The sequence below is a fragment of the Centroberyx affinis genome, unplaced genomic scaffold, assembly GCF_046629955.1.
Source record: "Centroberyx affinis isolate AG114_WGS23_722 - 3 ecotype Tasmania unplaced genomic scaffold, CSIRO-AGI_Caff_v1 ptg003665l_1, whole genome shotgun sequence".
In the NCBI taxonomy this organism is placed as follows: Eukaryota; Metazoa; Chordata; class Actinopteri; order Beryciformes; family Berycidae; genus Centroberyx; species Centroberyx affinis.
In genome coordinates, this window is record NW_027281567.1 from 784 (window position 1) to 72,872 (window position 72,089).

The window sequence follows — 72,089 nt, forward strand, 5'->3', positions numbered from 1 at the left end:
ACATGTTGCAGGGACAATAGGACCTCAAATACAGAGCAAGGGGACAGTGCAAGACACAATGGACACTAGACTGTACATTTTACCATACAATATGTGTTAGACTGAAGATGTGTACATTTTAAATCTGAGCCAATAGAGCAGTTTTTGAGGGCAGAGTAGCCTTTGTCTCATAGTCGACAGTCTGTTATTTGGCTTGGAAATGCAACTATGTGACCAAGGGCAATAAAAGAGGTAAAAACAAAACAAAACAAAACAAACGATTGCAATAACCTTACCAGTTCCACCCAGAGTGTTGATGGCATTAGCTTAGTGTCTTGGCTGGTGCCTCGTTGTAAATACTGGGCTGAGTATGATAAGACTGCCAAAACTCCCTCACCAGACCCACCAGGCTATGAGGCTTCCTGCGTCACCGCTGGCACCGCTTCACACCAGCTGGAGTCCATTTCTGATGACTTCACCACAGCCGACGTCTGATTGAAAATTTTTTATGAAGACGAGCTTCATGACTAAGGCAAGGGCAGGAAAGCACAAGCACTGGAATAATAAGAATCCGTAAGGTCGCTACATGTTGAATTTTAACTTCAATAAATCATTACCGCATTCATTTAGAGATATTAGTAGAATTACGGGAAAGAAATTAGACCGCCGAGAACATTGGCAGCCTCTACATTTTACATTGTGTGCCACAAGAATACGGAAAATCCATTTCCAAACAACATGGACCCAGAAATGCAATGCACGTCGCCAATAACTGTTTAACAGTGTTAAAGTGTTTTAGGGTTTTAGGGTGGATTATTCCTTTAAGTCTTGTATATACGTATATTTGTTAACCACTCTGCCAACATTCCCAGACAATCCCCTATTAGAGCAGATCACTCCACTATTATCAACATAATGTCATTTGATTCAGGAAAATTCAGGACAGACAAGTGAATCTGCATTGGAAACAAGTAAAAATTGCCTCACCACATTGGCAGAATCTTTCACTTTCTTTGTGAAAAGGCAAGATTTAAGACTCGATACTAAATGACTTTTTAAGATTGACTATTTTGCAGCGCTGACCTCTCTGAGAAGGAATATTATTCAGAGGGCCCTAGTTAATATTAAGCAGGCACTGACACAGGGGCCCCAGCGTCCGCTCTGCTCCGATACCACCCTCTCCTATCGGCAGGGAGGTGGCCCTATTGAAATGAGAGGAGCAGCAGGCTGCAGGATAGAGCCATGAGTTATTAATACTTGAAGGGCATTATTCCCTCAGGGGCCACCCATGCAAAAAAATGTATTCATTCCTGGTACTGTAAGGTGCTTAAAAGTCTTATGGTATTTTGGTAAATGGGGTTAGGCTGGCATTTTGAGATTTGCTACCAGAAATTTATGACTCAATCCTCAAAAAAATACAGCTGATCCCATCATGGAAAATGTTTTAGAAGAAGCTCTAGAAGTGGTAATCCACGAGATCCTTGTTTTTTTTTGTTTTGTCTCCATCTTTGTCGCTCAGCGCTCACTGCTGTGGTGTTTCTGCACTGCACTTCCCTCAGATCACCTGCCAATCAAACCGTGTGGGCGGAGCTTGGATTTTCTGTCGATGCAGTTTGAGTTTCTCTTTTCTTTGTCTGTTCAGCCATGGCGGCTATCGCTGCTCATGCTAACTGCCCAGTTCTTCTTCTGTTTATTCCAAACAAACCGGAAATGTAATCAGGGAAATCATGTTTTCCGAAATGGGATCATCCATGGCTTTTCTGGAGGAACACAGCACAGACCAGATCCATGCAGACAGACAGTCAGTCAGTCAATCAGATAAACAGTCAGGCAGTCAGTCAGACAGACTTCTCAACAGCCAGCTTGACTTGGAGCCCCTGAAATTGATTCATAAATTAATATTGTCTTCCAGCTTCAAGAGGCAGGGGCCGAATTGGGGAGAGAGAATTTACATGATATTATTCTAATAGAAATGAATGAGCCATCAAGGGTTGTGGAGTATTATCCATCATCCACACTGACACTGGGAGCTGGAAGTGGGGCCGGGCTATTTGGCGGCCAGGATTTGGCCTTGTTAGACTGTCACATGTGTAATAATGCAAGGCAGAGCTGCGATAATGTGATGTAGTGTTATCATAAGGGGGGAGGAAGGGGGGAGGGGGGTGGGTGGGGGGGTGGGAGGGATTGTTAGAGGGCAGAGTAGCACGAAGAAGAGTCTCCTTCACGTCAGAGTGCATTTGGTTTGACTGTCAGCTCTTTAATTGAACTGGTAACATCCCACTTGTCCGAATCATCAGTTTCCATATCGTCACACTGCCATGTCAAAGATCTCTCAGTAACGGAGACGCTCAACATCGTGATTTAGCGTCTGACCGCACAGAATGTGTTGCCTCGCTGATTGACAGGGCTATCTTCAACTTTTCACAGTCTTTGTCGGGTGAAATTGACAGTAGTCAATGCAAGATCTGTGAATTTACTGATTACACATTTGTCTAATCACTGGAAATCTCTCCCTCTGTTCCTTCCTTCCTTCTTTCATCCCTTCTTCCTTCCTACCTTCTGTCCTTCCGTCACGCTTCCTTCACTCGTTCATTCCTTCCTACCTTCAGTCTGTCATCTTCCCTTCCCTCCTACCTTCTTTCCATTTTCCTCACTTTATTCCTTCCTTCTATACTTTCCTTATTCCTTCCTTCCTTCTTTGCTTCCTTGTCTCCTTGCTTCCTTCCTTACTTTCTTTCATCCTTCCTTACTACCATCCAACATCCTTCCGTCCTTCCCTCCTTCCTTGCATTTTACTTTGTGTGACACTGGGTCGGATTTGCCAGGTTACTTTATGGCAAAAAACTGTTTTACTTTGCAAGTAATGCACAACTTTATTCCAGTTCCACTATTCTAACTTGACATTAGCTTACTTGGTCTGAATGCACATCGGCTGTTCCAATTTGTCGCCAAATGCTTTGGGAGTCAGCACATGCACATTTTTCTCATTGGTCCAAAAAAGTAGGTAAATTTATTGTGAGTCGCTTTTGAGAAATAAAGTCGCCAGGGTGTCTGAAAAGTTTCTAAATCTAGCGACAAAGTTGCCAAGTTGGCAACAGTGGCTGTTAGCGGTTCTTATTCTTCTTCTGGCTCTTCAAAACAAATGCACCTGGAGCCCGAGAAGGGGGGAGGGGGGGGACAAGTAGCAACATCCTCCAAGAAGCAACAGGGTTTATGGGAAATGTGGTCTTTATTTTGAGAAACACAAAATGTTACATAGCACCGTTAAGAATAGGTGTATTTTTTTTTCCAATGGTGTATATCTCATTTTAGAACAAGCCTCTTCATGTTTCTCCAGCTCTTTTCCAACCCGTTTACCTGCCTGGCTGTCTGGAGCTGCCTGCTTGCTCCATTAATTGATGGATTGTCCAGCATGTGTTCAGCCAGCTTCCTGCCTCGCTCCTGCTGCTGGGCCAATCAGTCATGGGCCCGTTAAGGTGGACAGGAACACTGCATTAAAGCGTCATTAGTGGGCCCCGGCCTCTCCTGGGCCCCACACTGCAAAAAATGTCCACCTTAACAAGTCATTTAAACTTGTTTTTTAGTTTTGAGGCTTATTTTGAAGTCTTATTATTTTAAAAAATGTGAAAACATCTGCCAGTTGGGCAAATAATTTATCTTGAATCCAATGCAACTCAAATTGTTTCAGGAATTATTTTGAATTATAGGATATCTATAGGTGGCAGTGTCTCCTTTTCAGGTCTGCGAGTGTGTGTGTGTGTGTGTGTATTTGGAGATTAGATTTATAAGTGTGTGTTAGTCTATGTGTGTTCAAGTGTATTTGTGTGCACACGTGTGTCTATTTGTATGTTGTAAATGTGCACATGTATCTGTATCTGTGCGTGTATGTATGAAAGATAGTTTGTGTGTGTGTGTGTCTGTGTGTGTGTGTGTGTGTGTGTGTGTGCCAGCAGTTGCCCATGCCGGACCGGTCAGTGTTGAGTGTATGGCTGATGTTTGCCGGCAGCTGCGTTGAGGTTTGTCTGAGCGCTGAAAACCTTGTCGCTCATAAAGAGGCTCTTTAAATCAGAGCCCCGAGAGACGCTGGAGAATGCGGGACACGCTGTAAAACGCATTCCTCCAAAGCCCTTTAAATTCACAGCAGACATGTCCGCTTTACTGGTCTAGCTTGTTCGCCCTGGGATGAGTTCAAGTTGTAAATCCCCGCCACTAATAACTTAATGTGGTGACTGAGGATTCCTCTTTGCCGTGTCGATGATGTTGTCTTTAAATGATCGGTGACCTGCGCAGCGAAAAATGTCCACCACAATGAGTCATTTAATCTTGGATTCTGTTTAAAATAAATAAATAAGTTTGAAATAGGTGAGAAAATCTGCTAATAGGGTGAAAAAAAAGCTTTATTTATTCCTCGAAGGCTGACTAATCACGCATGCTCTTTTCCTGCTTCACATTCAAACAGCTACATACATCCACAGTCTTCTACTGTTGGCCAGTATTCAGCTCCACTGGAGCTATTTGGGATTTAAGTGATATTCCATGAGATTCTTGTCTTTTTTAAAATTTTGTCTCCATCTTCCCAGAGGTCACCTGTCAATCAAACAGTGTGGGCAGAGCTTGGATTTTCTGTTGCTGCAGTTTGCGTTTCTCTTTTCTTTGTCTGTTCAGCCATGGTGGGTATCGCTGCTCATGCTAACTACCCAGTTCTTCTTCTTCTGTTTATTCCAAACAAACCGGAAACATAAAATGCATCACTTCCTGTGTGGCAGAGAATTGTTCCCAGGAAAGAGCTACCAGACACCGGCTGTTTAGAACAGACAATGGAAAAGCTTTATAAACTGGATATAGGTTGAATCACTGCTGTGTTATAGCAATCAGGAATTTTCTACCTTCTCTTAACAACTTCTAACTAAATTGAGCATTTATTTGTATAAAAACGCACAGGTTATTACTTTAACTGCTTTGCTCAATGGTACCTCAGCAGTAGTTGTTAAGAGAAGGGAGAAAATTCCTCATTCACTTTCCCACCCATATTTGCGTCAGTCCTGGATTTAAATCACCAACTTTCTGGTCCCAAGCCCACTTCCCTAACCTCTTGGTTCCACTGCAGCTCTTGAAACAAGTGTCAGTATCTTGAAATAAGCCAACTCACTCTGTCACTTTGTTCAAATGGTAGATCTCTCATTTTGGAAAGAAACTCTTCAAACGTTAACCGCCAGTGCTGGCTTGACACTCGGCCACACAGGGCGGGGCTTGTGTCACAGGGCAGCAGCGGGGGGTTGTGGGAAGTCTCGGGGCGACAGATGTGTGTGAGCTGTAGAGGAGAGGAGAGGAGAGGAGAGGAGAGGGCAGTCCATTTGTCTGTCTGTCTATCACCTGACCTGTCAAACTGAGATCTAGAGGTGGGCTGTCACCTGCTGTCTTTGAAACATGGGAACTTTTCATTTGGGAACATTTCATTACCAACTTGCCTTTAATGCTCCTCCTCTTGTATTTGCCTAGCTTTATGGTCAAATGGATTATACACATTCTTTCTTAGTTGATTTCTAATGGTTATTGTGTTTGCTTGATAGTAAAGGGACAATAGATTTTGATTGCTCCATAGCACAAAATAGCCATAATTTATCTGCAGGGGTTTGATAGAATAATATGGCCAAAAGCCTCTAAGAGGAAATACAAACTTCTTAGTTGTTGATAGTTTGTTTAATATAATCAAATTGATCAGGGCTTTCTCATGCACCAAAAAGCTTTCAAGGGGAAAAATTTGGGTTAATAATCAGGTTTGAAAAAAGTCCTCTCTACCTGTCTCCTTAGCTCTTATTTTATTTCTTTTCACTTCTCTATCACATATTAAAATTATTTGGTCACAAGAATATTATCAGGGCACTGCGGCTCTGACCCTTATACTCTCGTTACATTTGGTTGCTTGTTCTTTTGGCAAACCAGGAATTCAAGCTTATTAAAGCTCCCACTGTTGCACTGGGGGAAAGCGTCAGCTGAATGCCTAAAATGTAAATAAAGGGCTTACAGACAAAGTGGAGGCACTATAGGAATTAAATGTTCCTAAATGAAAAAGTGTACTAGCTCTGCTGCAAAACTTTCCCCAAAAAATGTCCAGTGCAACAGCTCCTTTTTAGATTTTGGGACATGCCTTTTAAAATTTACATGATAGCAATCTATTCTTCTATGACCATGTTACATTTATTATCTATGAATCTATTGGCAGAGTGCTGAAAACCCTCTTTCATCTTTCTCACCCAATTATCTCCATCAATAAATGGAGGTGTTGGTAATGCATGATCTTTGTGAGCCTTATCTCCACCTCTTGTTCGGGGCCTGGTTGGATTTCACACCCCGGGGCTATTTTCTCTCCCACTTCACATCTCTGAGAGAATAAGGAATTCCAGTGGCAAAAGCAATCACAAACTTCAGATCAAACGTATCCTCAGCTGAATTCCCTGACAGACTAAAATCATTTGTTCCTCTCGCTAACGCTCAGCGCTGCGTCCCTGGACCTCTCGCTCTCTTCAGCTGCTCTGTTTTATGTGGTTTCAGCAGCCGTGTCCTCTGGGCCACACTGTCAGTGCTAATATTGAAGTACACGCAGGCTAACTGCAGCAGCCGTTCTGCATGCGTCTAGCCTTTTCCCCCCCTGTTAGCGTCCTTTTTCATCAGTTTCTGAGTGAGAATTTACATTATGTCAAGGTTGTTTTTGCAAGCGAGGTAAGACGAGGTCAGGGGAAGTTATTTCAAAGCCGCCTTGAAAGATATGCGGTCGTGCAACGTCTTAAGAATGTGTGGCGCCATGGCCTGACATGCAACAAGAAAGGTTTGGGGAAAGTGCATTGTCGGCAAAGAGTGCAGTAACGTGGCTTCAAAGACAAAAGTTTAGCTGTTGAATTATTGAAGCAATCAACACTCCTACTTCTAAGGGAGCGATCAAGGGACACGCTGTTGAATAATATTTACTTAGCTACACAAAGACGCAGGAGATGAAATGACAGCACATGTTGGAAAATAGACCAAAGCAGAGTTCATGGTCCATGTGTGAATTTGTCTGAGGCTGTATATATTTCTAGAGCAGATCTACATTTAGCAAAGACTATGAACATATAGGTATAAACAAAATTGATTGCATCCAGGGATCAAATTTAGGATATATTCCATATTTTTACTTATATTTTAATCATTTAACTGCCACTTTGAAAGACACTTAGACATGGCACATGATGCAGAGATTGAACCTATGATGTTTTGTTTGCAGGACGATCTCTAACCACTGGCTCACCCTGTCAGCCTGAACCAGATACAACCCTTGTGTGCCTTTGAAAGCTATTTCTTCTGGATACTGCACCTGACAATCAGAAGTGACAACACCTCAAAAACATCTGTATAAAGGACAACACAAACAATATTTGTTTAAAAAATCAATGTCAATATTGTATTTCTTAAAAATGTACAAATAATATTTACATATAACCAGCACAACAAACTGGCATAGCAATGTACAAAAGAAAGCTTGATTCTCTCTTCAGAAGTTCTGCGTTCAGGGCGGACATTGGAGTCTTTTGCTCTTCTCACTGCGAGAGAGCGACTGCTTTTCAATGCATGGTTTCATAATTCCAGTCACAAATCAAGTCTCAGATGCCTGACACTGAGATGTCACAATTAATCTCAGCAGCATTGCAGCAATCAAATAATGGCTTGCCGAGGACAGTGACAGTAAACTTGAAATGATGTGATAGTGGAAAAAAAACTGGTTATGATTTAATTATTTTCTCCCCCTTTGCTGTTGCAGTGTTGCTAACAGAAATGAGCGACTTACAAACAAACTGATGTGAAATAAAGTTTAGCTCAAGTAATTTCTTAAAGTTTAAATGTGAAATCTCTAAACAACTAGGTGATGATAGTACATTCCAAATATGTAGGTATCAAATCGGTACCTGGTTGCATTTCCACATTAAATTGTGTCATATGCACAACATGCATATGTTTTGGCTGAGCCAGGCACTTAGTAAACTGATTTTACTGCAGATCTGTACAATCATGGCCAACTAAAAGAATTGTGCTGTTGTTTACATTGTATTTACTACCTAAGGCAAAAAATATGGCTTTTCAAAAAGATAGAAAATTGCCATTTTAAATAATTAACAAATGAGACTGTACAAGAAAACACGAGTCACACACTGCAGAGGCGTTTTGGCACACAACCATGTCTGGCTCTTCAAATTTTCACTTGCTACCAATTTTAAGTCTGTGGTCAAAAGTTTATTGTGGGGCGTCGATTCCAATCATCAGGAATTCAAAACTTCTGCAAATACGTTAATAACTTTTCCTTCTGTCTGACAAAACGGTCGGCTATAACATGTGGCTAAGACATCAAGTTGAGGAACTTGCTCTCTTCTGCCAGAGCGGTCAGCAAGGAGCTCATGTCCCCGATGGCCATGTTTCCTGTCCCCGCCGGCACCGAGGGTAGCGTGACAGAGTTCCTGGGCGTTGTCAAGCGAGAGGAACTCTGGGACAAGCTCTGGAGAAGACCTGGACTCAGGGTTCCTGACATGAGGCTGGAGTGATCCCCATCATCCAGCATGCTGTCAAAGTCTATCTGTGTCTGCTCCAATGTCGTGTTAGAGTCTACAGTTCTGGATACCTGGCTGTCACCCGCCCTGGGAGAGGCTGTATTGTTTTCAGTGCCTCCAGCGACTAACTGAGATACATTCACCACAGGAGAAGTGTGATGGTCCAGGTTCCCGTTGGGCTCAAACACTTGAATCTGCCCTGTGTAGTACATGGCATTGTCGTCAGATTTGTCATTGCAATGCTGCTCCGTAACCCTATTGTTGGATGCTTTGGACGCAGTATCTGGGTTAGCACAGCCTGGGTTTAGGTTGGACTGGACAAGTCCTGTTCGCTGCATTGTGTTTGGCCCTGAATGGCGCCTGTTTAGAGACTTAAATTCTGTTGGTGGCCTTGGCTGTCGAAGTCCTTGATTCCCATTTTGCATAGGATGCTGGGAGGTCATGTTACAGTTGTGCTGAGCTGAGATCATAGGTGATCCATCACAATCCTCAAGTTTGACTTGCACAGGCTGAAATCCCACATCACTGAAGTGCATGTCAACAGTTTGCATTGTCTCTTGTTTGCAGCTGGGGCTTAGCATGCTCAGATTGACTGCTGTTGTGTTATTACAAGGAGGATGATAACTGGTATTACCGTTATCATCATGAGGACTAACGCCTTGGTTGAGCCTGTACTGAGAGCTAATTGCTTCATTGAGATTTGATGTCTGTTGGAACCTCTGCTGCTGGAAGCAGTTTGTTCTTGGGTCAGCATTCTGCTGTGTACATCTCTGCTGTGTGGCGAGTGCGAGGTTGTGAATCACCTGTTGGTTGGAGTTGAGATTGCTGTGGAAAGATCCAAAGTTCTGGTTCTGCTGGAGGACAGCCAGGTTCCCTCTGACCTGCGGCTGGGACTGGTGCTGGCTGGCCTCCATGGTCCCTGAAGACACTTTGTTCCACTGGACGGGCATGTTGGCCCTACTGTGCATGTGTGAAGACAGACACATTTGCCGTTGCTGCTGCTGTCCTGGGCTCATGCTGGAAGCGGCCAAAACCTGGGTGGGTGGGTTCATGTTGGCATCCACAATGGCCATCCTTCTCTGGTAGTACGACTGCTGTTGGAGATTGGGATTTCCTTGGAGGCCTTGTAATTGTTGGTGATTTGCTGACCCTCTGTGGGCTGAGTCACCATTCTCTGTACTGAGGTAATGCGCCATGGCATCAGGCAGCATCATGTCTTCCTCAGGGATGTCACCTGCCATGGTCTCCATGGTGATGTTCTCTGAAATGCTAGGCGGTCGCAGGCCGTAGGGGTAGCGGTGAAGGCTACCTTCTGATCGCACGCAACCTTGCTGGGCTAAATTTCGCCGATCTGCTGTAAGAGGTGGCTGGGGATATATGCTACCCCTACCACCCAATGTGCCCATGCTGTTGTAGCGCTGCATTTGAGGCTGGCCAAGGGACTCTAGGGCCGACTGTCTCACAGGGTCACTGGCTCGGCGGGGGGCATTAGACGGGACCTCGTGGGGCATCATGCTACGACCTGTGTAGTCACTGCACCGCCTGGGAGAGAGGCCTTTGGAGCTGTTGAAGGTGGAGTCCCCATACAGTGCCATGTGTGTCTTCAGAGTCATTCGCTCCATGTTCGGGAGAGGCGTGGGCGGTGCGCCCCCAATGGCGGCAGCGTACTTGGCCTTGAGGCGGTAGTGCTGGGCTGGGGTCAGACTGAGGAGGCTGGGTAGGCCCCCCCCTCCTCCACATTGGCTGGTCTCACTGGAGCGTCGGGACATGTCAGCGGAGATGGGGTCATAGGAGTCGGCCGAGCTGATGTTGTTGTGGCGGCTGGCACCGTATTGCGAGGCTTGGCTGGAGCGCCGGCTTGAGGAGCAGGGGGAGATGCCGGAGGACCTGCGGCTGAGGGTGTAAACGGAGCTCAGGGTGCTGGAGGTGCTATCTCGGCGCTCTGATAGGTGGCCCAGCAGTGTCATCTTACCAGAGCCTAGATCACCCAGGCCGGAACCAGGGAAGGGCACAGGACCACCACCCATACCTGGACTCTCCAGGAGGGACCCTGAGAAACACAAAGAGTGAAGTCCCCAGTGAGAATAAACACAAAAAACAGAGAAAAATAAATCAAATATTGGGATTTAAACACATGCTAAAAACCTTAATGACTCTTAAAATAATGAAGGATAACACAAAAAGGCAAAGACTTATTGTCTTAGTCATTGGTCATCTTTAATTTAAATATCCTCAGGATGATGATGTGACCACTGTAGGTGAAAAAATCCCACTATTCTGTCCACTCACCACTTGCTGGTATGGGTGGGAGCTTAGTGCCGTTGGTCAGGAGTGTTGGGTTGCTGGCCCACAGGCACGAGTCCCTCACCGTCTTCAGCTTCTCCTTCTTCAGGTGCTCCAGGCGCTGGCTTGTGCCCAGCTGCTTGCGGAGGTGGAGGCCCACTACCGCGACCCCGCAGGGGGACTCTCCGTAGCCCATGGAGTCCACAAAGGGCAGGTCGTCCAGGGTTGTGAGGTCCCCCAGGCTTCCCCCGCTGTGCGCCGCCATCTCTACTCCACTGTCATTGTTGGCGGCACTGCCAAGTGGCGATGGTTCGCTGCTACATGATGACTGACCGCCAGGGCTGGACTGATACATCTAGAGAGAGGGATGGATGGAGGAGATGGAAAAAGCAAGACGGGAGGAAAGGAAAAGAGGATAGGAAGGAGAAGGAGAGTGGTAGAGGGCAGGCGAGCAAGATAGGAGGTATAGAATGGAAGTAGAGGGGAGGCAGAGAGAGAGCAAGAAAAAATGAGAGTGAGAGAAGCAGAGAAATCATGACTGTTTGTCCTAAAAAAACATTTTTCTCTACCAGGACAAAAGTGGAACAGTGGTTAACATGGCACGAGGAACAGTGAATCATGCAGACTTTTATCCTCCCCCAGCTTAATTGTAAATAATGAGTGTTTTTTGGGATGGGGGTGAAGGGGTGGGGGTGTACCACAGATTACAGACCGTCTTAGTCTGTCTGTGAATTAGAAATGGGCAGGATGAAAGGGTGCTTGAGCCAAAGCCAGAGCGCCGGGCCAATCGTCACGAGATGTTAGATCATCACGTTTCGCTTTTCCCTCTCTAAAAACTCAACCGAGGGTAGAGGTTGTTTTTACATTTAGGTGAGTATGTGTCTTTGCTTGTCACATTGACTTGTTAATGTTTGCTTGTTTTTGGGGTTTGTTTAAAGGTGAGATTTTTAAATAGCCCTTGGGGTTTTTCTTTCACTCACCTGCACAACTTTTGAATTTCTTTCTTCCTTCTGTGTTTTATCATTCATGTGTGAAAATAAATAAACTAAACTAAGCTAAGCAAAGAATAATCACCCACAGCTTGGCTAGCTTAGAAAGCCTTATCTGGATAGTTAAAGGGGTGGTAAAAACACATTTTCTTTTTCATCAAAAACAATTTTTCATCAAATTTTCATCAAAAGCATGTAGTTCAAATTGGGATGTTTTGGATCATCTCTGGCCATCCTTTCCTCAAAAAATTCAAGACAAATTCATTTATTCATTTTAGTAAGCAGGATTGTCACAAAGTGCTTTTAAATTTAAGTTCAGTGTTCAAATCAAAGTTTGACAGCTCATAATTCACCATTCGCCACCGTCATATTCTTACTAATTACATATGCTTGTGTAATTGTGAGTCAGTGCTTTGTATGTTGTCCACCACTGTAGATGATGCAGGCTATTTTCTGTACTGGCTTTGAAAACCGAATTTCCCACAGGACAATAAGCGGTATATGTATCTCTCTGAATCGGCCCTGCCCAGGTCCTCGGTTTCCCCGACGACACTAATTTATTCAGAGCTAAAAAGCCGTCTTGATCACAGCTTGATAGTTGGCACTGCTTGCTCAGCGCACCAAAACCAATTCCCAGTGTTTGAATATTAATCCTGGAGTGGCTTTTATCATGTTTAGGCTCTCAGACGTGTGTGTGATAGGTCTGTTTAGGTTTCGATTGCATGTGCAGAGCAAAAGGGACAGATATGCTCTCATGGGTGACATGCGTAGGCAGGATTAGTCGATGTGTTATAACAGCTTTACATGACAAATATATCTAGATAAATCCAAATTTCTAGAGTATGACCGAGCAATAAGCTTAAAATTGGCACTTATCAATGCTTTGACCAATTGATATGGGCTTCTAGCACAAAATCCTTCTACACCGCGATGAAAGGAGTTGATGATGAAAGAAGAGGTGTGTTAATATAAGAAGGCTTTGATTCCAAAATCATATATCTACATTTTGAAAAATAACTGCCATTCACAAGTCAATAGTTAAGTAAAGTTGATTTCATCCCCTGAAGGGTAAATTTAGTTACTCTAAGCAAAGGTTTTAGGTTGGCTATTAGCTTCAGTGGTATCCCATAATGAGTTATCTTTTTAAGTCAGCATTCATTTTCTAAGAGACGGTGCCCATTATTTCAAATTGTGGATATCTCATTTTGGAATGAAACTTTTCATTTGATGAAAGATGGCGTAATAAACTGTAGCTGGGCTCACCTTAGCAAGGTCTGTCCTTAAGGAAAGTTAGGAAAGGGAGAGAAATGAAGACAATCAAGCAGCAAGCAGAGGCTCTTAGAGAGGAAGGTTAGCATTTCTCAGAATAAAGAGGCATGCCATTGTTAGTTGAAGGAGGACACAAATTGTTATTTGACTGACTAAAGACTACATTGCATGTGGGTAAATCACAACAGTCTGCCTGGTGGTCTGCTGCTTAACAAAGAGTATGGTTAGAGGTTGTTAGAATAAAGAGGCATTGTTAGTATGGAAGAACCAAAGCATGATTTGATTGACCAAACATTCAATTCCATGTGAGTCACAATCACAATCCATCAATCAATCTGTCTCTGTGTTTTATTCTGCTGCATTTCTAAGACTCGGTACATGTTAATCAGTATGTACATGAACCTCGACAAGTAGTTCATGTCATTGCCTTAATGTCACCAAGACAAACGTATTTAACTCCAAAACATCAAGTGTTTCCTATTTCTTGAAGGGAATTCTGATTGCGACCTTACCACAGAGTTTTCTGTCTTGATGGATTTGACGTGCAGGTAGTCCTCCACGCCTCTGGGGGAGCTGCTGTCCGACATCTTGTCTTCCCTCTGGATCCTCTCCCTGGGACCCGTCTCGTTCTCGCCGTTCTCCCTGGGCGCCGGCGGCCTGGGCGGCAGGTCGCCGCGCTGCTTCTTGGTGACGTGGGCGTCCGGGCCGTGGACGGTCTTCACGTGCTTCCTGAGAGAGCTGGGGTCCGTGTAGCGCTTGGTGCAGCCGGGGATCTTACAGACGTAGGGTTTCTGCAGAGGCAAATGAACAAATGGATGAGCTGTGAAAGTTTATTGATATGTGTAAATTAGAAGTTATCTTTAAAGCTGCACTAGGCAAGATTTTCATGTCAAAATACACCGGTCTTATCAGCCTAAATTATACAGCAACGAGTGAGCGCTACATACAAAGAAAGCTGGATTCACCAATGATGATCATCTCCAACCCCAGCAGACACAAAGTAGAAGACACTTAGGTCCGAGGAGTTTTCTGATGTCACGTGACATGATTTCTGGGTGTTGAAGTCAATCAAAATTTGAAATGTTACCTCTCACTGCCATGTGGGACGGCAAACGTGCCTAGTGCAGGTTTTAGGTCAGCTTAAACAGCTTGCTTTACTGAGATACGCGTGTGCATATGTGCCTGTATACAGGCATGTGTAGGTGTGTGTGTGTGTGTGTGTGTGTGTGTGTGGCTTCAGTGCCTCGATGTGTGCGTGGGATGTTGCCGTCACGGTGAATTCCCACACCCGGTCCCACTGATGGATAGGCAGTGAGGCTTCTGAAACGCTTCCAGGTTTCATTTTCTATTCAGCGTCTGCAGGTGGTCCCACTCGGCGGGGGGGTTGAGCATGATTCGCCCTAATGCATTGTGGGCCGCCGCGCTCATTAGATCTACACCTCATTATTTACTCACGAGCGTGTGCAGACACACAAGGGTACTGGAGTAACACACACAATTACTCCACACGTACTGTACATACATACACATCCGCACAATATGCACACAGACACCTGTATTGGAGGCACACACACATGCTGGAAACAGGACAGGAATTACTTTCATGCAACAATCCCCCTGTGCAACTCGAGACTGTAAACAGAAACCGTCTCGACACGAAGGAAATTTGGGACACGGTGCTCCACAGACAAAGGCAAACCCCCGTCACTTCCCCCCGCCGCCGCAATTTTTCAGCTCGGCCACTTCAATCGCGAAAAACCTCGTGCAGATTCCTGCTCCGAGAAAAAAAGTCTAAGAGAATTTCTTATGGAGCTCTATAAGGGAGTCTGTCTGAAGTGTCGGGCGAGCGGGGACGGCGGCGGAGCGGAGGAGGAGGAGGAGGAGGATGAGGAGGAGGAGGAGGGGCGACGATCGCGAAAAAAGCCCGGCGTACCTCGTTGGAGTGCGTCCGGTTCTGGTGTTTGGCCCGGTCCGAGGCGTTGGAGAAGGCTTTGTTGCACCCTTCGTGCTCGCAGACGTACGGCTTCTCCCCCGTGTGCGAGCGCAGGTGGGTTTTGAGGTTCTCCAGACGTGAGTAGGCCTTGGAGCAGCCTTCAAACTGCAGGGAGAAAACAGAGGCCACGTTAGTCCGCTGCGGCTTCTGACTGGAACCGGTTTCAACATCTATTATCACGATTCCCTCGCAAACATTCATTTTTTCATCATTCGAAACTTCATTACTACTTGGTCTTACTGTTATTTGTTAAATACCAATAAACAATAATATGTTCCTTTTAGGTTTTGAGATGAATGTTCTCAAATCTCATTATCCTAAGATTACAAGTGTGTACATTCATAGTTAAAGGCAGTAGAGACATTCACGTATAATTTGGATTGACTGTTAAGCTGCTAAGTACATTAGATGTTCAAAAAATATATTAAAACCAGGTTCTTTTAATGCTCTCCTACGTCACCATCAACCCCCCCCACTCTCCTCTCTGGTTATATCAAACACAGTCCAGTGGGGGTGTTTCAGCACCGAGAGCTGAATTCATTCTAAGAGCCCAAGATGTTGCTCGGTTATTCCTTATCCATTCCCGAAACCCGCCCTCATGTGGTTTTTCTCACTCTTATCCCAATATTAATATGAAGAATCTTGAACTGGCCAAATGGAAGCAGGATGATCGTTCAAAAAAACATTAAAAACAGACATACAGGTCTTCATCTGAGGGGTCAGTCGGATGTCAAGGTTCCCTAGTGGTTAGAGAGAGTTATGTCCCATAACCAAAAGGTCACGGATTCAAGAGCAAACGTATCCAACAACAGTGTTTCAGCAGCTGTTCTGAATGGCCAAACTCTTTGCGGAAAGCCTTTACGCCAACTTTGGGATTTGCATGACCTCGCCTACAAGTAAATATTATATGGGCAAACTAATGACATTTACATATAATGTACTTATGCATGACCATGACAGACGCAAAGAGGCTTTATTTTATGACCACTGCTTCCAATCCTTGTGAGCAGTTAGTGAATATAGCATGGCATTCTGATGATTAATTTGGTGATATAGCGCACAATCTTCCCAGTGCAAACCATTAGTGAATATGGGCCTGTATCTCTACCTGCTTATATGTAAAAGGTCACTTTAGACAAGAGCGTCGGCTTAATTCCCGAAATCCAGAATGGGTTGAAGTATTTTGGAATCCTCCTCTGATCTGTTTGGTCGGAGACTGATGATTTGAGGGCCGCATTGTGGGCTTATCATTGGTTGAGGAGAGGCAAATACTCAGAGGTTTTCATTAGGGCTTCCTTAACAGCTAAAGCCATACGGTGGGTCTTAATAAGGACCCATGGCACGTTCTCTCCTTTAAAGTCAGAGATGTAGTCCACAGCATACTTCTCATAAGGAGGTGAAGAGTTTCGTTCCAAAATGAGGCCTAAACCACTGGATAAAAAGTGACAACTACTTTTGCAACATGATTGAAAATTTAAACAAATTATAGAATAGAAAGTATCTTCAGTCCTCGATGATGACATTTTTACCGAATACGTCTTCTGTATTTTTTAGAGATACTGAGTGATGACACAGGTCGGGTTTTTTTTTTTCTTTCCCTCCAAAATGGATATAGAGCATTTTGGAAGAGAACTTTTCAACTGTAATCTCAACGGGAATTAAAATACCAGTACTAAGTGAAAGAATCGGCCTGGCAATATTTTTTATATTTATTGATATTTCACTTATAACACTGCAGATCAGATGGTTGCTGTAAGATTTATGTTTATGTGTAATGGGCAATGAGTACAAGAAGCAAGAAATCTCCTATCTTGCCATCCCAAGGGGTAGTGTGTATGTGTGTGTGTGTGTGTGTGTGTGTGAGAGAGAGAGAGAGAGATGTATATGTCCATGTTGCAGGCCTGCACTTACATGTGTGTGGATTTATGTACATGTGTGTGCGTGTGTGTGTGGATGTATGGGCACGTGCACAGTGTTTAGAGCGTGTGAGCGCCCGTCGGGGCCCGCCGTGGCCATCCGTTACCCACCGTGCACTTGTGTGGTTTCTCCCCTGTGTGCCGGCGCATGTGAACCACCAGCATGTACTGCGCTTTGAAGGGCTTCTGCTCCCGCGAACACTCCTCCCAGCGGCACACAAACTCCTTCTTCTCTCCGTGGATGTGGTCATTATTGATGTGCTGTGGACGCACACGCACACACACACACACACATAACACACAACAGACACACACACAACACACACAGAATTGAATGTCTTTCTAGAGGAAGGTTGCCAGTAAGAGGCTCTCATGTTGTACTTGTTCAAGCTGCACTAGGGTTTTTATGAAGATTTTTATGCAAAAATACACCCGTCTTTTCAGCCCAAATCACAAGGGGAGGCTGCAACAGTCAAGAGCGCCCCATCTCTACTAATGCCCAAATTTGCCCAAATTCTGGTGTTCAGTGAGGTCACTTCTCCACCCACAGGAGGTGATGAATCAAAACTTGCGAATCTCCTAAACAGCAGTGACTCACCAACGTTAGATCTTTTTTTGTCTCGATTCGGTGATGAGAACCCCTCCCCAAAAAAGAAAACACTCATGGCCAAAATGTCTAAAGGCAGATTTAACCTAGTGTTTTAAATACTGCAAAAAAACTGGACTCCCACTAGAAATACTGAGAAAACAAAGCCGTTGCCACGAGCGACGGCCTGTCTTATCAAAGAAATCAGCGGTAATGCCATCAATCAGAGTTTGCTGTTTACTCTCCTCATGCCAGACAAGAAAGAGGAAGGGAGATGTGATTGCTCTCTTGGTATGTAACAATTTTGAGTGTGTGTGTGTGTGTGTGTGTGTGTGTGTGTGTGTGCATGTGTGTGTGTTTGGAAGCCTGCAGCCTTTGATAAACGAATTCCGCCTCTTTCATGAAAGAATCCACCGGCCGACACAATTAAGGTCAAATCAATCGTCTGTCAGAAGGCCCGGTCCCGGCTCTGTTTGTATATACGTCTGGGGTGGAGCGCCTTAATTTGATGGAATTGCAGCCGTCTCAAGCCTCTCTGCAAAGATTGATGTGGTGTCCCGCGGTCTTGGCCCGGGGCCTTCAGATTTGAGCAGGTAGCCGTGCACTTTCAAGCGTATCCTCATTAGCGGCGGTAGTGTTTTGAATGCGCATGAGGACTATGTTGCGGCTAAGTGTTTCCCGGGGTCTCTTAAGTACTTTTATTTTGTAGTACTTCACCTTACAACGGCTGTATTCTAGTGTACAACCTATCTGTGTTATAAAGTTTTGAAGCTGCTTGAGGCAAGATTTTTGTGTAAAAATACAACAGTCTCATCAGCCTAAATCACAAAGTGGGGTTGCAGTACAGAAGAGCTTCCCATCCCCACTGATTGAGACACTGTAGATTTGCTCTATTAGCCCCACATTAAATTCTGGTGTCAGGTAAGGTCTCCTCTCTGCACAGACAGTTGCTTAGTGACCCAAATGTTAATACAGATTTATCACATGAATAAGTGAGTAAGTGTAAACCCATGTAAACATCTTTCCAAGAAACTTCATGTCCTCATCTCCCATGTCTTTCTCCTCTAGCTGCTTTGAAACAAATCCTTTTTACCTCTCTAATTTCCCATATTTCTATTTCTTAACACTTTCTGAGCTTTTCGCTATCGCATGTATTCATTCTAAGGTAGCAGGAATATTGTCAAGGCACTGTGACTTTGACCTTTGACCTCTTTACTATTGGCTGCGTGTAATGTTGATCTAGGAATTCAAGCTTTTCAAGTTGCTCTGGATAAAAGCGTCAGTTAACTGCTTAAAATGAACCATGTGAAAGTGTGGAGGTGTACTCTGAGGCACACACACAAGGCTCACACACACACACACACACACACACACACACACACACACGTGGCATGCGGTGACAAGAGGCGTCATTGTGGCAGAGGAGAGCCGGCCAGCACTACCTTGTTATTTTGCCCTCACGCTAATCAAAGCTGAATCACACACCGCTGGTTCAACATGCTCTCACATTTTAAAGAAGTCACGTTTCTCATTGCCTTTAACCCAAAAAACTTTGTGCTAAGATCATTCATTCTGTTATTCAAATGTTAAAGCTAAAGGACTAAGGTGATCTTTAAGATTGAGTATTGAAAAATGTCAGCACCGTATCCATTCATGGTATTGATTTTAAGGCATGGCAGGTATCAAAAAGCTTCCAGATGTTGGATTCTTAAAATACAGAATTGGAGTTTCTTCTGTTTTTTTCTGGGAATTTTTACTCAGGAAATTGTGTGTGGTCTAGTCTTGACCAATCGTCTCCCCCAGGGTCTTATTTGTTTACAGAAACTATACCAAAGTATCACAATTAATTTGACAATGAAATACTGATGTTTAAAAACGCAGCTCCTTTAAACTTAGTTCATATTGACTCAATAAACTGTCACGGAGGCGACTTGGTGTGCCGTGGGACTTTCTTCTTCTGTATCTTTTTAGACAGAGAGAGGAGTCTGAATGACAGACAGCGGCCCCCAGCCTCCCAACCCGCACTAATCCCCCAACACCCCAATCCCACCCCATTCCCACCCCTCTCTCTGTCTTTCTCTCTTTCTCTTTGCTTCACTGGAAGTGTGGAATGCCGAAGACCCGTTTCACCAAGACTGTGCTTGTTGTGATGGGAAGCTCTGCACAGCCTGAACTGGCAAAGCCCATAATTGATAACTATTTGCTGTGCTGGGGTTAAGATTTAAGAGTTAAGATCGTCAAGTAGGCTGTTGTCCGACAAAAATAAAACATGTTTCTGCAAGAATTACGTTTTTTTTTGGAAGAAGAGGAAACAATGCCTGTTTTCCCACTGAGGCTCATATTCCTTTGAAGTTGCACAATACGTTTTTTTCATGGGCTCACGGATCATAAAACTCTCTCAACACATACATGACCCATATAAACTTTGAATTCAAGTATGAAAAGCACCAATATTGACAGAAATTACTCTTGCTGCCAAGTGTCTTACCCAGCCAAAAATAGTTTGACAAAAAAAATAGTTTTCCTTGCAAGCTGCTGGTTTGCTTTTGCCACCGTCACCGAAAATCTCACACACACATACACACAAAAGTACCCCACTTCACCTCCACACACACACACACACACACACACACACACACTCTTACATGAACCAGCTGGTCCTGTGTGTCGTACTCCTTGGTGCAGCCCTCCCAGTGGCAGTTGGTCTCATACACCGCCTCCGGCTCCTGCTTGCAGTCGTCCCGGTCCACATCCTCCTTCAAGTCCATCATACCGCCAAGATGGTCCTGTGGAGAGCCAAGACCCAAACATTAGAAAAAAAACCATATCAGTCATGCACCTTTAATTTGCACACTATTCATAGCTGTGTAAGTAAGTTAAATTAAGTTAAATTGATTTCCGGACCCTGCAGACATACGGAGGAGGATTAGGGCCACATGTGAAAAATGTATTTGAGTTTTCAGAATTCTGACTTTATTCTCAGAATTCTGACTTTAAACTCAGAACTCAAATAAATTTTTCAAATTTTCACAATCCTCTTCCGTACAGACATGCTCTTTCATAGTTATGGCTAAAAAAACGATAAACATCTAACGGCAGAAGTCACAGATCTGGATCACCACCAAAATCAAATCCATTGTTCTCCGGCCCAAAGCCGATCTGTCCACCAAACTTCATGGAAATATGTTCATAAGTTAGTGAGATATCCTGCTGACAGACAGACAAACTTAAACAGGAATATAAAAACATAACCTCCACCTCCACCAAATGGCATGTGTGTATGGCATATGACACGTTAAATTGCAACTATTTCCAGAAAGTGAACTAGAGAAAACCTCACAATGAGATGAAAACAAATTGATTTTCTCATTGAATCCTATTCATTTTCTTTTGTCTGAGGGCATGTTCCACACATACAGTTGGGGTTTATTCGGTTTATTCAAACTCTGAAGCATTTACTCCCTTTAGTTTGGTTCATTTGGTCAGGTGAGAACAATGCCATTTGAACTCTATAACAGAACTGAGACACCTGAAAATGTGAGTGGTGTGGTTCTTTAGGAGTGAGAATGCAAACCAGGACTGATGCTCATATGCAGCTATTTCTTCACGTGTTCTTAACCGGTTTGAACACCAGAGAAGAAGAGACAGACAAGTCCGTCATGCTGAGCTGAAGTTACAGGGTCTGGAATCAGATTTATTATGGTAATCCTCCCACTTGTGAGTCATGAGGTTTCTGTTTACAAGCCCTGATCGACTTGTAATTAGACTGTGTGAACCTAAACAAACCAAATACAAAACTCCAAACAGAGTAAACTTTTCAACTATGATTCAGACCAAAGAAAACGATCTCTAAGCGTGATCACACCAGGTTCCAGGTTCATGAAACATTTCCAACAGGTGGGGGGACTGTCACCGACTGTCAACACTTCCAAAAAAGTTCCATTACAGAAACCTTTGCTCTACTAAAACCACAATGCACTGCAAAACTCCAGCGGTGTGTTTTCTCTCCCGCCAGTAAGAAATAAACACACACAAACACACAAACACACACACACACACACATTGTCTGAGACACAAACTGATCCCGGTCTCTTATGTTGACATGTAGCCTGTCCCACCCGGCTTTCGGTGTGCCTCTACCCACACAGACAAAGACACACACACTCACACACACACACACACACACACACAACGTGCTGACTACAGCATGTTTGTCTCTGCCCCACGCACGCTATCTTCATCAATTCTGGTGGCCCCAAGACGACTGCGCACACCGCCGTCCCCATGCATCAAGCCCAAACCTGCCTCGCTATCGGAGAGGAGCCGCAAATTTGTCAAAAGACAGAGAACGAGGCGAGAGAGAGAGAGAGAGAGAGAGAGAGAGAGAGAGAGAGAGAGAGAGAGAAAGGGAAAGAGGGGGGGAAAAGGCTCCTCAGATGACAATAACGGCCAGCCAATATTTCATGAAAATGAAGTGCTCTGGCACAGTTTACAGTGGCCAGGGAGAGAGAGAGAGAGAGGGAGAGAGGGAGAGAGGGAGAGAGGGGGGACCAAACGAATGGATGCAAAGCTCTTATCACGTAGAGTTTTTCTTTTCTCCGAGACGCACTTTAGAAGGGGGTCATGGGAGTCTGCGGCTCCCTGGGGCCGCGAGCCACGCCATTGATCAGGACAGAAGGGTTGGGAGGGAGTGCAATAGGAGCAGAAGATACAGAACAGCTGATGTTTTATTAATTATACAGTGATCTTTCTTTTTTTGGTGTTCATTTCGTTCAAACGTATAAATCCATTTCAGAAAAAAAAATCATTATCTTATTTCTAAAATGATTCAACCTTTAAAAGTCTTACCATTTTGTCAACTAAGGTCTCAAGTAAAAGTGATGTAATTTTACGCTATGAGTCATTTTCTAGAGGTAAGAGTCAAATGGTGGTTCTGTCTTTTTCGAACAAAACAGCATGTAACTTCTGGGAAATTTTATCAAAGGTTCAGACTGACATAGTAAATAATTTGGGACACCATCCCGTAATTGAAAGCTCTTCAGGTTTGACCCCGAAACAGCCAATGTGTGTCCATCAACTCCAATAAATCCTCTCAAATATGACTCTGACGCCCTATCTGCTCACACGTTGTTGAAAATCACCCATAAAATGTAAATGTAAATGTGTAAAAATGTAGTTTACCATCCTGAATCTGTCCCGCATTGCTGCAAGACCTTTTCTTTCTCAAATGCAGTAAAGTAGAATTAAAATAAACTGCTGATTACCTCCTGATGTTTTACCATATCCATAATTCGCCCAGTATGGGTACAAAACAGTAGTGATGAAATGGAAAAATCCTATGCATCTGGTCTCAATAAGCTCCTCTTTATCCAATTTGCCGAAGATGATCTTGGTACTGAGCTGCTTTTAAGAACCATTTTTGATCTTTGATGTGGGTGATTCAGTGTTTTTTTGTTTTTTTTGTTTTTTGTCTTACCGGTGAACAAGGAGACACCGGCCTCAGTCCCTCTGCTTCCATCTTAACCTTTGACCTTTTTGTGATCATGGGGTCGACTGTGCTGCTGACTGCTGAGTCACCACTGGGGATCTGGTGAGAGGAGAGGAGAGGAGAGGAGAGGAGAGGAGAGGAAAGAGAGGAGAGGAGAGGAGAGGAGAGAGAGATTCAGTCATGGTAAAATAACAATTTAAATCTATTCTATGACATCCAAGTACTTACAGTAGATGCTATATAATGTACTTGTGACCTGCAAGACGCACAGCTTGTCACATCTCTATCTGCCCACTATCTTGTCTCATTTCACTGTATCCATCACAAAAAAGGCAGCGGTGGCCTAGAGGTTCACAAAGCAGGTTTGTGACAGGAACGGTACTGAACCGAATCCCCAGACCGGATAGACAAATCGAAGTGGAAAATAATGAGAAATCCTGTCCTTTCATGAAAACAACTAACACCCCAACTGCTCCAGTGGAGCTGCTCAGTGTTCAATAGAAGACTGCGGTTGCACTGGGCAGCTAAATCTCCATCTCCACAAGTCATTTAGTCTATTATTGAGTCCTAAAATCGTAGTTTTCTTAAAACAAGTGAATAAGGCCAGTGGCGTTAGATAATTTAACTTGTTCCCAATGCAAAGCAACTTTTTTCCAAGAATTTAGTAGAATCAAGAGTCATTTTCTTGACAGCAGTGCAGTGATCTGTCTTATTCTGACTGGTTTCAACAGACTGACACTCATTTCTAGAAAACTACTGAAACAAGTGAAGCTGCATTGGAAACAAGTGGAGTTATCTCTCCTTAAGAAAAATCAGATTTGAAGGCTGAATATGAGACTTAATGACTTGTTAAGGAGGTTTTTCGCAGTGCAAGGTGTGAATGAGTGTAACTCCGTGAATGTGAAGTGGGACAGTGCTGGAACACAGCATGCACGCTCAGCAAACCTTCCCCGGATAAATAAAGGTTTAAAAAAAAAAAAGACTCTGGACAGGGGACTTCCCACGCTCCTTAAAAACAAAAAGAAAAGGCTCACTCACCCTTTGTGCCTCACTGTTTGCTGATGAAGTCAGCATGTGGCATTGTAATTGGTTCCTGTGTAGCAGTAATGCTGACTCTGATTGCGCAGAGCCGCAAATATTCCTCCTGGTCAAAGGAGGAAGAATCCGGCTCGTCCCTCGTGTCCCAACGCTGCAAAACCTGTCCCTGCTAACAAGTCATTTACTCCAGCCTTAAAATTACACTTCTCCTCAACCGAGTGAAGAAATATGACAATAAGGGAGATAGAAATGCAAATCTTTCCAATCCGGTTTCTAGAATTCTTCTGAAATAAGTGAGAAAATCTTGAAATTAGGAAGATCACTCCACTTATTTCAAGATAAATGACAGGAACAAGTTAATTTGCACTGGAAGTAAGATTAAATGACTTGTTAAAATGTACAGTTTTAACACTGTAGGGACAAACTGGGTCAAGCTGGATCCCCCCCCCCGCCTCTGCACCCGTTGACCTTTTGCACACATTTGTATTCCAGGGTGCTCAATAAGAGATTAAATTACTAGCTAAGATGTTTGTTTTGTATTGTAGTGTTTATCATGGAATAAGAGAGAAAAACCGCGCGTTGGGACTGCGTGGGTTGATGCAAATGACGGGTCTCCCTGCGAGCCTGTCTCCCCCACTAAGAGTTTACCTCAGAGGGGACGTTGCACTGTGATTGCGAGTGCGGAGGCAGACGCCGCAAATCATAACAGACGTGCGCTGCGGCCGAGGGAAGGGGGTGATAATACTGACATCAAAAGGAGTGATGGCAAACAAAATCTGCTGCTGAGAACACACAATTGAAAAATTGCAGCGGCGAAATGTCAGGTTCTGCTAAATGGCTGTTTCAGGATTTGCCAACGCAAAAAAAAAATACCTGGAAAGAAACAGAGGGAATTTCCTTATAGGCCAGAATCTAGGCCAAAGTCTTTCAAATGACAAAGGGAGGATTGAATCATCCCAAGAGCGTGAAGTATACAAACCCCGAATTATCTGACCGTCTTAGCGGGTTCTCAAACCTACCGAGGAAGCTGCAAAGAAAGTATTTAAAGTCGGTGAAGAAGGTATGGCAGACGCTCCTCTTCGTGTCACCTTCTAGCTGGGTGCCGTGCCAAAAAACTGAAAACTGGCTCGCAAGAAAATCCGTGGAAAACAAGGGAATGGCAGCGCTCCAAAAGAGTTTTTAACACCAGAAGCCGTATCAAATGACGGCCGTTTTTGAAGTTTAGAGCTGAAACTTCTCCGCTTTCAAAATGTTCCTCCACGAATGTTTCTACACCCACTTTCCGTATAAACCAGTGCTGCAAGATTTTCACAATCATGCAAGAAAGTAGCAGTTCTAATTATATTTATGCCATTCAGTTGAAAGCTTGCTGGCTTTCTTTTAGACCCCCAAAATCCATTGGCCTTTCAACTGTTATAAATATGGCAAAACTCACCCTCATTTATATCATATTTTTTATTGATGGCCACATCAGGCTAACACGTTTTGTCATAAGCCTTAATGAAAGCATGATGTGGCAATCAAAAACTGTATTTGCCCTATTTGAAGACATTTCATCACAAAGGATGCGTAGTTTGAAGCCATGTTTGTCGGCCATGTTTGTCGGCCATGTTTGCGGGCCGTGCCTCTACCTTGGACGGCAGGTCGCTGTTGTGGGCGGAGGTGGGCAGGGCGGACAGGCCGAGGCCCGGCTGGCGGCTGGAGAAGGTGGGCGAGGGCTGGATGAGGGGCGGGGTGTGGCCGAAGGCGCTCAGCCCGCGCTGCTGGGACAGGAGCTGCTGGTAGGCCATGGGGTTGATGGGGTGGGGGAAGGGGAAGGACGGGCTGCAGGGAGGAAACAAGAGCAAACATGAGGACGGAGATAGAGGCAGTCAAATGACCTCCATTACTGTTCATTTCTTTGGATTAGATGATTATGAGACTCTATGTGACACACTTTATCTGTAAAGCATTGAAAACTGTCAGCTTACTTTGGTTAAGTGATACCTATGTTTATTTACACAAAAAATCACTTGTTTCCAATGCAGGTTTGCTTGTTTTGGGACTTTCCTTGAAACAAGTGAATCAACATAATGAACCAAGATCCAAGAAAATTCTAGCTGATTTGCAATGGAATCAAAGTAAACGATCTCACCCAACTGGCAGATTTTTTAACTTGTTTTGATAAAAAGAAATATGATTTTAAGACTCATTACTAGATTAAATACTTTTTTGCAGTGGTATGTGTGTAGTGTACACAATTTCAACATGATGTATGGCTGTAGAGTCAAGACAGACAGAGTCTTGTCAGCACAAAGAGTGAACTGACAAAACAAAAATGAACTGGAAAAACTGTGGATCCATTCAGTGAGAAGAGGAATCTGACTTTACTTTGTTTCTGCATTTTCTTTTGTCATTTCTAATGTTTCTAGTCTGAACTCTGTCCTCTCTCCTTTTAGAATCACATGGAAAAGATCACAGCTAACAACGTTCTCTGTTCTAAAAACTCAGGAACTTTTACTCTGAGGACTTTTTACTTTTACTTAAGTAGATTTTTACAGCAGTACTTTTACTTCTACGTAAGTAAAATATCAGCACAGTCACAGTACTTCTATTTGAGCGGGACAGTCTAGTACTCCTATACAAACATTGTATTTGGGTTTGCGGTGTGTTTTCGGGACAGTACCTGATCCCTCCGACGGACAGGTGGCCGTAGGAGCTGCTGGCGGCCGAGCTGGAGCGGGAGTTGTTGATGTAGGCCACCAGGGAGTTGGGCGAGGTGCGGATCATGGTCTGCAGGTCGATGCTGGCGTCCGACAGCGGGGAGATGGACAGCGCCCGCTTCCTGCTCAGCCTGGGGGTCAGTCTGGGGCTGGAGAACCGGGACACTGCGGGGGACACACACAGGGACACGGGTAAGGAAAAGTGGATCTGAATGAGTGCAACATAAAGATGAGAGAAGCAAAAGAGCATTCAGTGTGTAGTTAAAGGGAAACTCCTCTAACACTGTTGCCTCTCATCAGTCTGTGATGTTCAATATGATGAAGTGTTGCAATTTACGGCTTTCCCTGAACCTGCCTCGTCTACTTCTATGGCAGTTAGTGATTTCCTACGTTTCCCAGAATGCCTTTCCCCCATAACCTCCAGAGCCTCAGCATTTAAGCTGTGGGTTTTTCTAGAGAGAGCTTTTTCCAGTTTTCCTAATTTTTTTTAAGTTTAGTCTCTATCTTTGCGGTGGTGCACTGCACTTCCCAGAGATCACCTGTCAATCAAACAGTGTGGGCGGAGCTTAGTTTTTCTGTTGATGAACTGCCTATGAAGTGCTTATGTGACATCTTACAATATTAAACGGGATCAATATATCCCTGCTGTTGGGTAAAATTGGGTAATTAAAGTGTGTTTTTTCTGAATGACACATGACCCTTGAGCCACTGAAACCTGTTAAAACCCAGGGTATAGTTTCAAAATAACAGAAAACAAGCACTGTCTTCTTCACCTTCATGAAAAAACCTTTTTTTACAGATACATGCTTTCCATCCGACAGCAGTGATATATGCTCTACATCCTCCTTCCTGACCCAAACCCTTTCTCTTCAAATCCTGTGATCCAAAGCCAAGACAGCAGCACCCCCCCACCCCCTTCCACCCCCCCTCCTCCTCCTCCATCCACTCACCAGCGGGACTCTAAATATTTGCAAATCTAAAAGAATGATTCCCCACTGCAGAAATCTATCGAGTCACTCCTCGCCTCATCATTTTGTTGTTTTCCCCCCCTGTCCCGTTGCCTGCGCTATTTCGGGGAGCGGGGCGTTGAGCGGCGGGGAGAGAGGGAGTTGGAAAGCCCTAACGGTTCACTCCGCTCCAGCCCCGGGACCGGCGTGATTGATGCTGCCGCAGCCTCCCCACGACACTCAAACCCCATGGATATAGAACAACCCTATCAATAAGTGCTCAAGATTGATTCACGGCTAATACAGTAAACAATTTGTACGCGGTGATGGAAAGCGAGCCTGGCAGAGGATATTGTGCGGCGGAGATAAACTCGTCTCTCTCTCTCTCTCTCTCTCTCTCTCGGAGGCGCTGCGGCACAAACAGCGAAAGTGAAATTTACAAACGACTGACCTGGAACTGCTTGAAATCCGTCCCAGTGACACAAATTTTTGAACAGAAGCGGGGTCAAGAATTTGGGGGTTTTTTGTTTTAGGGGTCGAATCAAGCGGGAAAACCAGGTTTGATTGAATTGAAGTTTAATTGAATTTCCTGGGATCCTGGGAAAACTTATTAAATCCACATTTTAAACTTTGCTTTTGGTTAGAGAGAGCAACTGGAAAGGCCATGTTGGCTGCTGAAGTGTCCTTGAGCAAAACACTGTCCACTCTCACATTATAACCAATTCCTCATACTGTATTGTGTCAAAAACCCTTATTGTGGTAAGGTTTCCCAAGTTCAGCCTCCACTTTTGGGCCCAAAATGTGTCTGCATGAAAGTCAACGGAGTTCTGCGGCTCTGACATCTTCCCACATGTGGCGACCCCATTAAGATTCAGACATAACCAATCAATCTTTCCACAATAATTCCCCCCGTAATTACTTCAGATAAACATCAGAGAGTCTGGGTTGTACTTCACTATGTTAAATGAGGGCAATTTACAGAGAATTGATTTCAACTGCGAGGAAATGTATGCAGAACGATCTGAATCGATCTTGCGCTCGCGGTCTTAAATGTAAATTTGGTTAAGTACCTGAAATCTAAACTCTTCTCCACACAGCAGATGGTTTAAAGACATTAAAGACGACATGTTTTCTGTTCAGTAGTGCAGTGCCAGTCTGGTGTTTAAGTGTGAGGTGAGTGGAGACTTGATGAATAGACTTGATGAAGACCACAGCTTGGCCGAAACACATTATTAACTGAATTTTATTTTGAAAAAGCCATGAAATAAAGGCTTTTTTTTTTTTTTTTTTGGAACTCCTTTTTTCATTAAGCAACAACAGCAAGTTTCCAGCAGTGGGAGAAAAGTGTGGGAAATGTGGTATAATATGATTTAAAATAAAAAGTCTTAGTGGTGGAAAATGACCAAAAAATGCCTCTATAAATAAAATCAAGGGTGCAAAAAAATTCCCTCTGAAACAAAAAGTGAATTTCTTCCCTCCATTGTTCAGAGTTTTCCTCAAAGACTCCTCAGCAGGACACACACTGACTCTTTTTGGCGTTTGTGACTTTTTCATTACAGGCCCCGTCTCTCTCTCTCTCAACACTCCCTTTAGCATTAAGATAATCTTTTTCCGATCAATTTACACAGGAACAATAACAACCCCCCCCCCCCCCCCCCCCCCCCCCCGCCGTCGAGTTAATTTTTGGGAAACTCAGACCGGGGAGAGCCAAACCACATCTGGCGCGGATCAAGCTCCAGTTCCTGCCGCAGATCCTCTGAAAAAGCGAGCGGCGAGTAACGCAGCTTTACTCCAGCGACAGGGAGAAGCGCCGCATAATCTCCCCGGCCTATTAATTCTGCTTTGTTTGCTTTTACTGCTATTCTTAATGGCAAGGGGCTAAAAGGTTGTTTCTAAGTATGTCCTCCAATACAAATCTGTAACATATGTTATCTGTTCAGAAATTGGTGCTTTGAGACTTGTGTGTGTGTGTGTGTGTGTGGTGTGTGTGGTGTGTGTGTGTGTGTGTGTGTGTGTGTGTGTGTGTGTGTGTGTGTGTGGGGGAGGGCATCTTGGGAGATTTAGTCCAGGACATATGGAATTTGAATGATGATATAACAAATCCACGGAAGAGAAAAAAAAAACATCAACCCTCATTTCTCGGGGGATATCGCTGCTATGGGAGGTTTATTGCGTTCCCCATGAGCGGAAGACATTACCGTTGAGTGTGTGTGTGTGTGTGTGTGTGTGTGTGTGTGTGTGTGGGTGGTGATAGTGGTGGGGAGGGGGGTGTGTGTTGCTGTGGTGTAGGATGCTAATTTGGACATTTAACTAGCTCCTAACAGGAGATGTTCCTTGGGATGAAGGGTTGGGTGAGGGGGTTGGGGGGGGTTTAGGGGGGTGGGGGTGGGGGTGAGGGGGGGGGGGATCAGGTGTGTGTGCGTGGCGTTATCGCAGAACACGGTGGCTTGACTTGAGCGGGACGAGCCATTCACAAATGGCAGCCTTATTCATCTCTGTTACTTCCCCTCACCTCTGGGGAGATGTGTTTATTAATGTGCCACTTCCCCTGATAAATGGACGAATGGAAAAGCCCCGGCCCGACTCGCTCGCTGCACCCCCCCCCCACCCACCCACCCACCCCCCCACCCACCCCAAAGCCCCCACCCCCCTCAAACCCCCCTCCGCTGTGATTTATATCAGCAGCCGCCACTGGGAGGGCTGGATGAGAGAGAGAGAGAGAGGGAGAGGGAGAGAGAGAGAGAGTGTGTCTGTGTGTGTGGAGGTGGAAGTGGAGTGGAGTACTTTTGGGTGTGAATGTGTGTGTGTTTGGAGTTGGGGTCAGGTACTTTTGTGTGTGTGTGTGTGTGTGTGTGTGTGTGTGAGAGAGAGAGAGTGTGTGTCTATAGGTGGAGTGCTTTTGTGTGTGAATGTGTGTGTTTGTGTGTGTGTGTCTCAGTGTCTGTGCATGTGGATGTGTGGATGTGAGTATGTGGTGAGTGTGTGTGAATGTGGATGGAGGTGGCTTGAGTGTGTGTGTGTGTGTGTGTCCAAACTAGCCAATGACTGCTGGTTTCCCTGAGGCTCTTGGTTCCACTGTGGTTTGTTTGTAACTGGACTGTTTAAAAAATGCCAGACCAGCTGGGAAAGATTTAGAAAGTCAGAATCAGAAATACTCTGCTTTCATTCAGTATCTGCCATCAGTTTGCTCTTGAGCAAGGCACTTCATCTGCAACTGCTGGTGTTAAAGGAAAAGGTTCAACCACACTACTGTATCCTGAGTGACTGAACGCACATAGTGATTGAATCCTGAATGTATATAATTTAATTTAACTAGTGCCTTATTTATTATATTTATTTATTTATTTTTTAAAGTCTCTCGTAACATTATGCTACCATTATTGTTTTTACTACTTTTATTTTTAACTACATCGAGAGAAGCCAGGCGAAATTTCATTGTACATGAGTATAATGACAATAAAGATCTATTCTATTCTATCTATTCTATATTTGTGGAATGCAACACAGTCTTAAATTGCTTTTGTGTTTTTTGTGAAATGAACACAAACTCTGACATGCAGATCAGGTGTAATCTTGACACAAATAATGTTGAGATTGCAGTCCTCCATCATGAAAGGATGATGGGACAAACAGTATGAATTGGACGCAACATTTTCACCTGTTCCTTAGCTCATGGTAAAGTTCATGCAAGGAAAACAACTTTGGTTAAAGTTGGGGTTGAGGAAAACAAAAATTACAACTTCACTCACAGCATTAAACTCCTCAGTGAGTTGGGAAATGAACCCAGGACAGCGGAGGTGAAGGTGCGTTTGTTGTTCACGCCCCTCCACCCCGCTTCACTTTCCACCGTGCAATTTCAGTGTCAAACTCCCTCCTGTTTCCAGTTGCGTCTCCTCTGCCTGTAATCCTTTGCGTTGCGGGGAAACGTATCGTTCTCTCTTCGCGTGCGTGGAGCTCGTTATTTGCATTTAAATCCGTCTTACTCATGTCACAGAATCTCATGCGACCAGGCTGTGGATTGACATGTATAGTCTGCTGCCTGCTGCGTGTCTTTGTTGTCCCAGCACCATGTGTGCCAGCATGTACTTGCGTTGCTATGTCAGTTATCAGTATGTCTTTGCAACAATGGCACAAACTCAAATTTCCAGACATTCACTGCGATTGGCGAATGCAATTTTTTCTTATTCTATGTGAAAACAGTGTTCAGACGCAGAGAGGCTTCGCCGCTCGCTCTCTGCACTTCTCACAGCCACATCCAACAGTTTCTGCGAATAACTTAACAATGACATTTTGGCTAGACAAAACCAAACGTGCTTTCCATTTGTTTTGGCCGCAGCGCCTGCACAGTGTACGGGACGGCTGGAAAGTAAGTTATGACAGCTTTAGTGTGCCTGGCTGGCTGGCTGGCCGGCTTCATGCTTTTTTGGCAGCCTGCCGTCCTTCTCAGCAGCGCAAGTGGAGCCTTGGCCCCCGACACCACAACACAGCGGGCCCATTCACAACGCTCCGCTCTGTCTGGAAGTGCTGCAGCTAAACCCACAGCCCGCGGCGGGAGGAAAGGGTCCACCCCCCCGCAACCTCCACCCCTATCCCCCCCCAAAAACAATGAAAAGCCACGCTGACCAGTATTTTAACCATGCATGTAGACCTGGGTAGGAGGCAAACTTTTCCACTGACCACAATGCCTGGTGGATTGCAAAAAAATCCATCAGATATTTTCAGGATTACAAGCCAATTTGATTTTTAGACTATAAAGGGACTTCCTTAGTTTGGTTGGTTACCTGCTGAAGCGGCTGGCAGAGCAGACTCAGGCTACATTCACACTGCAGCTCAAAAGTTTCCCAATTCTGATTTTTTTTCCCCCTCAAGTCTGATGTTTTCTAATGAGTATTAACAGTAAAAATCTGCTCAGAATTGCATTTTTTTCACTTCTAATCTGGACCACATCCCGAGGCCGACGACCTGCATCCTGCTTGTATCGAGCGCTCAAACAGTAAAGTAAATCTTACGTCATTGAACTGAACTTGTCATAATTTTGGTGCCATGGCGATAACATGGAGGAGAGCGAGACATAACAATGGAAAGAAAGCCAAATGACAACCTTATTGGTATTTGGGGAGACGCATCAGTTCAGTCGAAACCTAAAGGCACAAACTGTAACAGAAATGTGTTGACAAGTGGGAGAGGCCGAGGTACAAAAACAGATGTGCCGTCTTTTGTTATTGTTACTCTGCACGCATGTCTTTTTGACATCACTGTTAGTTCATATTAGTGTCAGATATGGGATATATCCTAGAAGAGATATGAACAGCCATCCAAAAAAAAAAATCAAATATGAGCAGCCATTCAGAGCATGAAGGCCTGTGGTGTGAATGTAGTTCCCACCCTGAAGACTGGCTGCTGTGAGGCTGACCAGAGACTTTAGGTCCAAGATTTAGGTCCAGCCATGTTTCTTTTGATGTGTCTGTGTGTGTGTGTGTGTGTGTGTGTGAGAGAGAGAGAGAGACAGAGAGAGAGAGAGAGAGACAGGTACACCTTTCACAGCAGACTAGTGATCAGGGTTGAGAGTTGAGAGGTTTAAAAGTTCATTGCTTAACATTGCTTAATGTCAGCAGCGTCATGTTGTCCGCCATGTTGTGTTGAACACAGAATGTAAACACATCCGCTTTTGATGACATCATAAGGTGACAGGCCATAGGACCAGTGGTGGAAAGTAACTAAGTACATTTACTCAAGTACTGTACTTAAGTACAATTTTGAGGTACTTGTACTTTACTTGAGTATTTCCATTTTATGCTACTTTGTACTTATACTCCAATACATTTATTTCACAGCTATAGTTACTAGTTACTTTTCAGATCAATATTTTATATTTAAAACATTTGATCATCTTTATAAAATAACTATAAAATAGCATTGTTATAGATTAGACTACCCAAAAGTTTAGCTAAATTGTTAAGATTAGCTTCACATTGACAACTTTAAAATGCTGCTTACATGTACATGTATGTCAATAAATCAGTATTAATATTCCAATAATTTATGAAAAATATAACTCTCTAAATGGGGACAGTTTGCATAATGAGTACGTTTACTTTGATACTCTAAGTACATTTTGCTGCCAATACTTATGTACTTTTACTTAAGTAAGATTTTGAATGCAGGACTTTTACTTGTAATGGAGTATCTTTACATTGTTGTATTGCTACTTTTACTGAAGTTAAAGATCTCAGTACTTCTTCCACCACTGCATAGGACATTCCTGTGTACGAGGCTGGGTGTGAATCGCCTTTTACATGGGATGGACCTTTATTAGCAGCACACTGTAATATTCACAGATTGTGTGTTTTGAAATGGATAATCTAGATAGATAGAAACAGAGAAAGAAAGAGAAAAGGGGCATAAGAGGAAATCAAAGAGAGAGGAACAGATGGACAGACAAATGGACCAACAACTGTCTGGGCATCCAAGCCTCCTGCACACTGTGAACTGAAAAGACTCTATATTGGTGAGTGAATGTAGTGTATGACAAACATGCAACAGCAATTTCACTGTTGTTGCTTGAATTGAAAGTTTCCATGGTAATTTATGTGTTGAGTAAGTTTCATGACTCCTGTTAAAACCCCTTTTGTGTAGTTTAAAAAAATCTATGGGTGTCAATGAGAAAATTAGCACTCTCATTTTCATTCATGAAAAGCTTATTTTTTGTGTTTTTCCTAGTGATGGATGGGAGGAGTCCGCCTTGATGTCTTGATTACTGTGCGGGAATCAATCCCCCATTATCTGTCAGTGTGTTTTCTGACAGCCTCCTGAACGGCTGTCAAGATCGAGCGTGTAAATGTCCTGAGAGGAGACGCCGGAATAATGAGCCGAGACTTATTTTCCTCTGTACGCCTTATCAGTTATTAGCGGGAGAAGGACGTATGGTAAAAGGGACTAGAGATATGGGAGCGCTTTTTCATTTCTGATATCTATCATGTGAGCTGAGCTTTGCTGTCCTGACCTGGGATTCTTCCTCAGAAGTCTTTAGGAATAAACACCTTGAAGAGGACAGTGTTGGGATGTAACTAAGTACATTTACTCAAGTACTGTACTTAAGTACTATTTTGAGGTACTTATACTTTACTTGAGTATTTCCAATTTCTGCTACTTTATACTTCTACTCCACTACATTTTTGAGGCAAATATTGTACTTTTTACTCCACTACATGTATCTGATAACTTTAGTTACTAGTTAGTTTACAGATTCATATTATTAATATAAAATAAATATCAACTACTAACTTATGATGTATTATTATAGATTGAGCTACCCAACAGTATATACAGAAATTAAAATGATCCCCACCATTACCAGCTGCAACATTAAAGATGAACACATTAATGCATCAATAATTATAATCCAGTAATGTATATTATTCTGACATGGGCCATTCTGGGCTTTTACTTTTGGTACTTTGAGAATATTTTGATGCTAATACTTTTGTACTTTTACTTAAGTAAGGTTTTGAATGCAGGACTTTTACTTGTAACAGAGTATTTTTACACTGTGGTATTGCTACTTTTACTTAAGTAAAAGATCTGAGTACTTCCTCCACCACTGGAAGAGGACAAGGTGTTTCTAGAGGCTGCAGTGGCTGGGACATCCCAAAATTCACCATCCGCTGACACTATTTTACCAGACAGCTGGCTTTTTAGAATAATTATAAGGCAGCTCCCACACTGATCTGTTGTCTGTCCGTCTCTGTTCATTTCAATTCGTTTTCAATTAGAGCTGTTCCTTGACCTGTCAGACTTCCATCCGTTTTGACTGAACTTTTTTCTGGACGAATGGATTAGTCACCGTCCGTTTAGCCAATTAGACGCTACGTTCCTACGTTTGTTTTGGAAAAAACAGCGACAGACAATAGACACAACAGTCCGACCAAAAAAAAAAAAGAGATAAAATGGAAAAAGATGGGTAAAACATTGGAATGATTTTAGGTTTTCCAGCTCAGTTTCTTATTTAATTTATACTGTTTAGTCTGTTTCTCCTTTTTTTTTCTACAAAATAGCTCCGTTATGAGCAAAGCCTTCTTGTTCTTCTGCCTCGCCGCCATGTTGACACTACAAAACAAACCGAAACAGAAAACAGAAATCTATCGGTCGATTATTCTGTCTGTTTTCTGATGGATCAGTTTGGCCTGAAACCTCCAACTGATGGCTGGATACTTGTCTCAGTGGCTGGTAGGGTTTTTAATCAGGGAAATACTTCAACATGAAAACCCAGCAGTATTTTAGCCTGAAAAGTGTGATTACCGTAACCTCTCATCTCTGGAAAACTATTTAATATTCCAATTATTTGCCTACCGATATTCGAGTATCAGTGCCTCCCTTCAATGTGACTTCAGCAGAGGAGCGGAGAGGGAGCGACAGGATCAGATGGTTTTTAAGGTGGCATGTTGTATCACACAACCCCAGATAGACGAGGCTCCGCTCTCTGGTGTTCATCACGGGGAGATCCCCCTCCGCCATCAGTCTCCCTCGCGGACATGGCTACCCTTTTAAGGTGTCAAGGGAAGCGCGGGATGAAAGTAGGCATTCATTACATTAAATACACCTGCGACCTAATGTACCCCGCCATCGCGCGCACTGTAAATGTCAAGGCAGTACAATAAGTCCTTGTTGTTTATGGAAAAGTGCTGGCAGAGGCTGGAGAGGGAGAAATATTGCGCGGCGCGTGGCCGACACCTGAAGGCCCTCGACCGTTTGAAGTTGTTTGACATGAAAAATGTATACAAGCCTTCGTTTTTTTTTTTTTCTCACACGCCTCGTCTCTGATCTCGGTTTCATCATCCACCTGCAGCCAATGCCCTGATAGGAATTTTCATTCTCCTTAATGAGTGTCAAACCAGCTCAATGGACTGCAGGGTGGCCTAGTGGATAGACAGGCTTCCTTCAACTGGAGGATCTGGATTCAGACCCCCACGCTGGCAAGAATCCTCTCTGGCTTCAGTAAAGCACTTGTGCTGCGTTACAGAGACGTCTGGGAGTTGCAAATTCTGATTTCTTCTGGGACAAATGCAGTGAAACGGCCCTTTAAGTCGGAATTCTAACTAGGAAACTCGGGCAGGATTTCTCAGCCCTGAGGTTTTCGAGATGCAGTTATCTGACGTCTCGTCAACATTGCGGCATACATTGTAAACCGGTGGTTCCCTCTCAGAAGACTGGCTGGTTTTCTATCCCACCAGGTAGTCAATTGCATCACCTGGCGTCCCAAGCAGGGCCGGCACCAGGGTTTTGGTGGCCCTAAACAAGAAATTTGTGGCCCCATAACACAAAAAATTGTGCGTGTATAGAGCTCAAACCTGGCTAACTGAAGTGTAATTCAGTTTTATCAGTATTATTCACTATACTTTCTATGCCTGTTCATTATTACGTTCCATATTGAGTTTATTGATAACCTCTGGAGACCTTGCTTTCCTGTATGATTTCACTGGAACAGTAGATCTATATACAATCCTGAGGCAGAGCACTTACAGTCATATCAGTGCTGTGTGTAATCAAATTGTGCACAGTAAGCACTGCCAATAAATTGAGACGAGCAAACATTATTTAGCCAACTAAATACAGTGAGAACAGAAAATCACAAAAAAGGAGGGGAAAAAAGTGAAATCAAATATGTATTTCTTCTTATGGCGATCTCAAAATACACTAAAAGTTTGATTTTCAGCACCTGTGAGGTAAATAGTTATGCTTATAAATTTGAGATGTTAAGTTTCGGTTACAGTTGCTAATTCTAAGTTAACTGGCTCGGTAACATTGCTAAATATCATCCACTTAACATTAGCTGGGAACAGGATTTTCCGCTGGACAAAGAAAATCTCTCAGGCCTCCGTGTTTCTCTCCTGGTTTTTCCGAGCTGGATCTCTGGAACGCTCTGAGATTGTAATTACGACCTGCCGGGAATTTCCGACTTCCGACTTTGGAATGGAACGCAGCATGAATCCCTACCAGCTCCAGAGGTGCTGTTTTTGTAGCTGACCCTGACCTTTGACCTCCCTGTGGAGTGGGGGGGATGCATACATAAAGGCGAACTTCCCTATGGGGATCAATAATGTATCACATTATTCTTCAATGCAGATCCACAAAACGTTTCACCTTTCAGTGAATGTCGTGATATAGTCGTGGCGTGTTTGTCCCCAGAGTTACTCACCATCGATGGGGGTGATGTAGTCGGGCAGGTGGGCCCCGGTGGCCCCGCCCCCCTGCATCAGCAGCTCGCCGTACGGGCTCCGGTGGCTCGCCATCAGGTGGTAATACTCTGCCGGACTCGCCCCGGGAGGTGGGGGTGGAAGACCAAATATCCCACGATCCTTCAAATGCTCATGGGCCACTGTGGAGTAGAGAGAAGGAGAGGGAGAGAGTCGGTAAAGAGGAGGAAGGAGGGAGGAGGGACAAGAGAGAGGAAGCAGGGAGAGAATGAGTAAGAAGGGGGGAGGAATGGAAAGCAGGAGGAAGTAGGATGTAGGAGGCAGGAGGGAGAGAAGAGGAGGAAAGGAGGGAGCGAGGAAGGAGGGAGGGAATGAGCAAAAAGGGAGGAAGGAGGAATGAGGGAGGAAAGAAGGAAGGAATGATGGAGGAAGGGAGCACAGAGGAAGGAGGGAGAGAGTGAGTAAGAAGGGAGGGTGGAAGGAGGAAGGGTGGTGAGGAAGGACAGAGGGAGAAAGGAGAGAAAGAATGAGTAAGAAAGAAAGGACAGAGGGAGGGAGAGAATAATCAGTAAAAATGGTAGTTTGAGAGGAGGGAGTGACGGAAGGATGGAGAGGATGAGCAGGGAGGATGGAGGGAGAGAAGAAGGAAGGATAGAGGGAGGGATGGAAGGAATGAATGAGTAAGGAGGGAGGGTGATGTAGGGCTGAATTCCTGGTAAGCCTCTCCTCATGCTGCAGAGTTGAATGGGCCGAGGGGCCAGCGGGACGGGACTGTCCAGCAGAGACACTGAGGCAGACCAGGCGGTGGTGAGGGGGGGGGGGGGGTAGTGATGTGCAACGGCCCGTGTAGGTGCCCCCCCCCCCCCCCCCTCCTCAGAGAGAGAGAGAGAGAGAGAGGAGGAGAGGGGCCTCTGGTCTCTTCCACATTCCTGCATTTCCTTGGCCTCATAAACAAAGTAGTGGGACTGCTTAGTGACATTACTTCTTTGTGCCCCCCCCCCCCCCCCACCCCGTCCTGAGGGTGTGTGTGTGTGTGTGTGTGTGTGTGAAAACATTAAAGAAAAATTGCAAGAACTTTCTCTTGCTGTCACTCTCCTCTCACTCTCTTCAATATACTTTATTGGCAATATACAATATTGCCAACATGTCTAAATTTGCTTTGTCTCGCTCTGCCTGAAAACACAAAAAAATGAAGTTTGTATAAATAAAATTCTCTTTCTGCTTCTTCCCTTCTCTCTCTCTCTCTCTCTCTCTCTCTCTCTCTCTCTCTCTCTCCTCCCCCTTACAGTCTACTTTAGTGGCATGAATGAGCAAAACGATGTTGCCAACATGTCTAAATACAAAGACAACTCTCTTTCGCTTTGTCTCCCTCTCTGTCTCCCTGTCTGAAAATGAAGTTAGTAGAAGTAAATTTCCATTTCTGCTCTCTCTCTTTCTCTCTCTCTGTCTCTCTCTCTCTCTCTGTCTCTCTGTTTCTCTCTCTTCTCCCCCTTTCATTGTACTTTATTGGCATGAGTGAACAATATTGCCAACATGTCTAAATACAAAGGGAACTCTCTTTTGCTTTGTCTCTCATACATTTTTTTTTTATCATACATCTTTCTGTTTCTTCCTTCTTCTCTCTCTCTCTCTCTCTCTCTCTCTGTTTCTCTCTCTTCCCCCCCTTTCAGTCTACTTTATTGGCATGAATGAACAATATTGCCAATGGTTAAATACAAAGCAAACTCTCTCTCTCTCTCTCTCTCTCTCTCTCTCTCCCTCTCCCTCTCTCTCTCTCTCTCTCTCTCTCTGGGACTCCTGGTCCTGCAGTGCGGTGTTAACATCTGCACCCAGTAAAGCGCTTTTAAAAGTGTCACGGGCAATAAGAGTGAGATATGAATTTGCTTTACGCCGGCCCTGGCTCTGGAATAGCCGTTTCTCTCCCTGGAGCGTTTTGTTTCGTTCCTTTTTTTTTTTTTTAGCTCTCCATCTGCTCCTGAAGACGTGGGTCTATGGAGGGAAACGTCTCCCCTTGTTTGAGGGTTTTTTTGGGGGGGGGGATTCGGGGAGATGTGGACGGATTCCCCTCCCTCGCTCGTCACCTCGCCCCGGCCTAAGTGATCTTTCAGACACAATTAGGGCGCACACCCGTAAAAGAGAACAGACGTGCGCTTGTGCTGACTTCATAGCTGAACTAGCCCCCCCACCCCCCCCACCCCCACCCCCTTCTCTCTCCCCCCCTTTCCCTTCTGCGCTCTGTCGTTCCCTTACAGGATCACATTTCCACCTTAAAAACTTTTCTGAATGGCCCTCGATGAGGCCGGAGGAGGCAAGATAAAGGCCAGGGCCATTTTCTTGATCAAATGAAAGTGTATGGAAAAATGTGATGGAGAGCAGAGAGGGAGCCAAGAGATTAAAAAAAACAAAAAAAAACAAAAAAAACGTCATGGGTCGCTGTAGTAATGTGGAGGTTGTGTGTTTTTGTAAGGCTGTAATCTGCTGGCAAGTGTCCCAGTAAAAAAAAAAAAAAAGACTGGAGGATGTTTATTTAACGTATCAAATCACATTGATAAAGCAGCAGCTAATTCCCAAAACAAAACTGCAGGCCATGACAAAATGTTATCCTATCTTAAATGTGGAGTGTTGTGGAAAAAAAGGTCACCTGGAACACATAAAAGCCAGCGGCCGCTATATTTCCACAAGGCCCCCGTCTTTCAACAGCGCTATTTGCATTCCCTCGACCGAAAATAGCCTCCCCATCCTTTTCCCTTTCGCGTATATAGCTTTATCACGGCCAGATCTCAGGCGCGGCGCTTATTTAAGTTTAAAAGCAAAGCCACATTACCAGTGACAAGACTGTAAAAGAAGATTTATATCCCGTCCCGCCGCCTCGCCCCAATCTGTTATTGTAATTCGGCACTGAAGAAAGAGTTGTCATCGCGTCCGGGGCAAATTTGGGGGAGGATTACTATTTCTTTTATCAATTTCCGCGGATTTTTTTTTTTTTTTTTAATGGATCCCCTTTCAGTATCAAAGCACCTGGGAGCGCAGGTCAAGGTTTTCCCACTGAGTAATCTGCAGCATGCAAGGCCAATTCATGTAACAGTGTTTGTATGTTGCGACGCATTCGCCAGCAATCACTTTATTCAATTCCCTGCTTCCCTGCTGAATAACATTCCAGTCTTTTTTTTGACTGAGGTTCTCTTAAGGTCCCTGCTCCTGCAAAAACAATACAATAACACAATAGGTCTCTGCTCCTGCAAGCATATTATTATAATATATTTAAAGAGTTTCATTTCAAAATGAGATGTCCACCATTTGAAATAACATCTACTCTTTTAAAGGATACAGTAGTAGGGAAGTTAAGTCCTGGGTTGACAACATTTTTTTCAAAATGGATGTATAGTGTATAGCTCTTTAATTGAATTTAGACAGAAGTTGCCTTACACTGCTGACTAAAAGGAGGTATTAATGGAGAAACATAAAAGGCACCATCCATACCGGGGTTGGGGGTTCGGTTCCCATTGGGACCACCCTCATTAACAATGCATGACCTCATAGTGCTGTAAGTTAGTTACTTTGAATAAGAGCATCCTCTGAATCTGCTCTACAAAGGAAAAAGTGAAAAAAAAAACAATTTTGATAATCACATTTTGGTCATTTTGGTCATTTTTAGTCAGTATTGTTTTTCAATCATACAATTGATTCTGACAAAAATATTGTCAAATGCTTCACTATAGAGTCAATATGATAAAAAAAGACATGCTTTGGGTGCTTTAGGGGTCGTTTTTCTTTCTTTTTTTTTTTTGAGTATCCATTGGCCCATAAGGACTCTATTGGAGAGACAAGCAAGATGTAAGCAGCTCTACAGTGAAGCAAATGACGAGATTTCAGTCACAATTGATGGTTATGATTGAAAATGATGGGAAAACACGCTCAAGTTATGTTTTAAAGACTTTTTTCTCAGTGTCACAATCAGTGCATCGACTTACAGTCTGCGGGGCTGAGGCCCCTGGCTGCTGAGATCATGGACAGGGTGGGGCTGCTGTGCATGGAGCGCAGGTAGTGCTCCATGTGGGGGTTGACGTACGGGTGCGGCGGGCTGAAGGGAGAGTCGCCGGTCGCCACGGCGGCGGGAGACAGCCGGATCAGGGAGATGTCGGAGATGACGGGGCTGCCGGCCAATCCTGTGGGGCTGGAGGGAGGGAGGGAAGGAAGGAAGGAAAGGAAGGAAGGCAGGGAGGAAGAGAGGGAGGGAAAGGAAGAAGGGGAGAAAAGTAGAGAGAAGGGGGAAGAAGGGAGAGAAAGAGGCAAAAAGAGAGAAAGAAAAATCAAGTGATTAGTGAGTGCGATGGCTCAAACTTTAGAACACATCTAACTGATTCTGAAAGACTTTTACACACTGGAGACAAGGAGCAGTGTGGCGTAATAACTTGGGAAACTGTCCTACAACCAGAAGGCCGGGGTTCAAGCATCCACCCTGCTGAAGTGTCATTGAGCAAGACACTGAACCCCTACCAGCTCCAGACCCTGACCTCTGACCTCTGACCTCCCTGTGGAGGGGAACAAGAGTAAAGAGACACAATAAAGCATAAAAAACCCATAAAAAAAGCAAAGCATCTTGTTACAAAATTGCAAAATGTCCTTTGAGGCAGACCAGGCTTTGGCAATCCATGGCTTTAAAGGAATAATACGTGACATTTCGCATAAATAAATGCCAGTTTTTGTCGATTGCTCTAAAACAACAGTGATCTAACCTACTGTATATCCAGTTTATAAAGCTTCTCCACTGTCTGTTCTAAGCAGGTGGTGTCTGGTAGCTCTTTCCTGGGAAAAATCCTCTGCCGCACAGGAAGTGATGCGTTTTACATTTCCGGTTTGTTGTGGAATAAACCGAAGAAGAAGAACTGGGTAGTTAGCATGAGCAGCGATTAGCCACCATGAGAAGAGAAACTCAAACTGCATCAACAGAAAATCCAAGCTCCGCCCATACTGTTTAATTGACAGGTGATCTCTGGGAAGTGCAGTGCAGAAACACCAACAAATATGGAGACTAAATCAAAACAAACAGGAAGTCATGGATTACCGCTTTAACCACTGTGCACTTTCTGCTGTAAACTCATGAGCAGTCTTTGCCACCTGACACGGCTTCAGAATAAACTCCTCAGGCAAAGCGTCTGCAGTAATTCATCTGCAAATCTGATCCTCCGCGTCTCCACCTCTGTGTGTACACAGGCGGCGTTGAGAGTGAGATCACGTCTAACACGGTTCCTCTATCGAGCTTTTGATCTGGAGAAGGGTGAGGGGGTGGGAGGGGGGGGGGGGGGGGGTCTCCGGTGAGATCGGGGTCACGGAGACGAATAGATGAGGGTGTACAGGAGGGAGGGAGCATCGCATGGCACGCAGCCGCCTCTCCACATTACACATCTGTCCACGGGGCATTTTGTTGGTGTCGTTTATCGCTCTTACCTCATCTGAGGGAAAACACGGCGAGACCGGAGCGCCGCAGAATCCTCCCGGGTCACCGCCGGGACGAGGAGCGCTTGTGGGGTTTTGGGCCTGATGGACAATGTGAAGCTGACTCTGCACACTCTTTCAATGGAAGTTTATCTGTGTGTCTTGTTTGGCACGTCGCACATTTGTGTTACACTGCAAAAACTGACAAACTTGTTATTTTATCTTGTATCCAGACTTATCAAGCTTATTTTAGGCTTTCAACAAATTTGACTTTTTTTCAGGAGAATGTAACCAGCAAGATTATCTGCCAGTGCAGTGAGATCATTTGACTAAAAATATCATGAAATAAGCTTGATAGGTCTGGAAACAAGATAAAATCACAACTTAATTTTTTGCAGTGCACTTTTTTGACATACGTATGATACCTGTATGTGTTGCTATTAACATGTTGAGTTGAGAAACAGCAAGTTGAAGCTAGAAAATGCCTAAATTATGTTAAGATTCTGTTACAGTTATTAATTGTATTAAAATGTGCTGATCTTAGGTTTTGGCACCAGAAAGATCTTTATCAACTTCAAAGGTTCTTTCCAAAAACCAATGTCATGGCTTTTGTCAACAAAAATCTGTCATCTAGAGGAGGAAAGTTTTTCAGGAGTGATGAAAAGAATTTCTTTCTCATTGATGCCCATGAATTTTAGTATGCCATGGGGTTTCAACAGATTTCAAAGGTAGAAGTCCTGAAATGCACTCAACATATAAATTACCCGATAAAATGACATTTCAAGTAAGACTCAAACCATTAAATATGTTAAATAACTTGGACTAAGATGGATATTTTTTGCAGTGTAAGAGTTGAAACCCGGCCTTTAACTCTTCTCTCATGTTGACAGTGAAGGAAGCACTTCACTTACACAGGCAGTTTAACATAACACAGCCAGTGTTTAAGGTAATAAACCTCCTAATTAGACACAGACTTCTTCACAACTTGTCCCGATCTGGTCTAGGCCTTTCCTCCATGTTTATCCAAGCAACTCTGCCTCTTACTTGTCTTTTCCATGAAGAATACACACAATACCCTTCAACAAAGGCTTTATTATCTTGTAGCCAGGTTGTGGGATTGCAACACAAGTGAGGCAATGTTTTCTGCTGGAGATAGAGATCTGATTTTACACCCAAAAATGCAATCAACCCCTCGCTCCTTTATTAGCTATTATTGCACAAATACTGGACTGATAAGCTCTCATCGTGTAACAGCCTGCAGGTGAGTTCTGTCTGCCTTTGAATCCAATCTAAGAGGGTTTGTTTACCATGATAACAAGTACAGGGAATCGCCTTAACGGCTCAGATTGAACTATGCCGGCCCTTTAAATATGAATCATATGAATATTTCTCTCTTCACTTCTATTTATTGGTCTCTTTCTGCCATAACATGCCCGAAACGCTTTTCCCAAGCAAACGGCCGCTCCGTGAAGCAGAGGGCAAACTTCAAAACCCATTGCCCATCGCTCTGGATAAGTAATGTAATATTCAAATGTGGACGGCTCTGCCTGCGGTTAGTTTTCTGGGGGCGCTGGGCGAACACAATGCCAGGCCTTTGGAGCGTATCCTGGTTTGGCGCCAGGCAGTGGGCTGAGACCTGGGAGAGAGAGAGAGGGGGGGGGGGGGGTGGTTTGCGGCTCTCACCTCAGCCGTCCTGGTGAGAGGGAAGCAGACCGTGACATTAGGACCCGAACCCAACAGGAGCGAACTGGATCCAGTGGTATATATGCTACTACTTCCGATCAAATCTGAGTATTAAGTGGAATTGGGTCCTGTTAGGTTCTGATGATGTTCTGATGTTCGGATTCATTTGAAGTAAATTTTCCACTCAATTCCTCAGGTTTAAGTAGGAGTAGTGGCAACATATTATTTCAAATTTATCAGCAATTTGGGGTTTTAATTAAAGCTGCACTAGGCAAGAGAAGCTAATTTAGATGCTGTAGATTCGCCCTATTTGCCAAAAGGAAATTCTGGTGTCGGGTGTTGGGACACTGGCAGGAGTCAAAACTTTAAAGTGAAATGCAAAACTTTCTCCTGAGCAGCAGGGAGTGAGCGCTCCATCCAGAGAAACGTGGACTCACTGAACCTCTTCTTCACCTCCACCCCAAACAGACACTAAGAAGAAGATTTAGGTGTGAGAAGTGTGCGGCTTACTGACATCATGCTGCATGACTTCTGGGTTCAATTCAAACAGATACCTATAGTGTAGCGTAGCATGTTCAAGTTGTTGACCCGAACTCTGTAGCCCACTGGCTTGGTTTGGATTCAGCTTTTCTCAAGTCTGAGTCGGGCCGAGCTCATATGTTCAGTCCAGCTTTGGCATGAAATCCTGAAGGTTTAGGTTTATTCTGCTGACTGTCAGATGATGTAAAATGTCAGAGTTGTTCTGAGTTTGAAGTGTTACTGTTAGGATCATATTGAAATGCCCTGAACCCCTACCTGCTCACTCATTGTAAAGCTACTCTGGATAGGAGAGTCAGCTTAATTCCTAAAATCTAAACGTCTGCTGTCTTCAACACGCCATGAAACACTTGTGAATGACGTGAAGTGCAGGCGCAGCGGGCCATGTGCTGCTCGACAGCTGAAAAGCCGAACGCGCTCGGCCTCATAATAAATGTATTTACTGGTGTGGCTTGAAGGAACCTAATCGGGCGTGACGCCTCTCACACCTCCTGGCAGACATTACCTTATTCTATGTTCCCTATGCCCGCGTTTACATTTGTTTTTAATGGCTTGGATTGCAGCAGGTGCTAACATGATATCAATACCATTAACGAGGTGTACGACTTTATTGCCTTCTTTAAACACACACTCAGCTCATAATAATTACAGGGACACAGGAATATTTGTTACATCTATTGTTGGGGCGCTGACCTATGCAAACCTTAGTACTGGTTGCTTGTAATGTTCCCTATATAAGAATATATATAAGAATTGAAGCTTATTCTACCGTTACACCCAGTGAAATCTCTCTGGAGAAAGGTGTCAGCACAGCAGCTAAAATGTCAAACTAACACCAAAATGACCAAATCAGAAAGCCATGCTGCTCACTTAACAGTTTGTTTTTAAATGTGTGTTATTTTGCCCACATTACATTTAGGCGAGGCCTTGCAAATTGCGTCCAATTCACTATAACACACATTCACAACACCAACTAATTATTACAACTAAATTATTGTAGATCCCTTGAAAGGTGTCATAAAGACTTTGCGTAGTTTTTTGCCATGAAGCAGAGGAGAGGATTTTCAGTCTAGAATCTCAGGTCAGATCAGAGAACGCTCCGGTTCTAAAGGGGCTTTAGGGTGCAGCCTTGGTGTCACAGTCTTAAAAGCTGAAGCAGTTTGTGCCTGTAATTGGTGATGAAGGGGCTGTTTGCTTGTGCGGTGCTGTTTGCGAGGGCTTGTTTGCGCGACGATTTGATTTGCATAAGTTTCTTAGTAAATAAGATGAAATCTCTGCACTCTTACCTCAAGCAACTGAGGCGTGAAAAAATCCATAAACTGCCCTCACAGTGTGATCTTAGTGAATCTGGACCACAGTCTGTATTCTACTCTAATCTATGTTGTGATGTCACTGATTTGGTTTACTCATTTTCAGAAATCTGCCCAATCGGTCGCCTGTATTTCATGTTGACCAGGCTCTTACCGGGATTTTTTTATTTTTTAAGATAATTTTTTGGCTTTTGTTTTGCCTTTTTATTAGATATTTTTGAAAGTGGAGAGAGACAGGAAAGAGCGGACAGAGAGAAAGGGGGACCACGCCGGATTCAAACCTCGGATGTTGCGGTTACACGATACGCGCCTCAGACCACTGATCCAGCAGGACGTCCTGAAGCCAGCGAACTGTGATCTGGCTCAAAAACAGCAGCTGAAGCAGGTGGTGACATAATATTACATTTCCAACAGCTACAAGAAGATAAAAATGTTTGGCATTTGAGATACCGCTGTGCTGCATTTGTCATATTTGAACCGTGTGTGTGTGATTGTGTCTGCGTGTGCAAGTGTAACACATACATGTATTCCTTTACATGCATCTGAACTGTGTGGATGTGTGCGTATGAGTGTGTGTGTGTGTGTGTGTGTGTGTGTGTGTTTCTGTGTGTGTCTGTATGTGTGTGACTGTACCTATGTATGTATATATGTGTGTGTATGCATGCGTGTGTGTCTCTATTTCTGCTTGTGCCTATGTGTGTGCATGGCTGTGCCTCTGTGTGTGTGTCTGTGTGTGTGTGTGTGTGTGTGTGTGTGTGTGTGTGTGTCTGTCCGTCCCTGCTCTGACTTGCTTCTCGGCGACACCAGAGATGAATTACAGTGTGACAGTGAGTCTCGTCTCCAGTGTCGGGCTAAGGGAGCTCTCTGATTTAGATAAATCACGCCGTCCAGCGCGGGGCTGGAATAAACTCCCACTGTAGGTTTATGAGACTGCTGCGTGAAGCGGATGGCTCAAACTTAACAGGCAATACCCCCTCCTCACCCCCCCTCACCCCCCCCCCCCACCCCCCCCACCCCCCTCCTCCTCACACCCGCATGCAGAGGAAGATATGACCTAGATACAAACAAACATATCATGGCGCTAGTTTGCAACACTGCAAATCATGGCCACCTTAAAAAGTCAATTTATCTTGTTCCCGCTCTTAAAATCTTGTTTACCTTAAAGCTGCACAAGGCAAAAAAAAAAAAAAAAAAAAAAAAAATTATGTAAAAATATACCACATCCTCTCAGCAGGCTAAATCACAAAGTGGGGCTGCAACAGAGAGGAGCGTCCCATCCCCACTAATTGAAACACTGTAATTCGTCCTATTTGCCCAAATTAAATTTTGGTGTTTGGTACGGACACTGCTCCACTCACTGGAACTGACGAATAGAAACTTAAAGTTACAATGACATGAAAAATTACTTTTTCACCTTGTTATTTGATTTTCCAATTGCAAAATTTTTGATTTTCTTGTATTTTATATATGAAAATCCTGTAACATTTTCTTCCTGGAAAACAGTGCATCTTTAATGGTTAATTTTTTGAACAGTCCCGCGCCTTTCCATCAAATAAAACTGCCTTTGTCTCCCTGATATCCCATTGGATTACACTTTTGAATGATCCTTCCCCACATTATGTCCTGCCCCAATAAGCTGTTTCAAATGCATCAAATTAAAGAAGCAAGATGCTCTGAAATGCCGTTTCACTGAGACTTAAAAAAAAAAAAAAAGTGACACAAAATGATTGAAAACACAAAATGAAAACAAAGTATGGTGTCTTTCGGATCATAGGTTAGGGTTAGGGTTAGGGTTCGCTAAACAATAATAATAATAAAACTTTTATAACCTGGCCCATCTGTGATTTAGAGATACTGAATCATGAACTCTAGGTAATGATTTGTTTTTCCCGTTATGTAAATCAACTCTTCATTTAATTATGTCAGATACTGGTTTGAAACTTGCAGATAGACAGCATAAAGTAAGTGATATTGTGTCATGGGTCTCTCTCATCTGTCCCGTCCCGTCCTGTCCCGTCCCGTCCCGTCCCGTCCCGTCCCGTCCCGTCCCATCCCGTCCCTTCAGGCCAGGTAGAGCTTTAAGGATTACCCAGAGTTCTCAGCATAGCGCTTGTTGACAGCGTTAAACAAACAGCCGGAGCGGGCGGCGACTCCTTTTGAACTCTGCCTTTGAGCTTCGCTGCAGGGAGCAGCAGGCTGAGGGTTTGATGGACGGAGCGTCGGGGGCTCGATGTGTTTAACGCTCAGGTGTTTGTGAGGCTCGACCCAAACGAAGCCCGAAGATCCCGCCTCCGATAACAAGTCCTGAGCAGGAGATACACGCCTGCCTGCTGTGAGCGTCGGGGTGAATAACTCAGCAAGTACGAGTGTGTTTCTGTGACAATATGGATACAGACAGCAGCTTTAATCTGTCAGCAACAACTTATAGAGACGACAAAAGGCTCTGGAGTACAAAGATGTTACTTGTTAGGGTTAGGGCTGGCATGGATGACATCATGAATACTGAGCGACCAGATTAATGAAGAACAAAACCTTCTGATAATCTAATTTATTACAATGCATTTGAAATGTTAGGATTATTGTAAATAAGTTTAATAAAAAAGTGTGTGGATGTTTGATCATAAAATGTGTTTGAGGAGTTACGTGGGTCTTCAGCCTTCATTATAAATAAAGTACTTATTATGTGAGAAAATTTGATGAGAGTGTAAGAAATTTAACTAGTTCTGATTGTAAGATACATATCTTGATTTGGTTAATTCATGCTGGAATTTTTGTTATTTTTTGTGAACAAATTAAGTGCCAAGTGAATTTACTTGACTGCATATATTTAATTAGGGTTGGTATTAATATTTTGTTGAATAAAGACATATTTAGTTTGATCAGGCCTTTGATATGGTTGAATTCTCAATCAAGCTCAGTCAGTTCCTCAGTCAGTTACTACAGGTAAAAACTTATATTTATTAGTAAGAAATAAATGAAAAGGATATTTACAGGTAATATGTTATTCCTCCTTCAATATGCAGACTTGTTATAGACTTTATAAAGGATCTGTATTGCTCAACACACTCCTCCTCCTGCCTCATGCCTCAGAGAAAAGGCTGGTCTGGTTGCATTGGCTCTATATACAGTATATTAACTTATTACATGTGCATGTTTTATAGCTATTGGCAGGCAGTTTATGCAACTCAAGGCCACATTTTACATGTCGTTCGCACAAGTTATTCTTTATTACCGCAAAATGCAAAATAATTTTCCCTGCAGGACATCCACACCCGGGCTGCATAGCTGCTCCATAAAGGTTCCTACCACAGGCGTTCAGACAGGCCCAGATCAGTAAGGACCTAATAAAAATCAGCAGATCTAGACCCAGCATCAGCAGGTTAAAGGTGCACACCATGTACACCTTTAACCTACAGGTCTGAATACAGCTCCTGACCTCTGCTGCCTGTCCTCCTCTCTCTGTCTCCACTGCATACTGTCTAATAAAGTAGAAACACCTTTCAAAAAAGTTGCAATACGCCAAAACTCTGTAAACTCAAGACAGGAGCGGCACTAGTTTGGTATCAATCCACAGGACAGCTCCCTCTCCATGTAGGTGGCTTACATCCCCCAAAGGCCTCTCCCTCTCTGTGCAGCGACGGCGTCACAGAGGAGGAAGTGTTTCCCCTGTGAGCTCCGTCTGCCGCGGCCCGCAACTTCCTCGCCTCGCTGTCATTTGCCCGGCGACGGGGGAAGAAAAACCGTCCTCGGTATCCGGTGGAAGGAAGAAAAAAGAGGCTTCCCCCTCTGCTGCTTTTTTTTATGACAGCCTTGACAAAATAACCAGCCCTCTCATTACGGTATATGCAAACAATGATAAAGGGGACGGCGCCGAGATGTCATGTTAGACAATCAAGGAGGGGACCTCTGACACGCCGCCACGAGTGTATAATAAAGTGCCGCACCAGGCGACAAATGACACCGCACTTAATTTGCTGCGCAATGTTCCTGTAATTAGGTGAATTTGGCACAGGCAGGGGGGAGCGACAGCTAGATCAAGGTCGTGATGAATTAGGGGTCCACTGTCAAGATCAAATCACATTAATCAAGGTGGCCGAGTCCGCAGACAGCCCCCCCCCACCCCTCCCTCCCCCCCTCCCTCCCCTTCACCCTCCCTCTACTTTCCCAGCCGGCGTGATGAATAGCCCTGCTTCCGCCAGGCGCGAAGTATGCATCACCATCAAATCTGTGAATTTAAATGTAAGAGTACTATTTGGAGAATTCTATTGACTTTTTTTGTCCCGACGCCAGTTCTTTCTTTTTTTTTTTTTTTTTTTTAAACTTAACTTCAGCGTCGCGGCCAACAACTTGGAAGGAGCTGCTCGTCGTTTCTGCCTCAAAGTGTGCCACGGCCCCGGAGCTGCTGTCCACCCTGCACTGGCTGCACCTCACTGACCGGACTGATAATTTAACCGTGCGCGCTGTTTGCCATGCTTCCCCTTGATGTGCAGCTCCAGCCTGACCACACCGATAACAATACTGGGGATTTTGTTCCACTTCCATGAACGTTGTTTCATATGCTGAGTATGTTGCACAAACCGGACTAATGATTAAACCGGGAATGCTAATTACAAGTGAATTTTGCACAGTGTTTGATGCACGCTATTTTCATTACAGGCTGAATTTCCCTCAGGAAAATAAATGGCATTGCATTCTCTTATTGAACCACACAGCAAGGAGCCTGAAAGTTGAACCGAGCACCGCCGCCGCACCGCACGCTGCCGGTACCGGTGACCCCCCCCCCCCCTCTGCTATGGGAGTTTAATTATGGCGCTTGCTTGGGGGCAACATGGCCTGCACCGCACAGATTAGCTCCACTGCAAGCCATTAATGAATATAAAGAGGCGCGGGACGTTGAGGGGGTGGGAAAGGTTGCGTGTATGTCATTTGTGATGGATCCAGCACCGCTAATAGAATGAAGTCCAGATTGATACGAGCCAAAAAGCAAAGCTGGCCCCCTGTATGTTTTTTTTTTTTTTAAACCGTTATTTATCTGGGGAAAGTTGGCTGAGGGAGCGTGCTTTTTTTTCTCTCCATGCAACAGCCTAGTTCATATTCACAAAATGCCTTGCTCAGCGGCTCCTCGGCTGCAGTTATCGAACGTTCGGCGTTCGCTTCTTTCCCGCTTTGGATTTCCGAGCGATCTTCACACACACACACACACACACACACACACACACACACACACACATACACGAGCTCGCTTCTCTAACTATTAGCGTACTTCATCCCCCCGATGGTTCGAGCCAAAAACAGCAAAGCCTGCCCACATAATCAAACAGTATCGGAAACAAGGGATGCAGAGGGGGAAATTTTTAACTAGCATTGATTATTCACTTTGGAAGTCGGCGTGTTGTCATCTGCTTTTGATATTGAAGTTGGCGAACGCTCAGCTCTCATCATTGCCCCCTAAAAACAGTGTTGCGAGCCAATCCTCCGGAGTTTAAAAAAAAATATATATATAAAAAACCCTCTGCCTTGTACAGTAGTAACTGAATAGGAAATAACGATTTGCATCAAAAAGATCTGACACTCTTCGCACCGCTCAGTTCTGTACAGAATCCCCTCAAGTTGGTTCAACCTGCGCCTTGAGGAATCGCTCGTCCGACTTTTTTACACGCTGCTCTGACACGTAGAAACCCCCCCCCCCCCCCCCAGGAAATTATTTACTCACAATAAAGAAGGCCACTTACCCATGCATGGCGTGGAGCGCGTGGGGCTCGTAGTGGTATCTTCCCTCGTGATGGCGCATGTCAATCGGGATAGGCGTGTGAAAGGTGGGGAAGATGTGGTGGGGGGCTGCAAGGAACAGAAAAGCAGAAAGAGAGAGAGAGAGAGAGATGAGGAAGAGAGAGAGAGAGAGAGGGAGAGAAGGGAGACTTCAAAAAAGAGCTTGTCTTTCAAAAAAAAAAAAAAAAGAAGAAATTTCAAAGGCAAAAGGGCTACAATAAAGCAACATGAATTTCAGAGCAAGCTGAGCAGTTTCGTGTAAAATATTGGCACTATCACACAAGAGAAGTGGAATAAATAAATAATCAAAGTCGTCCTAAGAAATCCTACATCTTGAACATAAAAGATATCCAACCGGGCTTTTGACAAAGACCTGCAGCTAGACACTCTTTGAACTAGGCGAGATGATGGACTGTGTGGAGGGAAGCCGCAGCCCCGACCCAAACTGGGACTGACAGCGTTGGGAAAAGCTTTCTTCTTCTTCTTCTAGCCCTCTTCCCGTCCAAACAGCCGATTTCTCCTTAGGAGCAGAGGAGCTGGAGAGAGGAGTGCAAACAGCGCTGCCAGGCACGTACACAGCTCACTCACACACACTGATGCTCCCGCCTCAACAACGCCAATAATCCAACGCCAAACAAAGGCCACAGGTTGACTCCGATCCATTTTTATTCGCTCGGGGGCAAATATGCAAAAGAACCCCCCCGACGATAAAGCCCAGGTTGTGCGATGAAAGGTGCGTCTCTGCTTTCAATTTGCATCTGCGTTTACAGCCATCTATTTTTATTAGGTTTGTGTGTTTCATCGTGCGTTCTTTAACGGCCTTTTTTTTTTTTCATTAAAGAAGTGTTTTTTTCCTCTCAAGAAATCTTTTTTGGATCTGGGAAGTTTACCCAAAAACATCAGCGCTAATTAACTGCTGCGATAACACAAAAACCACAGATGATGTTGGAGCGGAGAGGCAAGGTCTTTATTTTACCACCACATAAATGAAGCCTTTTGGGGTCTTTAACTTTTTTTTTTTCTTTTTTTTTTATGGAGTTATGTTTCTCGTTAACATTTTTCTCAGGTTTTGTTGCTTTGGCCTTTTCTTATTTTGGATGTGTTCCATGAGGGCATTGCCTAACTCTCTCTCTCTCTCTCTCTCTGTCTGTCTCTCTCTCTCTCTCTCTCTCTCTCTCTCTCTCATCCCTCCCCTCCCTCACTCCCAATCCAGTTTTCAGGTCCTTTTAATTGTAACCTGGTGTAACTCGTCTCCCTGCTGCCGGATAGGAGCGGACGAGAAGAAGGAGACAAGGGAGAGGAGGGAGAGGTGAGCCAGCTGATCTCTGGATTGCATTAAAATTCTTCAAGTGTCACACACACACACACACACTCACTCGCACACACACACACACCCTAGCGGGAATCTGGGGGTGACCTGGGATTGTGGAGCGGAGGGGTCAGGGCCATGGATCATTATCTGTACTCGGGGCCTCCCGGGGCTCCCAGGGGCCCGGGACCTGAGTGAGTCAGCATTCCAGGTCCATTCCTCTCACTCTGCACCCTGACAGCCTGACGGACAGGCCGGGTCCCAGACGGCCCGCCGAAATGCCCCTTTACTCGCCGCCCGGGCCCCGATGGAACGAGGCTGGCTTATTTCAGGCGACGTGCTTTGTCTCGACGTGGCCGACGGTTTCACTTGTCACCCCGCCGTCTGAGCTTTATTTAGTTTAGGAACGGGCAATGATTCAGAGGCTCCGGCAGGCGGGGAGCGGTTTTCCCGTTTCCTCCGAACGCTGCTGACGGCGAGGTGAAGGCTGAAACAAATGAACTCGCTTCCTCATCTCTCCTCTCTTTTGCAATTAAAATGCAAAGCCTGTGACTTTTGGCACTCTTTTTAGTATGGAAACCTTTAAATGTAAATTCTGGACTGATGCGCTGTTGCAGTACAAACTGAAGTATGAAGCAAAGTGGTAACAGTCATTTATTTATTTGACAATGCTGCAGGTTAGTGCTTTAAATCCAAAGATTGCCAACCAGTAGCAAGGAGTCAAACCACAGCGCCCTAACAAAAGGTCTAACAAATATTCCTGTTTCTCTAGAATGCATCAACACACAAACACTCTTGCTCCATACAGGGCTTCCCGTAGAGCAGTGATTCTCAACCTTTTTTATATCAAGGACCCCAAATGTAGTACATATCAGAGCCACAGACCCCCATTTGATGAGATTTTGTCTCTCGGACTCAAATCAAAATTTTGTCCAGAATTCCATGACTATCTGTATTATAGGTAGAGAGATAACAATGAAACTATGATCAAAACAGTCATTCTTCTACATTCTCTAATTGTATTAACTTCTTGTAAATGAAATAATGGTGAAGTTTAACAATTCATCGATTTGCTGGGGACCCCCTGGAACCCCCTCAAGGACCCCTGGTGGTCCCCGGACCCCACGTTGAGAACCACTGCCACAGAGCTTACCTGACATCTTACAATATTAAAAGGGATCAATAAATCCCTGCTGTTGGCTCCAACTCTTACAAAATGATTGATGGGAATAAAAAAACAACTAAAACATGAACATTTGATGAACAAAAGAAGAATATTTTGTTGCATGTACTGTCAGCTACTGTGACTCTGACCCTTCACCTCCATACCATTAGTTGCTTATAATGTTAGTGATGCAGGACTTGAAGCTCTACTGTTGCTAAACTTCATGTACTGATTTTTCTTTGTTTGCCAAACGGACATATTGCGTTTCTAGAACGAAACTCCTCTGTAATCTTCATGAATAGGGCAAGCACAACAGTTCCTGTGTCCTGGGTTGTGTTAGAGTCGTGAGTGACTCATGCTCAAGTCATAACCCCCCCCCTTTCAAAGTGTTTGTCATGGAAAAAGCCCCGGGGTTGTGTGTTTAATTGATCTGAAACACTGTAATAAAGGCGCCACACCTGACATTCAAAACTCAGACAGCAGCAGCGCAACTGTAATGCTGTGCAGCTGTTTGAAACACAACATGGGAACCGGAGCAGAGCTGCGGTTTCACCAGAGCAAAGAGATGGCGTGACGGCTTACAGGACAGCAGAGCGGTGGCGAAGGTGTCTGTACCTCATCTATCCATCTATCCATCTGTCTGTCTATCGGCCTTTTCTACACTGTGACCGCCTTGACCGCACTCTCTCCGTCCCAGACATTCTCCATTGTAATTTGGCCGAGTCTAGTATAATTACCCTCTGTCTGACTGCATAGAACTGTGTAGGCTGAGTGTGTGTGTGTGTGTGTGTGTGTGAGCTAAAGGGCCCCCATTCAAAGAGCAGCTCGAGTTAATGCACCATTCATAACAGTTGGGGGTGAATTATAAGAGGGGGTCATGGGGGTAGAGGGGCGGAGATGGGTGGATGGGGCAGGAGACAAAGAGCAGCAGAAAATCTAGGTCACCAAAACATGACGGTCAGAGCCGCCCTGCAGTGAACTGTGGGTAGAGAAGACCACACACTGCAAAAAATGTCCATATGCACATGTAAGTTATCCTGATATTGAGTCTTAAAGCTGCACAAGGCAAGATTTTGATGTAAAAATACACTTGTTTCATCAGGCTAAATCACAAAGTGGGGCTGCAATAGACAAGAGTGTCCCATTCCCAGTAATTGAGGCCCTATAAATGCACCTTATATGCCCAAATAAATCCAGATAAATCCTGGTGTCAGTGTGGTCACTTCTCCACCCACAGACTAATCCAAACTTCGGAGTGAAATCCAATCTGTCTCCTAACCAGCAGCAGAGAAAGCTGGACTCACCAGCGTTAGATCTTCTCCTCTCTCGTCTCTTTGGTTTCTTTGGTATAAAGTATCACAGAGCGGCCGGTCGGTAAACATGAGCGAGCTGTGTGATGTTTACTGACCTCACCGCACAGGATTTATGGGTACTGAAGTTCAAACAGTTACCCCTTGCTGCCATTGGGAGCTGCTAACATTGCCTAGTGCAACTTTGAAATCTTGTTTTCCTTAAAACTAGTGGAAAAATCTACCAGTGCGGTGGGATACTTCTCCTTGTTTCCAATGCAGTTTCTAGAATGATCTTGAAACACGTGATATTATCTTATAATGTCGATTTGTTTCAACATAATGTCACTTGGTTCAAGAAAATTCTTGAAAGAAGTTGATTTGCATTGGAAACAAGTGAAGCTGGCTGATTTTTTACTGTTATGAAAACAGTTGATTTTAAAACTAAATACAAGATTGAATGACTTCTTCAGATGAACATTTCTTGCAGTGCAGAAGTTCCTGAGCTTGCATTTCTCCACAAAAATGGCCCTTCCGCTTTTGCCGTAATGGATTTCGGGGGAGCCCCGTGATAAGCAGTCGGTCATCCAGTCATCCAGCCAGTCGTCCGCCAGTCATCCAGCCAGTCATCCAGCCAGTCATCGAGTCACCCGGGCTGAGGTTCTCTCTGCGGGCCTGGGCGCGGGCCAGTCAGCACGGCCCCAGCGTCCTGGCGAGGGGATTGACCGCGCAGGCTTATTCGATCACCCAGACAGCTCCATTGTTCTGCCGCCACAGGAAGAACAAAAGGCGAGCGCTCGGGAGAGTTCAAGAGGCACATTTACCTGATTCACTGGGCCCCGATCCCCCCTGGGCGTACGCAGCGTCAGGCGGTGCCGCCGTGCCCTCGCTTAGGCTCCAGCCATCTATTAGTCTTTGCTTGATAGCATTTGTTTTAGCGTCTGGCGGAGCGCTACAGCGGGCCGGCAACAGTTTTTCATAGTCAGCCCCCCTTCCTCCGTACGCATGCAGCAGAACCGCTGTTTTCCTGTATCGCTGTGCCACGCTACCTCCGAGTTTACCATGATCTAAATTTAGTTATAAAATTGCTAATAGGGCATATGGTAACAATGCTGCAAGAGGCGCTTCACCGAAAAGATTACTTACTGTGTGTACAAGCTCACGTATATATCTAAAAACTTGCATGCATAGTTTTGAGAGAAAAGAGTTTTGCATGAGTTCCTTTTGTTTGAAAGCTTTTGAGAAGTTCTGAGTGATGTCATCCATGAAAATGAAGAAGAAGTATAGTTTTCGGCGAGTAAGTTGTTTCACTTTTTACAGTGAATTCGGCTTTTTTGAAATTCAAATCAATGTCTAGCTAAAAACCATAGCAAAAAGCTTGGAGAATCACTTACACTGACTGAAGGCTGGTGTTCAGGTGTATTTTGGGTGAAATGCCCCTTTAAGTCCCTGGTACTAAAGACTTAATGTGTATTCCTTTAGCCCTCAGGATATCTCATTGTTCGCTGATCTTCCTGCAGCAGCCTGGTGGGATATTACCACATCTTTTGTTCCTGTATTCAGGTGAAAGTTTAGTGAACTCAAATCGGGTGTTGACAGTCCTTGGGCTTTTAAATGACGCTCTTACCCAGAGCGAGTGAACAGTGACTTCCAACTACAGACTGGCATCTCTCTACCCAGCAGATGGTCACGCTGCCCACCCCATCAGAGGCTAACGCTATTTAATGTCCAAACTAAAGCCAGCCTTAGATGACTTAGTGCTCTCCCTGGATAGAAGGACTCAGACCGGACCTCTGCTGTGAAATTAAAAAGCTTTTGTGTCTTACTCACAATATAACCAGGGAATCTGAAGATCCAAGCAGGAAATTGCTGCAGAAAAAGCTGGCATACGTCCTACATACACAAATTCGCACCATACTGCTACACACAAGAGAATGGCTATTTAAAGTGATAATCTGCGACATCCGTGGGTTTTTTTTCTTTTGGTGACATCTTTCATTGCTGCACTGCACTTCCCAGAGATCACCTGTCAATCAAACAGTGTGGGTGGAGCTTGGATTTTCAGTTTTTTCAGAGTTTGAGTTTTTGTAGGTGGCGCTCTTCTCTTTGTCTGTTCAGCCATGGTGGCTATCGCTGCTCATGCTAACTACCCAGTTCTTCTTCTTCTGTTTATTCCAAACAAACCGGAAACGTAAAAAGCATCACTTCCTGTGTGTCAGAGGATTTTTCCCAGGAAAGAGCTACCAGACACCGGCTGTTTAGAACAGACAGTGGGAAAGCTTTCATCATTATTGTGTTAGATCAATAAGTGTTAAAGTAGCAAACAGACAATTATTGATCAGAAAATAACATGGATTATTACTTTAAGGCTTCAAAAGCCAATCCCTAAGCATGCTGTACTATTTCAGAGAATTATGCTCCAAGAAAGAAAGTCTGCCACTTATCTAAATGGTGATTGATTGGTTGTTGATGGACACATTGGCTGTTATTGGGGTCAAACCTGTGACTTTTCAGTTAAAGGACAGTCTCTCTCACCACTAGGCCACCCTGCTGCCCAATTACCCAGTCAGCCAGTCATCCACCCAATCCACAACCAGCCAACCGGCAATCCATCCATCCATGCAGCCGGCCAACTAGCCATCCAGTCCGTCCCATTGTGTGTCTGTGGCGAGGTGGCCCCAGCGGCAAACCGCCGCGAGGGAGAGTTATCAGCATTCGTCAGCTGGGCTTAGGCCACGTGCTAATAACCTCCATGCATCACCGGGCTGAAGGTGAACACACGGCGGCTGGCATTAACAAAACAAGGCAGGGTGCACAGCGGCGCTGATGGGCTTCCTCGACTCGCCCTGCGACAAGCAGCATGTTGTTAGCATGCTGTTTGTGTAATTTAGGTACTTAAAAGACTGCGAGGGTCCAAAGACTGATTGCACTGTCGAGTAATCACCCACCTCCAATGCATGCCTGATTTATCACCCCCTCCCTTAATAGCACTGCTTAACACACAGGTTTGTCCAGATTAAGTAATTACCTTAAAGCAAAAGTTTATTATCTTCGAGACGGGCCAATGATAAAAGGCACGCTGTCGAGAGGAGCCCGAGAAAGGGCTTGTAGTTGGTGAATGAGAGCGATAATTAAAATACAATGAATTAAATTGTCGCTTCTGGGGCTGTCACCATGCTCCCTTGCTAACATCCATATTACCCCGCTGGCACCCTTGCTAGGGGGGCGCCTGGGATTATGCCTCGCCCTGGACTAGTCTAGCAGCTGAGTGGGAAATTACTCCAATGGGCCATCTGTAAATTAAACAAAGACCTAGTTCTTCTCCAAAATGAGGGGCGCGGTGGGGGGAGGGGGGGGGGTTAAAGAAACCTGCTTGTGCGCTAAGAATAACACCTGAGCACAAGCGAGTCACTTTTACACATTAGCTCTGCAAAGGTTCTTGTTGTGATGTCTTAATGAGGCAGGCGCAGTGGAGGCCTCTCTGGATACAGATGTTGGAAGAGGGGAAGCACAAGGAGAGAGAACCAACGCAGGGCGATGTTTTGAATGATGCGCCTCTTCTTCTCCTCCTCTCCTCATTGTATTGGTTGGCGGCGGTGATGGATGCATTGCAGGTGGAAGTAGAGGAAGTCTCTTCCTGCTTCACGCCTCTCACCTCACCAATCCCCTGATCCTCTCCAAGGAGGCCCGGACCTCCAGCTGAACCAAAATAGATCGGGGTCCTGTCGCGTCAGCACTCCTCAGCCTCCCATGTCGATAAATGGTACACTGCATGCCCGTGACATGTCAAGTGAAATGTGCAACCCGGACAAGATTTGCTGAAGCAGGACTGCCTCTATTTTTTGACCCTGCTTTTCCCCTGGCTCCACTATCATCACCAGCCTTATTTTTCTGCTCGCTATGTTTGTTTGACACTTTGCTGTTGTACATGATGGAAAGCAGGCCCCCAGCTGACTTCTCCACGTTTGACAAGAGTCTTCTAAAGATGGGCTGGACCTCTTCAGCTTGACTAAACGTCTTCAAACGGACCAACAAAGGGGGGCGGAGGGAGCCGAGAGGATGGAGAAGCTTTGGCCCAGGTGGGAAAATCTAGGTGGGGAAAGGGAATGAGTAATGCGCTCCACTCCCTCAAAAACTACGATCGAGGTGCTCTTGTGCAGGATGCTTGACCCCCAGCTGCTCCAGTGGAGCTGCTCAGTGGCCACCAGTAGGAGACTGGCTGTACTGGGCCGCTTCCAGGTGTGAACATGTGCAACAGAGCATGTGCGCTCGGCAAAACCCCACCCTGCATAAATAAAAAGCGGGCAGAAAAAGTGTGTCCAGACTCTACATAGTGATTGGAGAGGGAAGAGCTGCAGGGTTTCCATCAAGATACTCAGTCTGGGCTCAAGTGATTGTCCTTCTCTTCCTCCACCCTCCCCCAACACCAACACCACCGTGGCCTTTGACTTCAGAGTCTGAGCTTATCTGACCGCTGCTCCTGCCTCCACACAAAAACCTCTTTACAAACACTTCAGAGTGACCTTTCCTCAACAATACTTTTTCACTTTTCTCTCAATCTCTTTTCTCCGTTAAAGAGATGCGTGAGAGACACAATGAGGGAGAAAACAAGAAAGAAAGAGAGGCAGAGACAAACTTCAAGGGAATTGACTTTCTAATCCTTATTACCACTTTCCCACTACCTAGGTCTGTTTTACCAGTCAACGTGATTGTACCAGATGTACCCATACACAGACTGCTAAACAGATACACAGCACTTACTGTATATAAACTGCCAACATGCTCTAGACACATTCAGCTTCAATCTCACCATTTGGTCCTGCAGTGAAAAGGAGGCTATCATTGGTGAATCGTAGAGTTTCTCAAATGAGATACCATAAATCATTATCTCATTCAGTACTGACACTGTCAAACACTAGTAGTTATCACATGGAATAGTGGAAAAGATGCCGTCATACTGTAAGTAATGCATGAATGAAGAGGAATTGAAGACGAAGCTCAGGTCACATTCACACCAAGCATGTTTGAATCGATTTATTCAAACTCTGAAGCGTTTTGAAACCAACAACCGGCGCCAATAAATCTCTAAATCTTGCAGGATGACAGGTTACCAAAGCTCTGTCCAACAAACAAGCTACTGCTAAACAAGCTGCAAAAACTTTTCCTTTGCCCTCTTAGGTGTGATGACTCCCTAAGCAGCTTTACCTCAGTTGACACACGGCACACAGCAGTCCCTCAACATGCTCAGGTGGATCTATCTGCACCAGGGAGTTTCTTGTAAAAGCCTGAAATGAGGAACAGCCGTTGGGTGCGGATATGCCTCCTGTGCGCTTGGATCCTGGCGACTTTGCAGGGGATGGAGGGGTGGGGAGACGGGGAGGGGGGGGGACTGAGGAGGTGGAGAGGGGATCTGTCCCAGCTGGAGATTCCTCTCCATGACTGCCTGCTCAGGCGCCCTCAAATTTGTCCCGAACAGGCGTTTCATCAAGTATACTTTACTTAAATCGCCTTGTTCCTCATAAAAGCACGACTTCTCCCTTATTTTTCCGTCTCGGGGCAGCTGTCTTCACTCACTGTGTTTGCAGACACAAATAGCTTAATGACAGCAGGATTTGCGTGCTTTGGCATGATGAACAATAATAGACACGGGAAGCTGCTTTAAAAAAAAAACCCTTTCAGTCGTTATGATTAGTTGGATCCATTGGCACAAATTACTTCAGTTCATTTCAGCTCATCTTGGTACAGTTCTGCTCAGTTAAAAACAGTTCAATATGATTAGTTTGGCTCAGTTCTGTTCAATTCAGAAAACCACATCCATGTTTTATTGGCTGATACATTACTATTAGAGCCAACCTTGGCAGAGCTGGCCAGGCCTAGTGGTTAGAAAGGCTGTCCTGTAACCAAACGGTCTCATGTTTGATTCCCACAACAATGAAAAAGTATTCTTGAGCAAGACACTTAATCTAACCTGTTATGGACAAGAGCATCATCTGAATGTAGTGTGAATAGAAAGTCTAGACTGAAAACAAGAGCTGATCAGGCTGATTTAACAAGTTGGAGCTTGTTAAGTCAGTATCGTCTTTTAAATCGCCTCTTAAAACTCATGTTTATGTGAGTTTTTATGTAATAATCTTTAATTGCTCTTGACTTCCCTTTTTTTTTTTTACTTCTATCTTCATGCAAACAGAGCAGTGTAACCTCAGCCAGGAGGACTCTGGTCTCTGGGCAGCAGGGTGTCCCAGTGTTTAGAGACACTGTCCCACTACCAAAAGGTCACAGGTTTGATCCCCGGGACAGCAAAATGTGTCCATCGACAGTCATGTTTCTTATCAAGTGATACTGAACCCCTACCTGCTCACTCATCTGGATATGTGTGTCTTACCTAAAAATGTGTAAGTGTAAATCTGCACTCCAAAGACCAAATCAAGGACAAGAGTAGTATATGATGCTGAAGTAAGTCAGACTGAACCACTGAAACAAGACAAAGACATAAAAATGAATCTTTCTGATTAACTCTGATCAACTCTGGTCCACTTTCAGGGTCATTCATTTCCTTTTCAGGGTCATGGGGGTCTGGGGCCTATCCCAGCATGCATTGCGGTGACAGTCCTAACCACTGAGCCACCGTGCCTTCCATTAACATGCACTGCTTTTGTCAAATAAATGAATCAAGTCTGTAACTTGTGATTTGGCAAAAATCTTGAGGATGTTTAGCTGCCTGTCCAACTTCCACACAGTCACACAATGCAAACTTTCTCTGGCAAATATTGTCACAGCGGGCTTCTTTCAGACCTAGAGGAGCGGCGGCAGACCACTCCAGCGACCCCCCCAAAACCCCCAACCCCCCCAACCCCCCCAAGCACATCCCCAGTGGGCCACCTCTGACCCACGCAATTCAGCGGCTGAATAGGAACGGTAAGGGCCACAAAGCCCGGCAAACAGCGCAGTGTGTAATGATAAAGTGCTTAGTTGAGGAGAGGAGAGGCCGCCTCACACAATGAGAGCACGGCACACAATTAAATGCTGACTCGCACCTCTCGTCTCATCTCAGCGAATCAGAACGGGACAAAAAGCGTTGGCGAAAGAAAGAAAGAAAGAGAAAACGAGTGACACCGATGTTTCATAAGGATGCTGCGCAGCGTCTCAGGGACATTTCTTTTTTTTTATTTCTTTTTTTTTTTTATAAACTGTGCAGGGATCAAGCGCAGGATTTCAAACAAAAAAATAGTCCCCCTGAAATAGAACAAAACATTAAATATGAAGCGCCTTTCAACTTTGTTCCCTCCACATAATGCTGACCAAAAAAATCTCTTTCTATGAAGCATCATTACAGTGATTCATCTTTAAAAGTCCTGTCTAATGACTTTCTGGTGGCTAGTGTATCGACTTATTAAGAAAGAGATGGCATAAATGAGAACAGCCCTAATATGCATATTTCCTGACCTTATTTCAGTCCTTGCTTGGCCTGGTTTGGTGGCTAATTAGCTTGTGCACACACCACCAATGGCTTGAAGACAAAGTACATCACACCAACAATTAGTCTATAAGAGCCATTAGCCTCCTGACGAAATTAGAGCCACTGCAAGAACCGGATAGCGGCATTAGAAGCAAACATTGTAAAGGTCTTTGCAGGCTTTAGTATAAATCTCAGTGATTCTGACAGACAGGAGATAAACAATGTCACTTTTCAGATTTAAAAAAATAAGTAGATCCATTTTTTCAGGTGAGATTTTAGAAGCGCCTTGGGGATTTTTTTTTTTTACATCTCCTGCACAAATCAGTAATTTGCATTTTCTTCTTTCTGTGATTTTATCATCGTTGTTTATAGCACTTTGTTTTATCTATGTGCAAGTAAACTAAAAATAAATGCCAAGAAAATTGAAGGAAAAAAAAAAAAGTCTTTCTGAAATGTGCTGTTGGTGTTCCTCCCAAGTCCCTAAATTATGCCGTGCTAATCCTCCATCAGTCACTGCATTCCCATGATTGATTCTCCTGACAGCAGAGAGCTGAGGGGCTACAGTAATTTTTCCTGCAATTTGTGAGACGGAGGGGAACCCCTTGATTAGGAAACGAGAGCCGGGCTGAGGGGATTGTTGAAAGAGGGGAGGCCCGCCCGCCCCGCTCCGCTCCGGCGGCCCAGCTGGGACTGCGGGGGCGGCGCGGCCCGCTCGGCGTCGCCGCCTCACGTCGGTCCTCATCGTCGGCTCGGCTCAGGTTTCCCGCCGATGCTGGGCGTGTTTTTATGTACAAGTGGGCTTCACCGCTAGCCCAGCAGACCGCTTGTCAGCTGTGATCGAGTTTCCCTGTCAGTAAGAAATGTGTCATTACACCCACCTCCCAGCGGTTATATGTTCTTCTCGCAGCCAAAAAACGCAGCAGGACGCAGTAGCTGCTGCGTTTTTTGACGTTCCAAAAGCTGTGGGTGGAAAAATAGCTTCCAAATTAAGGAAAACGCAAGTATTTTTACAGTTAAATCTAGACTTAACTTGAAAAAATCTTGGTTTTGATCATTTTTGGGCTTTTTTTTTTTTAGGGAAGCAAGATGGCGTAATGAGTAGCGAAACTGTTCTTCAACAAGAAAACCCAAGTTCAAGCCCCAGAAACCGTCCTGCTGAAGTGTCATTGAGACAAACAAAAGATAATTTCTATAACGTCAGAAACAGCTTCTAAACATAAAAGGCAAGACATTTTCCCTTAAACATCATCAGATTCAGGGGCGCCCTGGTGGCTCACCGAGTAGGGCACGTACCATTTGGCTCCGGCCTTCCCGCAGCGACCCGGGTTCGAATCCAACCCGTGGTCCTTTGCTGCATGTCCTCCCCTCGCTCTCTCTCCCATACCTTCCTGTCTCTCTCTCACTACATCTCTCAAATAAAGCATAAAATGCCAAAAATAAATCTTTAAAAAAAAAAAACATCATCAGATTCAACTAGGAGAATTCTGGTTGGTTCCTATTGGTTTTTGAAGATCCTGAGCACAAGCCACAGAGGAGAAGTCTGCATTGTGAAGCCTGTTTCCAGCTTGTTGATGGTGTCATCTGAACGGTTGCCAAGTCATTAGTGAAAACAGATCAATCACTCGCTGTTTGCTCTCTATTCACTCTCCTTTCCCCCCCCTCCACCCCCCCACCCCCCCGACCCGCCATGCCGTCAGCGGAGGCCCCTGCCACTTCACTCAAGTGCCACGCTGCAAAAAAAAAGCCATTTAATCTAATATTTAGAGTCTTGAAATCTTGAGTGAGAGTAATTTCACTTATTTCCTATGCAGATCAAAGTTTTTGAAGAATTTTCTCAAATCAAGTGACATTATCTTGATACGACTGGAGTGATTTCAAGATGCTGCCACTTGTTTGTAGAAATTCTTGAAGTGAAATGGCATTTAAAACAAGTGAAATTATCTCACTCCATTGTCAGTTTAAAGAAAAATAAAATTTTGACTTAATGACTTGTTAAGACGGACATTTTTTGCAGTGCGACAGGGCATTTTGCTTTTCGCCTGGCCCTCTTCCAACTCAGCTGCGTCTGCCCATCCCAAAATTCACACACATCATTAAATCACATCTTTTAAGCTTAAGTCATCCCCTCACAGCCAAAACTGATCTGATCCAAGATCATTTTTCCAGGTCCCAGTTACCACCTCATTCATTTGATACTGACTAGGCCTATGTCTTATTAGAAGAGTTTAATTTCAAAATGGGATATCCACCGTTTGAAAAAAATTGGTGACTCAGAATGATTGCTGGCATGAAAATAAAACACATTGCAGGCTGCTATTAAAGTTGTGAGTCATCTTTTGCTTTTTTAAGATGTGTATTGACAGGAATTTCAGAGCAGATATACAGCGTGTTGAAGTGAAACCCTTCATCTGATAAACAGCTTGTCTTGGGGAAGTCAGTCGATTGAAATATAGTGAGGAAGAAGATAAGAGACCCCCCCCCCCCACACCTCCCCCTACAATGTGGTTCTTGTGTCAAACAGAGGAGGAGAAGTCTACAACTGGATGCAACACTTTGACCCTGTGTGGGTTCAGTGTTGTCAGACCCACTGAAGGCTGTTGGAAAACCCAACTGGGAACAAAGTGAGGTTGAGAGTGGGATCAGTTTCAATACAGCCAAAGAAACCAAAAGAAAAGACTGAAGGGTTGAGACTTGTGTGTGGGGAAGTGGCAGATTGGAGTTTTAGTTCTACAAACGTTTCTCGGAGGCAGAAATAATCTCATTGGTTGAGTTTAACCTCAGTGGGTGGAACCACCAGTTTCTTGGAGCACAATTTGGCTAACTGGCAAACTTAAATGGCAAAAACTCTGGTCAAAATATTATAAAAAATATAAATGACAATGACTTATTTTTAATTAATTCCTGATCATGGCATTCATGATGTTGAAGCTCAGCAGCTAGCTAACTAGCTTACCTAGCTAGCTATAAGATACTTTGGCTAGTTTGAACTTGAAGGTCAGCTAGCTAACTAGCTAACCTAGATAACTTAGTATGGATAGATTGTATTTTTTCAGTTAGCAGCAGAGCACTAGGTTTCATAATATTAGCTTCCTCCTCTCTTACCTCTTGTCTTTTTCACTGAGCTTCAGTCTAACGTTACTTTAGCCAGAAAAACTGTGGCTCTTTGGCTCCGCCCACTGAGGTTTAACTCAACCAATCAGATTATTTTTTAACTCCAGAGCAGCTCTGTTTGTATATACACCAATCTGCAGGGTGCTATTTGGTTGGGGGTTAGTTGGTCAATCCTCTCCTCTCCCACCTAAATCACAACCCCTCTCCTATATCTTCTTCCTTTATTTGCACTGTAGATGCTCCTGTCTCATTTACTCCTTGACTCTCATTCCTTTACCTTTCACTAATCTATCATAAATGATTGTTGGGTGGTATAAGCATAAGGTATATTTGCTCTGGCTTCGACTCTTGCACTCCTTACTCTTACTCGTCTTATTCCACTATGCGCTCATTGTAAGCGTCTCTGGATAAGCCTGTCAGCTAAAGTTAAATTAAATGTGATGCAGTGTTTCATTTTATTGAGTGTGGCTGCCAAAAAACATCAGCTTTCAAATTCAGCAGTTCAACGATGTATTTTGGAATATTGGCACCAAATAAAATGTTTGGTCTGTGTGTTTATTTCAAATTTGCATGCTCGATGTTTTTCATTTCTGCATCTTTATTAAGGCCATCCCGTCAACCCCAGATCCCTTTGAACTTAATGCAGACAGCATTAAAGAATCGTTCCAATGTGTTAGAACTGATTTCCAACTCCAACAAAAGGCCTTTTATTGAGACTCTAATCATTTTCATAGGCTCTCTGAGTGTTGAGCATAAGGCCAGCTAATGGGGAACCATTTACTTCAGCGTGTTTATGAGGGAAAATATTCCTCAATCTGGGTGAATGTTGAATTAAGAAAAGAGCTAACTCACATGTTGTCGCTTTACAGTATTTTAACAGTTGCTATGGGCCACTGGTGATGCAGGAGCGGGTCTGGTGTTAAGGGGGAAAGTTACAGGTTACAGGGCCTTGAAACAGAACACCTCGCACCCTCACTCAGACCGGGGCTTTTAAAATCCACCGATGTGACAACCTGGTGGTTTGTAAAGATTTATAATTGGCAGACAAACACGACACTGTGTGTTTATCCTCATGCGCGAGCTTTGATTTCGACTGTAGCCGAGCTAATTAGCTGTTATTGCTAATCTCCAGCTGCTTTCTCCGATACTTACAAGGCAATTAGCGAGCCTCTTCTCATTTCACCATAACTTTGTAAAGCGCGTTGTTGCTCTCCAAAGGCAGCTGTAGCTGTTTGGGAGGGAGGAGGTTACTGTTCCCGTTTGGTACATAAGCAGTTTAACCCAGACATGTGTCACTACCCCAAACTATATCAACTTCATGTTATTTGCCTACAGAAATATAGGAAACATATTTCTTTTGAGCATGTAATAACATGGAATAATTCGATTTTGGATGGCAGCAACAACAAAAATGTCCTCTAGGATTTTCCATTCATCCGGTCCTTATGGGGGTAAAACAAGCATGGGAAACAAGTTAGGGAGAGGCTTTAAATCCAAACCAAATCACATGCCATTATGATGGACAACTGAAGCAGGGGGAGCTGAATGGACGCAGGGGTCGCTCATTGTTGGTTTGAACTCGACACCCCCACACACACACACACACACACACACACACTCCCACCCAAACCCTCTTATCCCCCCCCCTCATACCCCACACTGCAAGAAATATCCATCTTAAGAAGTCATTTACTATTGTATTGACTCTTTAAATCCTCTCTTTCTGGCAAAAACCTGCCGATGGGGGGAGAGGTATTTTCACTCGTTTCCAGTGCAAATCAACCATTTCCTGACTCAAATGACATCATCTGGATGTTAAGAGGGGAGATCTGCTTTGTTTCAAGATCAGTTGAGTCAAGAAAAATTATGGAAACAAGTAAAACTGTATTCGCAACACATTAAATTATGTCACCCTGCAGGCAGATCTTGTCAATTGTTTTAGGAAAAACAACATATTAGGACTCCATCGACTCGGCACAAGATGACAGGGCTTGTTAAGATGGACATTTTTTTGGAGTGCGTCCACCCACCCGGGCTCCCCCTCCTGTCTACGCCTCATCCCACAGACTTTCTCATGTCCTGACTCCCTCCTTTTCTTCCCTTTGTGCGACGGAATTAGCAACGGGTCCATGCTGGGTATGGGAAATATCTCCTCATCGACTCTTTGTGCGGGCATCACATCCTCAATGAGGCGTTTTGTACGTGCTCCAGCAGCCGCTGACGGAGGGTTTGCGGCCCGTGCGTCCTTGAGAGCGAGGGACAAAGTTAATTTACCGATACACAGGATGTGATGTAACTTTTCCCCGTGCTTTTAAACCGCGGAAGTATCCTGAGATATCCCAGAGTCGATGTTTCATTCATGAGTTCAGCCTCTCCCCACTGACTCACGTCCCTCTCCCATGTCTTCTGCTTCTACTCCCTCTAATTTGCCCTTATCTTGAAATGACAAATCTCCTCTACATTCTCCTCCTTAGCGTTTATTTTTTTTCATTTCTACTCCTTCTGTCTTACATGATCATTTTATGGTCTTACTTTATGCCTGCTTACTATTGGCTGCTTTTAAAGTCGCACTGAAATTGCTTTTTTTTTTAGCTCATTCAAACTATCATACCATACACCTATTTGACACCTAATTTCTGCCAAAAAAAATCCAAAAAACAATATTTTATTGTATTTTTATATCAAAATCTCATTACTTTTACTTCTTGGAAAACGGAAAATCTTTAGTGGTGACATCATTGTGTACCAGGAAGCAACATAAGAGTTCCAACCAATAAAACATCACAGATTTTTGAACAATCCCGCCCCTCCCATCAAATCAAACTGCCCTTCTCTCCCTAACTGATCTCCCATTGGTTTAAATGCTGTTTCATTGTGACTGAGCTTATTCTACTGCTGCACTCACTGAAACTCATTCTGTGCAACTAAACTAAGCAAAATCAGGCCCTTTTTACCCTTAAAATACTAAAAGTTTCACAGCATAACGTGTGACTGAACCAGGAGACTGAGCGGAGTGAGCCTGAACATGACACAAGCTGACGTGAGGAAATGTGGAGGGTTTTTTTTTTTTTTTTTTTTCGGGTTGCTTTATGTGGTTGGTATTTGTCTGGGAGGGCTTACTGAGGGCCAGACGCCTGGGGATTTCCATCAGCTGGCAGGGAGAGGCTCTCTGACTGAGGGAGGGAAAAAATGAACGGAGCAAGACGGGGCGGGAGGGTTAGAGAGGGGCTTGTGGATAGAGAGACTGTCCCGTAGCTGGAATGTCACTGCTTCAATCCCCTCAACTCCTAATGTTTGACCACCATGTTTCCTGGACCTGTATTTTGCTCTGGATAAGTGCATCAGCTACATGTAGACCTTGGTTAAAGAGTATTTGCATAATAACTCTTAGCCTTTGTTTTAATCTGCTTGGAGTAACCGACAATGAGTAAGCTGTCAATCACATAAAAGTATACTAAACTAAACTAACTTTCCGAAATACTCTCTTAACTTTCTGGTACTCCTTGTATTGTCTTCTATAACAGCTCTGGAAAAGAGTGTGAGCCAAACTTCAATGGATAAATAAATGTTAATAAAAAAGGTAGTTCTAATATGATTCTTACCAAGCAATCCTACAAACTAGTGTTAGACCGATATATCAGTTTGCCGATATCAGCCTTTAATTACATATCAGATATTGACCAGTCAGTGTGGTCCACTTCTGATATGATGGAGGTTCCTCCTGACCACAGCTACAGAAAAACAGTCTGCTGAATGATTATGTTTGCACATTTTTATGTTCATTTCATTGCCCAATAATATTTTTTCCAGTTGATATTTAATTTAAAGGCAGTAATGTATTACAAGATTTCCCCTGCCATTGAATAGGTGGGTGGGTCAGTCTGCCTTGAAGAGCTGCTAACACTAACACCAATAAATTATTTTATTAGTCTGGGTTTCAGTGGGGAGTTTTAGTGTCTCATGATGGTCATTTGTGGGCATGAAAACAGCCAAATTTAAAGATACTGAATTTAGGCACAAAATCTCAGATTCGGGCCTCAAAACCCCACACTGAACCCTCCTACACCCCTCACCCCCCCTCACATACACACACATACATCCCAATCATGCAAATAAGGACAAGACGGAGAGGGTGGGGGTGTGGTGGGGGCGGGTCTGGAGCTCACAATAGACTGGCCAGGCCGGCGTGATTTGTAATGCTCAGTGATTCTCGGTGTGTCGTGTTGTGGCTGGCTGGATGCACAGATCGGATCAGTAGCACATGAGTGGACCGGCCTTCCTGTTGCCCCGGGTTCTCCTCTCTTACACCAGATCACAGACGGGGGACAGGGCAGGATGAGCTGACTGAGGAACTATGGGAAACGCTCTCTGATGTGGATTAAAGGGGCAATGAGTACGATTTTTTTACTGAACATGATATATCTGCAGGGGGGGGGGTCGATGGGGTTGTTGATCAATACCAATGACTCAAAGCTGAGATTTCTGGCTTTCAAAACTCACTTTCCCCACCCATTGGGGTTTCAAGACACTCCCAGCATGCTTTGCAAGACATTTCATTGTATCTTTAAATTATCTATCTTCCCTATAGTTTAAACATTTTTTTCTGGATTGCTTCTTTCTGTCTAGTGTCTTCATATCTATTGTTATTATGCTGTAAACCAAGATCTACCAGTTATTACCTCTGCCAAGGAGGTTATGTTTGTTTGTTTGTCTGATTACGGGAAAACTACTGGCCCGATTTTCATGAAACTTTGTGGAAGGGTGTAGCACGGGCCAAGGAAGAACCCATTAAATTTTGGACCGGATCCGACTCACAAACAAGCAATAATAGCACGAACCTTGGCAGAGGTCTGCGCTCTCCGAGTGCCCTTCTAGTTCTAGTTTATTCCAGTGGTTTATTCACAGTGTGATTCCCTGGCCCTATGAGCAAACAGCAGTATGGCATGTACAGTGACACATACACTGACCCTCTGTTTGCTTAATGGGTCACAAGTCAAGCTAACACACACGTACACACACACACACACACACACACACACACACACACACACACACGTTTCCACAT

The 72,089-nt window shown here is 44.3% G+C and overlaps 1 protein-coding gene across 1 annotated transcript; it reads right to left on the reverse strand.

Annotated features, from left to right (window-relative positions):
* Positions 1-8,347: 8,347 nt before the first annotated feature.
* Positions 8,348-42,027, reverse strand: LOC139661940 (zinc finger protein GLI2-like). Its single transcript, XM_071540524.1, has 11 exons — positions 41,931-42,027; positions 37,962-38,141; positions 26,783-26,984; positions 25,749-25,941; positions 23,068-23,178; positions 20,237-20,377; positions 17,117-17,266; positions 15,030-15,194; positions 13,609-13,887; positions 10,845-11,193; positions 8,348-10,605 (listed from the first exon to the last, which is right to left on the reverse strand). Exons 1-11 carry the CDS (start codon positions 42,010-42,012, stop codon positions 8,348-8,350), a joined length of 4,110 nt encoding a protein of 1,369 aa, XP_071396625.1. The 5' UTR covers positions 42,013-42,027.
* Between the last annotated feature and the right edge of the window lie 30,062 nt (positions 42,028-72,089).

Coding starts and splice junctions, on each gene's coding strand:
- LOC139661940 (XM_071540524.1), bottom strand. CDS start 42,012: ATGGAGCACTACCTGCGCTCCATGCACAGCAGCCCCACCCTGTCCATG. Junction 38,142..41,930: donor GGGCCTCAGCCCCGCAGACT/GTAAGTCGATGC, acceptor TCTACTCCACAG/TGGCCCATGAGCATTTGAAG. Junction 15,195..17,116: donor AGAAACCACACAAGTGCACG/GTGGGTAACGGA, acceptor TTCTCCCTGCAG/TTTGAAGGCTGCTCCAAGGC.